This window comes from Monodon monoceros, unplaced genomic scaffold (genome assembly GCF_005190385.1).
Source record: "Monodon monoceros isolate NGI ecotype Baffin Bay Population unplaced genomic scaffold, NGI_Narwhal_1 Super_Scaffold_11, whole genome shotgun sequence".
Lineage (NCBI taxonomy): Eukaryota > Metazoa > Chordata > Mammalia > Artiodactyla > Monodontidae > Monodon > Monodon monoceros.
Window position 1 is genome coordinate 132985386 of NW_021703767.1, and position 72089 is coordinate 133057474.

At 46.5% G+C, this 72089-nt stretch overlaps 1 protein-coding gene across 1 annotated transcript; it reads left to right on the forward strand.

Annotated features, from left to right (window-relative positions):
• Nucleotides 1–19823: 19823 nt before the first annotated feature.
• GALNT15 (polypeptide N-acetylgalactosaminyltransferase 15) lies at nucleotides 19824–58045 on the forward strand. The gene is made up of 10 exons (XM_029214789.1): nucleotides 19824–20876; nucleotides 36321–36487; nucleotides 37890–38094; nucleotides 42064–42231; nucleotides 48633–48750; nucleotides 50077–50271; nucleotides 51006–51137; nucleotides 51507–51611; nucleotides 54981–55124; nucleotides 57710–58045. Exons 1-10 carry the CDS (start codon nucleotides 20200–20202, stop codon nucleotides 57854–57856), a joined length of 2058 nt encoding a protein of 685 aa, XP_029070622.1. The 5' UTR covers nucleotides 19824–20199; the 3' UTR covers nucleotides 57857–58045.
• Nucleotides 58046–72089: the final 14044 nt, after the last annotated feature.

The window sequence follows — 72089 nt, forward strand, 5'->3', positions numbered from 1 at the left end:
TTCAGTTTTCCAATCTAGACGCTCCCAGGAATACTAGGATGAGTTCATCACCTGAACTGTCATCCTCTTCCTTTTTTTTTTAAATTTTATTGAAGTATAGTTGGTTTACAATGTTGTGTTAATTTCTGCTGTACAGCAAAATAACTCAGTTATACATATATGTGTATATATATATATATATATATATATATATACATTCTTTTTCCTATTCTTTTCCATTATGGTTTATCACGAGATATTGACTAGAGTTCCCTGTGCTCTACAGTAGGGCCTTGTTGTGTATCCATTCTATATATAATAATTTGCATCTGCTAATCCTAAACTCCCAATCCATCCCTCTCCTCTCCCACCCCACCCGCCTTGGCTGGAGTCCTCTTCCTTAATCAGAAGCTCCCCACTCTGCTCTGCTGGGAAGAGCCAGGTTCTGCTCTGGAACAGGAGGAGGAAGCAATGCTGGGGCCAGGCAGGGGCCTGGAGGGAAAAGAACAAAGCCAGAGGACTGCTGGTTACTTAGGCTTCTAGGTTCAGGGGACTAAGGGATGCTTTGGATAAGAAAGTGGCAGTGGTAATGGTGAACAATACTGTCAATGGCTCAAAAGGACCAAGGCAGAGCTCCACTCCATAAGTAAGGGATCACTTAACGTGTGAGATGAACAGGTTCAAATGAGCTTTTAAGGTCCCTTCTGGGCAGCCTTCCAGAAGAATCTCTGGGGTTAGGGGTGGTCTGGCCTCTAGTCCAATCCCAGGTCTCCACTCCATCCCTCTCACAGGCTCTGGTCCCTCCTCTCCATGTCCATCCCCAGTGGGAGGGCATTAATTATTCAAGCTTCTTTTTTTGTCCTCACCGGCCATCTGTACCCCTTGCTGCTTCAAGCCAAGAGAAAAATCTGGCAGTGCTCCCCTGCTCTGAAATAGCTGGAGGGGACAGTTAACATCACCATGGACTGCCCTCTCCATGTCACTTCTCTCTTCAAGAAAAACAATTTCCAAAAGTCAGAAATAAAGCAAAAAAGGATGCAGAAAAAAATGCCTGCCTCAGGGGCATTGGACCTTCTAGAAGGAAATAACTTTGACTTACTATTTACTCTTGATTCCATATTTTGCAAGTCTCTAAAATTAGCTATTAACTTGTTGAAAACCATTAAGATACAAATGGCTTTTATCCAAGTGGTGTAAATGATTTTTTTCCTGTAGAGATAAAAATGACTTTCTGTTTATAGAGAAGATAACACTAAAGGTTGTAGTTTTATTGCCTCGAAGAAAAATAATCAGTGTTGTATCTAACTTAGCGATCTTACTCCCCATTTTTTTCTTTTACTAACCATATATCAGGTCATCTTATACATCTGGTTCTCTAATGAACGAATTAAAATAAAACTTTGACATGTACTCGTTAGATATTTGTAGGAGAATTATACTCTCTTTTGCCTTTTTCACTTTTGCCTTTACAACTTTTTTTTCTTGCCTTTTTAACATTTTAAACATACTTTCCACAGTTCCCCCCAACCACCACCACAGCTCTGGTTCTGGTTCCCTTTGGACCCACAAAAATGCAGTTCTAAGAAGTCACAAGTCCTCTGTGTCTTTCTGTCCCTGAAACACTGATGATACCCTGGGCCTCCCTCAGGGCTGTGGTAAGCGCACCTTTGGGTACAAATTCTTTCAAAGGAATTACTCAGTTGCAGATAATAGCAAAATCTGGACACCGAGATGTCCAGCAATAGAAAATTTTGGCACATCAACAGTAAATATCATGCAGCTATTAAGTGGAATCATTGTCAAGTCTATTGCAGCCACAGGTAAATAAACGCTTAAGCAAATTTGTGAAAAGATGGCGCATAAACAATGAACTGGAAGGTAAGACCAATGTGAAAATATCTGTGAGGAGGGGCTATTAGGAAGCTTTCTTGTTTTCTTCCCAATTTTTTAACATGGTTTTTGTTCTCTCAATCAAAAAAAATGTAAGAAAGATAGTTTAAACCCCAAGCAAGCAGAACACTAATATTATATGATATTATTAATATGAAATGGATAGTTACCACCAACATGGTCATAAAACGATGGTTGGGAGATTTCACTGAGTAACTCCTGAAATCTCCCACAATTACTCATTCTGTCACCCTTTCACCTCCGAATGCTTAGGGACCTCGGAAGTCCCTTTAACTCCATCTGCTCTATGACTGGGCAGGGAAAGGCAAGACCCAGGGCGTTAGACGAAACTTGGTGGGGGGGGGACTTGGGGGAGCTTCTAAAGGTCTATGAGGACACACACAAGACCTCATCTCTCAGACTCACGGACAGATATTAGCAGCTCTGCTCACAGACCCCAGGCAGGCCCCCAGGTCCCTTTAGGGGGCTGTCAATTCCAGCTGCCCATCCCTGCCCATGTGACATTGTCACTGCTGCCAAACCTCTGCCAACCCACCCAAATACACCTTTGGGCCAGAGAAGCTGAATGTGCACCCTCTAGACCCCACACTGGGACCAGGACCCATACCCTTTTGCTCACCCTGCCTTCCCATCACTTGGAGCATCCACCCCTGGCCACGGAGAGCCCTTCCTGACCATGGATGTGGTGCCTAGCTGTCCTTCTGAGCACAAACGTTTCCCTCCCACCCTCTTGGAGGAAACCACAAAAACAAAGCAGGAGCCAGCTTTGTTCCGAGGGGAATGTTTTCACCCTGTTCCCACTTCATGAAGCTCTTCGGCCCGCAACACAGGCAATGAAGCATTTTGAGGCTTCCCAGAGGTACCTATGCAGCTGGCCTAATGGCCTGCCAGCTTGGACCTCACTTGGAGTTGCTTTCATTTCTCTGGCAGCTGACATTTTTAAGCTGGCTCATCTTCTGAGTACATGTATTTACAAACAGACTTTACTGACATTCCTTAAAAATCTCCCTCCTTCCAAGTCCCTGAGTCAGTCACAGGGTCATATTTTATTTTGTTTGGTAGGTTGGTATGTTCTTAGCTATTTTTTAAGCGCAGGTCCCAAGCATAAGCTCCGGATGGGCAGGGACATATTTTACATTTTTTAATATCCTAGCAGCTAACGTAATGCCCTACACAGAATAAATATCTATTGGCAGCCTGGAAAGAATCCTAACATTCATCAGTAGGAGGGTGGATAAACAAATTATGGTCTATTCATACAATGGAACACTATTTAGCAATAAAAAGGAAAGAATCACTTATGCATACAACAACGTGGATGAATCTTGAAAACACTACATTGAGCAAAAGCAGCCAGACACAGAGGAGCATCTACCATATGATCACATCTGTTTGAAACTCTAGAGCCAGCAATGCTAATCTGTGTGGAGTGAATGCTTGTACCCCTGTCCCCATTGTTATGCTGAATCCTTAACCCTCAGTGTGGCTGTATTTGGAGATGGGGCCTCTACAGAAGTAATTAAGGTTAAATGAGATCATAAGAGAGGGGCCCTGATCCTACAAGATTAGTGTCCTTTTAAGAAGAGATACCAGAGGTCTCACTATCTCCAGATACGAAGATGAGGTCATGCTGGAACAGGGTGAGAAGGCAGCCATCTGAATCGACTGGAACCTTCCTCTTGGACTTCCAGCCTCCAGAACCATGGGAAAGTAACTTTCTTTTGTTTAAGCCTATGGTATTTTACTATGGCAGCCCAAGCTAAGAAAAGACCAGAATAGTGGATGCCTCTGGGAGAGGCATTGACTGGAAAAGGACACAGAGAACTTTCTAGGGTGAAGGAAATTACCTACATCTTATAGGATGGTGGTCACATAGATATTTACATATGTATATGCAGAAAAGGTTTGAGCTGTATACTTCAGACGTATGTATTTTACTCTATCTAAATTATAACTCAATAAAGAAGTGAAAATTAAACCTGTTGCTAAGAATGATTATCTCTTCACTGTGATTCATACCCTCCAACTGATCAATTTGGGATGAGGGTTTGACAAGCACCTACTGTATACAGATTTTTGTACTAATCACTGGTGTAGCAAAAGGGGAGGGGGTGGGGGTGCAGGGGAGCCACTCTGGGCCCTAGTTCCCAGGGACAATTCTCCAGCTCCAGAATCAATACCTGGAATTCCTCAAGCCACAGCCACTGAGCCAAATTGGACCCAGAACTAACAGTTCCTTATTTAAGAGACTTTTTGACACCCGGGAAGCCACATTAACCTGTCAAGCTTCCACAGAGGCAGCTGTTCCCTGGTTCCTTCGAGAACCAGCCAGCCCCCAGATCTGCTCAGCTGCTGGCAAATTCCACCAGGGAAAACAAGAGGGAAACGGGAAAGCCGATGCAGAAAGTCTTAATGGGATATTAAACTGTGAAATCCTGACCTTAAAGACTCCCTCTACTCAAGCAAAAGAAGCTGAAAAACAATCTACGTCCACATTCCAGCAGTTAGCTTTTCCGTGGTGTGCGGAATTAACAGATCTGTTAGCACCTTGGCACAGAAATGAGAAATGCCCCCCCCAGGTGGCTCCCACTCCCTTCTTTCCTGACTTTGGCAACGCCGATGAGATGCAGTCAGACCCCACCACAGAAGCATCATAAACAGGAACAAAATCTACGTGTTCCTCCCCAGGGAAAATTGTGCCATTTCACATGGGGATCCTAGGTTCTTTGCAATTGAAAAAAACAAACGTTCTTTTCATAAAATCGCTGACATTCCAGAAAAGGTAAACCCAAGGCATGCCTGCCACCCATCTTCCACCCGGAGTCCTTAGCAGATGTTCTTAATTGAATGTTGTTCACCATTTGTCACTGAGCCCAGTTCTAGAAGCAGTGATGTGTTGGAGTCGCGGTACCAGCTCATGAGAGCCGATGGTTAAATTTCAGGAACCTTGGGACTTCCCTGGTGGTCCAGTAGTTAAGACTCTGAGCCCCCAATGCAGGGGGCATGGATTTGATCCCTGGTCAGGGAACTAAGATCCTGCATGCTGTGTGGAGCAAGCCAAAACATTAAAAAAAAAAAAATTCAGGGGGCTTCCCTGGTGGCGCAGTGGTTGAGAGTCCACCTGCCAATGCAGGGGACACGGGTTCGCGCCCCGGTCCGGGAGGATCCCACATGCCGCGGAGCGGCTGGGCCCGTGAGCCATGGCCGCTGAGCCTGTGGGTCCGGAGCCTGTGCTCCGCAACGGGAGAGGCCACAACAGTGAGAGGCCCGCGTAACGCAAAAAAAAAAAAAGAAAAAAAATTCAAGAATCTTGCTAGCTGCTTGTTAAGCATATTCATTATTAAAACTTAAATGATATAAGTTTATACTTAAATGAATTATATTAAAAGAAAAAGTAATGGCTACTCAAAATTCATCCCTTCCTAATTGTCTTGTCACATTTTATTATTATCTGTGTGCCTGAGGTTACTTACAAATATGGTATCTGACAATACTACATGATGGCATTCTACTGTACATCTCTTCCCAACTCTGTGTTGACAGATATAGTATCCGTAGCTTGAAATATGTCACCATAATAGTATTTACATCAGAGAAAACAGCAAATCCTACAAGTCAAGTCATCCTCCCCACTCCCCTGGCGAGAGCCAGGTGTTAAACATCTACCAGCACACCACCATTGGATGTCAACGTCAGATAATGAGAGACCCCAGAGGAGGCAGACTGAGCCAACCAAAGTCCTGCTGCCTGTGATGGGGGAAGGAGTGTTGGTCACCATGCCTTTCCTTTAGAATCGAAAGATACAACTCTGAGCACTCATAGGGGAAATTGAAGCAAAGAGATGGAGAGAGTCAGTAGATCCAGCCATGCCTGAAGCCAGCCAGATCTGCTACATTTCTTACTAATGTGAGACTTGACTAGGGGCATTGTTTTCTCACTCTCACAAAGACACACAGCTTAGCCCAGGAGGGGACAGGTAATTGTTTGCCCTGGAGTCTTCCATGAGAGTGCCAGAAGGAGTCAGCCAAGGACCACGGGCCAAGGTCAGTCAAAATCAGAAGCAAACATGGGGGTGTAGCAGCTGGAGAGGCTGGTCAGAAGGAGGGCATTTGGGAAGCCGTGAAACCGGAGAGGGGTGCAGGCAGGGGTGTGAGGCTCCAGAGAGCTGATCTGGGAGTTCTTGCTGGGCAGTCTGGCTTGGCTACAAGGGGTAGCAGGGGCTAAAACATGGGCAGAGAGCAGGCCCAGGCCTCAAAGAACTTGCTCACAGAATTGTAACGGAGATACATTTTTCTTAATTTCAGGCAGTGAAACCCACAAAGGGGAAACATCCCCACAGTCGGGGCCAAACGAGGGCACTATGGATAAGTGTAGGAGCATGAAAGTCTGCCTGAGTCAGCGACTCCAACAAGTGCTTACCTCTCACAGCTTATTCCCTTTCTTTTTTTTTTGCAGTACGCGGGCCTCTCACGGTTGCAGCCTCCCCCGTTGCAGAGCACAGGCTCCGGACGCGCAGGCTCAGCGGCCATGGCTCACGGGCCCAGCCGCTCCGCGGCATGTGGGATCCACCCGGACCGGGGCACGAACCCGTGTCCCTTGCATCGGCAGGCGGACTCTCAACCACTGCGCCACCAGGGAAGCCCTCCCTTTCTTTTTTCCCCCTTACTTATTTTGACTTAAAATCCTGCTCTAAAATACTGGAGCCCAATCTTCGCCATGCATCAGAATCACCCAGGTACCTTTCCAAAAATGCAGATTTGGGGGCTGTGCCCCTTGGAAATGTGATTGAGAGATTCCGGAATTAGGCCAGGAATTAGCCAGGTTGTGAGTCCCTCGGGTAAAATTTCCCATTTTATTTTCAGTTTTTTTCCATAACGGCACCCCTGGCAAAAGCAGCATAAGTGAATCTGTTTGGGTGGAACGAAGGTGGAGGGGTTGCCTTTGGGCTGGGTGGCAGGCAGATCTGGCCGCGGAATTTGCAGGGCCTGGCGTAAAGTAAAATGCAGGGCCCCTTGTTCAAAAATTATTAAGGAGCTCAAGATGATGACAGCAGAACTGTTAAACCAAGCATGGACCCTTCTGAGCAGGGGCCTTAATGAATGAGTGCCCCTGAAACCAGCCCTGGTAGCAGGGCTCCATTTGCCTGTGGGGTTCCTGTGTCATCTAAGTGTTTGTGTTACTGACCACGGTTCTTGGCCTCCTTAATCAATAGAAATTGATCAGAGAGCAGACAAGAAATTCAGGGAAGGCGTTACTGGGGCCCCTGCTGCAGCAGGAAGGATCGAGAACAAGTAACAGGTTTCCTTGCTCGCTCACTCCTCAGGCAGGGGCAAGCTGGTTCCCTACATGGGGTGAGGGTAGCGGTGTGTCCAGGGGTCGGGCCAGAAGGGTGACTTAGGTGGTTTGCCCACCTCTTTGGTGGTGCTGTGTGCAGGGGGCACGCACAGTACCCTGCTTTTGCTCCTGACACCCTGCTTTTGCTCCTGGCTCTTCAGAAGTGGCAGTTGTGTTTTTGGTCTTTTTGTATCTTGTTGTCCATAATTGCCCCCAACTGTGCATGTGGGCAGTTATTTTTAGTCCCTTAGAGTTTCTTTGTATTTTGCTGCTGAAGGAGACGTTTGTCCAGGTGCAAGCATTGCAGCAAAGGGCCCCAGGTCCCAGGTCCCAGCCTGTTTCATTCGTACCCCCGGGGCTGCCCATTGGCTTTCCAGGACAAAGGCTCCAGGCAAAAGACAGTGAGTCTCGAAGCCCTGTGTCTTGACTTTGGAGAAAAGCCATGGTCCTACAGCGTCTGACAGAGCAGATCTTCAGAGTTTGGGGAAGTTCCACTGCCTCCCAGGCCCCAGAGGCCCCAGAGCTCTGGCTGGGCCCCTGCTGGAATCCGGGACAGACACAGAAATGTCTCAGGGAGATGGGAACAGAGGTGGGGGGGGGGAGAGGACCTGCATCTGGCAGCCCAGGTAGAAAGGAAGACACAGATAAACATCCACAGAGGGTCAAACCCGCTCGGTTTCAGGCCTGACTCACCCTTTCCACTCTCTGATCCTGTCTTGAGAAGAGACCAAACCATTGGGGTGACCAACTCATCCCAGTTTGCCTGGGGCTTTCCTAGTTTTAGCAACGCAAGTCCTGTGACCCAGTTAGCCTCGGTGAACCGGGTTGGCTAATCAGCCTCTGTAAATCAGAGTCACAACAAATGCCCACAGGGGTCCTGTGTGCAAGGGCTCAGGTACTCCTGTGGGCAGGTGCCCTCCAAAACTCATTGGCTAAGTTCCCACAATCGGATGCAGCAGGTCAACAGCTTCACTACCTGCAGGTTCATATTTCCTCCGTGTTCACCAGGATTTTCCATCACTCACAATCAGATCCAGCAAGGACAGCTTACTAACTGTGGCTATGGCCAGTGATTGGTAGCAAGCTGCTTTGGGGTTTTCCACCCAAAACAACCCCATGCTCCGTGCAATGGTCCCCATCTCTGGGGACACATTAGAATCCCCTGGAGGACTGGACTTCAGTGTTGTTCAGACCTCCAAGGTTGGGGCTTCCCTGGTGGCTCAATGGTTAAGAATCCACCTGCCAGTGCAGGGGACACGGGTTTGAGCCCTGGTCTGGGAAGATCCCACATGCTGCGGAGCAACTAAACCCGTGAGCCACAACTACTGAGCCCGTGTGCCACAACTACTGAAGCCCACACGTCTAGAGCCTGTGCTCCGCGACAAGAGAAGCCACCACAATGAGAAGCACGTGCACCGCAAGGAAGAGTAGCCGCTGCTTACGGCAACTAGAGAAAGCCCATGCGCGGCAACGAAGACCCAGCGCAGCCAAAAATAAATAAACAAAAAAATTTTTTTAAAAAAGCTCTAAGGTTATTCTGATGCATAGCCAGGGTGAAAGACCCACAGTACTAAGACCTAGAACACTGGGCACTTAATTTCCCCTCTGTAGGGAACCCTCTTTCACTGTTGGTGGGAATGTAAATTGATACAGCCACTATGGGGAACAGTATGGAGGTTCCTTAAAAAACTAAAAATAGAACTACCATATGACCCAGAAATCCCACTGCTGGGCATATACCCTGAGAAAACTATAATTCAAAAAGAATCATGTACCACAATGTTCACTGCAGCTCTATTTACAATAGCCAGGACATGGAAGCAACCTAAGTGTCCATCGACAGATGAATGGATAAAGAAGATATGGCACATATATACAATGGAATATTACTCAGCCATAAAAGGAAATGAAATTGAGTTATTTGTAGTGAGGTGGATGGACCTAGAGTCTGTTATACAGAGTGAAGTAAGTCAGAAAGAGAAAAACAAATACCATATGCTAATGCACATATATGGAACCTAAAAAAAAAAAAATGGTTCTGAAGGACCTAGGGGCAGGACAGGAATAAAGACGCAGACATAGAGAATGGACTTGAGGACACGGGGAGGGGGAAGGGTAAGCTGGGACGAAGTAAGAGAGTGGCATGGGCATATATACACTACCAAATGTAAGGTAGATAGCTAATGGGAAGCAGCCACATAGCACAGGGAGATCACCTCGGTGCTTTGTGACCACCTAGAGGGGTGGGATAGGGAGGGTGGGAGGGAGGGAGATGTAAGTGGGAGGAGATATGGGGATATATGTATACATATAGCTGATTCACTTTGTTATAAAGCAGAAACTAACACACCATTGTAAAGCAATTATACTCCAATAAAGATGTTAAAAAAAAAATTTTCCCCTTTGTCCCAAACAGTTTTTTTCAGGACACTCTTGGCTCTGCGAGGGGTCTCCTTCAGCTCACCTTTCTGCAGCTGTGGAACGGGCCTCCACTCAGGCATAAGTCCTGGTTTAAGCAATTTTTTTTAAACCAAAAAGAACATCTGCCCTATATAACATTTTCTAGATTATCAAAGCATTTGGCACTGTCCTTTCTGATCAATGCAGACATTTTATCTCCAGGTACCTGTCATTTAAAGATGAAAATCCTGAACTACAGGTTTCATGGGCAATGACCAGGAGGATCTATTGATTGTCCAGTTGGAACATTCTTATTTTTTGGGTACTGTGAACCTGATGACCAACCGTGTTCCCTTCCTTACATTGGCTGCTAGGAAGCTCAGAGTAGCTCACTTTTGCAATTGCTTACATACTTTGTGTGTTAACTTTACTTCTGGTTTCATCTTACTCCCTAAGCTTACTTTTCCTTTGACCCAGTGTCCTTAGCTATTTATTCTGTCCTATTGAATTGAATGTACACTCAAGCCACCACAAATCCTTTCCAAAAAAGGAGACTAATACATTGATAAAAACAAAATGCAAATGGTAACTGCTGTGATTAGGAAGAAGCAGAGCACAAAAAGTACTGCAGACTCTACAAGGCAGATCATGCTGACTCTCATGATGCAAGGCTTCCAATCTTGGATGCATGCTTCTGCCCCACCGCCACCTCTACCTCATGGAGAAAGAAGTATTAATGCTCAAACACCCAACCCAGGGAATTCCCCACGGCCTTCTCTCTGAAACTGTCTCCTGGCCTCTCCACACAGTCCCAGCTGTAGAGCTGACAAATGCCTTCAACAGCACACTTATCCTTCCCAATCAAGGGCACAATTATCTTGATTGGTTCATAAGCTCAACTCTGTGCTCTGTAGGGGTGATGTCACTGCTGGGTCGGAGAGCTACCAGAGTCAGTTATTCTAATGAATTCATTTACAGAGTTGCTGCAGGGCCTTTTGAAATCAATATGCAAATGTCACTTAAAACCTGCAGCAATGTTTTGAGCCAAGAGCGTGGGCCTTTTTATTGGGAATGCAGGGTCGTCTTAAACACCTGAAGTAAAGCTCTTTGTGGCTGAAGACTTGGTTCTCTGTGGCGTTATATTTGTAGAGGCCAGGAAGTTGGTTATTCCAAGAATGCTTTTGCTCAGAAGGCAGGGAGGCTGGGTAGAATATTTAAGGTTTCTTCATTTTCCTCCAGCTGCGTGACTATTGGGAGATTCTGTATAAATGGCTCAGGCACGATCTCCATTTTATAATGCATGTTCAGTTTCCATCATAGTGCTGAAAAATCTCTGGAGAACATTTAAGCCAGCCCTTTCCTTCCGTGAATATATAGGAACTTGTCCAAGTTCACACGGAGAATAGGTTGCAGAATTTGGACTGGGATCCAACGTCCATCACACCTGTGACCACCCCAGAATCAGGTACATTACCTTCAGTTCTAAGGTTTAGGGATAAATGAGGAGTTTGAGATTGAAATATACACACTATTATATATAAAACAGATAATCAACAAGGACCTACTGTATAGCACAGGGAACTCTACTCAATATCTTATAATAACCTATAATGGAAAAGAATATATATATATTTATATATATGTATAACTGAACCATTATGCTGTACATCTGAAACTAGTACAACTTTGTAAATCAACTATATTTCAATAAAATTTAAAAATAATAAAGTATTAAAAAAGTTCAGTTCTAACTTCTTAAGACAAACTTCATAGACTTCCTCCAAGCCCTACCTCCAATCTACTCAATATTCAAGGTACATTCACGAAGACGCCCATCCTCCAAGCATTGCAGAGTTGCCTGGAGCATCTATGCCCCCAACCATCTGCATGAGCAGCCTTCTGAACACATACCTGAGCACGAGTCCTGATGGAAAGTACCATAGACCACGAGAGTTCTCTGTCAGGAATCCAGCCCTGCCTTCCCTCCACAGCCAGCAAAGGCCTACATTTCTATCTGTCCCACTCTTGTTTATTAGCAAACCACTTTTGTCAAGAGCCATCTCCAGCTTCGTATACACTCTCTTTCTCAGGGATCATATCATGTTTGCAAAGAGATTGCACAAGGTTTTCAAAAGGCTCTTTTAGAGACAGTCCCACCCTTGCAAATTGGGACACAGCACAGGGCACATCCAAGGGGTAAAGCCCAGCCGCCATCTTGGGAACTGTTGACCTCATGGCCTTCCTCCACCCATGTGTCCTCCCACATGCCACCCTCCCCTGTCAGGTCTTGCACAGTGTTGGGGGAGAGTTGGGTGCTAAAGTGACAGCATCTGGATCACATCAGATCTTTAAATGTCAGGCTAAATGTATTTCCTAGTCTTTCCCTGAGGGCTGAGATTGGACTACTCGTAAATTCATCTCCTCTCTATCTGCATGGATTTCACACTGTAAACGTTCACAGATCAGCCATTTCCAATGCCTTCCCATCTCAAATGGCATATAAAAATGGAAGAGCTCAGGCTCGGCCAAGCTGCCAAGAAGTCACGAGCTGTAGGCATGTGACCCATTGTTTGGGTGTTCAAGATGATAGCAATGCTGGCTGGAGTTTATTTCACATAGCCACTCTGTTGTCTCTGGCTCTGGTCCAGCCTACAGGAGGGAGGCAGAAGCTTTGAAAAATGATAATAAACAATGAGGTCACAGACCAGAACATCCCAGCCCCACTGGACCCAGCCAAACCAAAACAGTCTCAGTGGCAACAGAAGCCCTGTGGGTCACTGTGAGTCAGGGAATCATGGCTGGTAGTGCCAACCAGACTGGGACTCACAAATTGGGGGATCCACTTAAGAGTCATGGCTTAGAATTGAATCTCAACACCAGTCTCAGACTGCCTGCTATCCTAGGTTCTAAACTCTAGCACCTCAAGCAGTGCCCAGCACACAGCAGGTGGTCAATAACCCCAACTGCCTTCCCTGTTGGGTTGTGATTCCAGAGCCCAACACAGCACCTGGCGTATAATAGGTATTCAATAAATGTTGGTTGGCTGATTTCATTCAGAGAAAATTTACTGGATGGACAGACGCATGGAATGAAGGAAGAAAAGAAGGAAGAAGAAAGGAAGAGAGGGAGAGGGGGAGGGAGGGAAGGAGGAAGGAAGGATGTTATTAAATCTCTGCCTAAAGCTAACAAGTCAAGAAGTTGGACTCAGTTCCTCACAAGGCAATCCCTTCAGCTATTGGACATTTACACTAAATGTTATAAAGTCCTCCCATTGACGGAGCCCAAATCTGCCATGTTGTAACTCGCTCTTGGCAGTTCTAGTTTTTTCATCTATGTCTTCCTGGATCTTTCTAGAGCATCCTTCCCAAAAGGAATCAGACCTTCCCTTCTGCATTCTCTTTCTGTTAGCAATGGAAAACTAGCAAGAAACCACATAAGGTTTTAGCCGCAGAATCACAAGAAGGGAGGATTTTAAGAAATCAACAAGTCTTTGTTTCCTCGTAGAATTTGTCTGTTCTGGTTCCCCAGGCAGCTGTGGAATGATTTCTTTGGAAAGACCTAGGTCTGCCAAGCTTGTTCCTGACACCAAGAGCAAACTTCCCTATACCAAGATAGTGGCCACAGAGCACTGAAGCCCATGGACATTTTGATGACTTCATAATGTATCAAGTAGCTAGACTGACCTACATTTCCCAGAATGCTCATTTTTACACATTTTCAGTGGGGTTGGTTATATTGTTTTCCCCAGTTCAGATATTTGAATGGATTCTCCAGACTCCACAGAGTATACTTATGTTAAGACTTTTATTTAAAGATGAAAGATCCAATGGAGGGAGAGAAAGAGAATGCAAGGGAACAGTGTAGTTTCTGAGAGACAAAATTTGTGCATTGGGGCCCAACATTTGTCCACACAGACCACACTGAATCTCTGGATTGAACGGCCAAGATCTGTGTGAGGAAACTTGGCTTTAGGAGAACTCACTGAAAAGAGCCAGGTGGCTTTTTTTCTCTTTGACAGGAAAGTAGGATTTATTGGTGGGCATGAGTAAGGAGGGGACACAGCCAACCAAGTGGTTCTTTAAGTCATCCAGCCAGGCTTCTCAGACTGGGGAGGCCATTGCAAACCGCCGGTAAAGAAGATAACCCTGCGGCTTGCCAGGAGAGTTTCAGACCTCACACAGCATACCACACATCCCATTGCCTTTATCTTGGTCATACGTCAGAAGTCAGACATTCAGGCACCCCCAGAAGTGAAGACAGAGCTGTTCTAGTATCTCCACAGTGGGGCACAAGAGTGATTCTTGGGAAATCTGGAAGGGCAGAAGGGAAGCAACAGACATTATGTAGCTCATACTACATAACGTTGCTAATATGCTGACTCACCTCATTGGCGGGAAGTGGTAGAACTTCCCCTGAATCCTCCTTCAACGCTTCTGCTCCTGTGTCTGGGCCAGGGGTCTGCGTTTAGCTCCACACCAAAGGACCCTGGCTTCTGCAGGATACCCATACCACTTAACATAGAGGCAGCAAGGATTGACACGGGTTTTAGTCCATCAGTGTGGGGTTCCATCTCACACTGGGGTTGCAACTTGGTCTTGATTTCCCCCACTTTGTATCTATCTTTCCTTCGCCTGTCTTGTGGACTTCAGGCTTCAGCATCAGATGTGAAGACAACAGCTTTGCAGAGACCGCTTGCCAGCTCCCAAGATTATGTGAGATCATATCTCTGTAACAAGTCATATATCTCCCATTTATGTCTCTTGGTGGATCTGTTTCCCTGGCTGACTCCTGACCCCTGGCTGACAGGTGCTCTGCCATTCCCTGGGAGCACAGCCCTTGGCTTCTCCCTCCCTCTGTGTTGCAGAAAATGCCAGATGGTGGCCAATTCCCTGGGCCCTGCTTCCCCACACACTACCACTCGACTTGCAAGCTCCTCTGACAATCTCTAGTCTGTGTGCAGGTGGAAGGCTGGGCAGGCAGCCCTGTTCTTAGTGATGGAGTGGGCTGACCGGCTGTGCAGATGAGCAGATGCCAGACGAATAGCCCAGGAGGCTCAGCTAATTTCTCACGGGAGGAAAAATGCCAAAACGGTGACAAGAAATCGCTGGAGAACTCCTGTAGCCACGAGGAATGGTGGTCCTTGGACTTCTAATAAACCTCGAAGAAGGAGAGTGAGGTGAGCTCACAGGACAGACACAGGGACGCTTAGCCACGTGGATGTCAGGGCAGACTTCTAGGCATCTCTTGGCACTCCCAGAAGGCTTAGCGTGCACAGGAGATGACGATCCATTTTCTCCAGCCTCATACCCAACAGGTGGGGTTTCGCGCACCTTCCATCAGAGAGATTGCAGATTGGTGGTCCGTGGGCTGAAGTTGGCCTGCCGCCATGTTTTGTTTGGCCTTCATGGTGTATTTAAAAGTTTTTAAGTTCACTGCCAGCTTTTACAAATTTAGGATTTCACATTTTTAAATATCTGTATTTCCCACTTTTCTTGAAAAACCAGAAGATTTGGCAAGTCGCGGCCTATTTTCCTGCGTGGCAAAAATTGGCCATAGCTGAGGAACAGCTGTTCTTGTTAGACAGGGAGAGAAACTCTCGGGTCCTGCAGCCCCCCTCAGCCTACTGCTCTTGCTTATATTACCTGCCTGGCTTCCGGAAGCATCTGAGTTTACAAGCCCTGACCATGCCACCTGCAGGAGATGCTTGGATCCTCTCCCCCTGTAGTAGAAACCCAGGCTGGACTTCAATCACCAGTGTCTGTACCTCTTTGTCTGAGGACTTCCTTTGGCATTCAGTGCCTCTGTCTGCTCCCCAGCAGGCCCTGAGTGCCCCTCCCCAGCAGGCCTCAGCTGATGGGGGGTTGGTGTATAAATACCCCAACCCCCTCTCCCTTGGTTGTGATCACCCTGAGGCGTGCTCTACTGTGGCTCCCAAACAACCCCAATGATATTAAGCTCTAGGTACCCACAGTAATAGCTGCTCCGATGACATGCTCTTCAAAGGCTGCCTTCCCTTCCCTACCTCTCTTCCCCTCTCCCCTCCATGAATAAACTACTTGTTCAGTTTTTTTGTACAGTAACAAGACTTCGTAGGAGTGATGTTCTACAAAGTTGCTATGAATACTGAATTAACAAATACAGAACCACTTGCTCCCTGGTCTTCTGGTCAACCAATCAATACATAACCTTGTTTTATATGTTTATGTTCAAAGACACCTTAATATATTTAATATATATTGTGGATTCATTAACATTGAACTCATGGCCAACAGCACTAGAACTTACGCCGGAATGAAGCTCATCTAACACATGCATTTTCCCCGTAAGGCTCATCACAGCCTTCTACGCTTACGACCCTAGACAGCACTTCAGCACTAGGCTTGGAGGCCATTTTGAACAGCAAAATCACCAACACAAAGCACAAAAAATGTGTAAACATAGCACTAGATAGAACAGGATACTTGTTTATAATACGAGAGCTGGAACAAGGTCAGAGTGTCACCTGTGTGACCTCAGCTGGGAATGTGCACATCACATAAGTCAACATTTTTGCCACTCCGCACTCGTCCACAAATGATTGTGAAAGTGACACAAGTATTCATTTCGAGGTTACAAATAAATTGTAGCAAGTAGGCAAATTCACAAAACCAGAACGCATCAGGATCAACTATACCCCAGAGCCCGCTACTAGGGGACTCCAAATGAAGACAACATCACAGAAGTGTTTTCCTCCTCAAGTAATTCGGAGGCAACTGAAAGCCCTGGAAGAAATATAAAATAGTTTCAGGAATTGTCCTTAGGTAACAGGGAGAGCGATCCCTGAGAGAGGGGAAACAAATGAGGTGAGACCTGTGAGTGTGTTGCCTGGAGACCGTTTCCAGGCTACAGTGCAGGAAGGGGATCCCAGGTGGAACGGGGTGTGGCCCTGACTTGAGGAGATAGAACTGGGAGACTGGGGAGGCCAAGGGGGTTAGAGCATGCAAAGCAGAGGCCTGGGGAGCAGAGAGCTACACACAGAGAGCTCCGGAGATTTGCAAGGATCCCAAGTCTTCACAGGAGCTCTGATCAGAACATGCCTGTGGGAAAACAACTCAAGGCCAGAGAAGGAACCAGCTAAAGGAGCAGAGGGAAGACGCCTCAGAGCTCACACAGGGCGGGGAATAGTCAGTGCTCCCACCGGCGAGAGTGGAAACTCGTAATTCATGGGGCGTCAGGCCGAGTACTCAGAAGGTCTTGCTTCAGTAAGTGGGGGGAAATTGGCCCTTAGCTAAAGACTGCTCAAAGATCAAACCATTTGACCTTCCAGAAAAAAAGTTCAACAATATGTATAGAAATACGAACATATCCAATATCCAACAAGATAAAATTCACAGCATCTGGCATCAAATTTAAAATGACTAGGCATGCCAAGAACCAGTGAAAGATGACCCATAATGAGCAAAATGAATAGAAACAGATCAAGAAGTGACACGGATGAGTATCTTACTCACCGAGTATTGAGAAGAGCCATGGAGACGTGGAGAAAGCAGAGGGGAAGCAGACAGACGATGCCACACGTGGATGGAGGGGTTCTGATGGGAAGAGGTGGGTTGGGGAGCTCTCCCTGAATAGGTGATCTTGGAGTTGACATCAAAGTGGGGAAGTGAACCATGTGGCTGGACTTCCGGGGAAAGAGCCATCAAGCAGAAGGAAGGCCAGGTAAAGGCCCTGATTTGGACGAGGCTGGCAAGTTGGAGGCCAGTGTTACTGGAGAGGATGGAGGAGGGCGCTCTGCCCGAGGGTGGAGACTGTGCACCCTTAGATCTCCGAAAGCTTCCTGGAATCAAAACTCTCCATCCTATCATCCTCGTTAACCCCCAGATGTCCTTACATTCTAAACCACATCTCCCAGAATGCCTGCCTCTTAAACCTGGAAGTCATACAATTCCCATCCCCAGGACATCCTGATGTGGGATTTGGAAAATACAGTCCAATATGGCAATTCCTATGAGCTGTCCATTGGGCGCCGCGCTGGACTGTCGAGAACAATCGTTTAGGACCCACTCTTTCACCTCTGACTCTGAGTGGCTTCAGGGAAAACAAATGTGAACACACACACACACACACACACACACACAGGCTGGAAGCAGCAACTGAATCCAAAGGAAAAACATTTTTTTTCCCCATGAGATGTTTATGCTCACAATTTAAGATTAAAATCAAATCAGAAACAATGAGCAATTCATCCAGGAACTCTGCAATGACAGCCCTCCCCGCCCCACTCCTGGTTCCTCTTCAGACATCAGGATGGTGGCATCTCATGGTGCCAGCTACCCACCCTCCATCAATCCGGTCCACCTGACGCCCGAGGCCTCTGAGCTCGCTGGCTCCCCTCCTCTCTCCCGTCTCCATCACTCCCTCCAGGATCTTCAGGCACCATCTATGTGCTGCTGGCGTCTGGCTGTTTATCTTCAGGCCAGACCTGTCCTCTGACCTCCAGCTATCATATATCCCCATGCATCCATATATCCAGCTGCCCACCCTTCCCCTCCCCTTGGCTGTTGAAACACCATCTCCAACTATGCGTGTCCCCAACGGAACCACTGCTTTCACTGCCCTCTCCATGCTCCCAGCCTTCCCCATCTCTCTTGACGGCAACTTGATTCTTCCAACTGCTCAGACCAAAAACTTGTAATCACCCTTGACTCATCTTTCTCTCACACTGGACGTTAATTCACCAACCAATCGTATAGGTTCTTCCTTAAAATGCGTCCAGAAGCCGAGCATTGCCCCACCTCCAGTGATGCCCTTACCATGTCTCACTGCAGTAACACCTCAGTTGGTCTTCCTGCTTCTGCCCTGTTCTCCCCAACTGTCTAACCTCAGCATAGCAGCCAGAGTGGACCAGTTAACGTCCGAGTTGACTGTGTCTGTCTTCTGCTTACAACCCTCCGAGGGCTCTCATCTTACTCAGAGGAGAAGCCAAAATCCCGACCTTAGCCCCCCAAGGTCCTAAGTAATCCCCCCTCTTACCTCTCTCATTCCATTCCCACCCTGCCCACTCTGTTCCAGCCACACGGGCCCTCTGCGGGTCCTCAAAAGGCCAGGCATGCTCTTGGTCGCAAGACCTTTGTACTTGCTGTGCTCTCTGCCCCAAATTCTCACCCCACTGAGCTGCCCAGGCCTCCTCGTTCACAAATGCTTCTGAGAGCCCTTCCCTCACTCAGTGTCAATTGTCAAGCCCAGCCCTTGTTCCCCAGCCCCTTTCCCTGCTTTATTTTTCTCCTTAGCCCTTATCACTGTCTCTCCCACTGTATATTTTATTTTTTTATTATTATTTTTAAAAATATTTATTTATTTATTTGGTTGTACCAGGTCCTAGCTGCGGCAGGCAGGCTCCTTAGTTGTGGCTTTTAGGCTCCTTAGTTGAGGCATGGATGTGGGATCTAGTTCCCTGACCAGGGATCGAACCCAGGCCCCCTGCATTGGGAGTGTGGCGTCTTAACCATTGCACCGCCAGGGAAGTGCCTCCCACTGTATATTTTAATTATCTGTCTGTCTGTTTGTCTTTCCCACTAGAATGTAAGTTCCACGAGGTACACATTTTGCTGTTTTATTCGTTGCTATACCCCCAGTCTCCGGGATAGTTTTGGCACATAGTGGGTGCTCATCAATATTCATTGGTTGAATGAAGGACATTTACAACTGAAGGAGCATGCCCCTCTTCTTCTGACTCCCCACCCCCCACCCCCAGCCTGCTCAGAGGCCAGTGCAGAGCAGGCATTCAGGTGCTGTTGTGGGCAGGAGCGGCTTGTGACAAAAGCATCTCCCCCAGCTCCATTCCTTTTCAGAAGGTTGAGGACGGTGGTCCTCAGACCTGTCGGAGGCTGAGTGTGCAAATAGGCAGCGAGCTCCCTGCATTTCCATCCCAGGTACAGCCTTCCGGAAATTAGGAGGGAATATTCTTTCCCGCCCCTTTGGGTGGGGAAAGAAGCCTTCCTGTGAAGGAGATTCGAATCAGAACTCCTAGGATGTTCCTGTTGGGTTTGGTCCTAGCGGTGACGGCGTTTGTTTTCCCCGGAGTCGGGTTCCTCCGGTTGCACAAAGCCTGGGAACAGTGAGGGCATTAGGACCATGAGCGAGGCGCACGCCTGCGGCGTCTGGCAGAGCTTCTCGGGCCGGCTGCGCGGGGAGCTATGTGTGAAAGGAAATTAGCCTGCTGCCGGCTTCACATCTGTTGAGCTGACCCGACTTGCAGGGTCCAAAAGAGGACGGCTGTCAGCTTTGACAGACTGAGGACCCACCGGCTACCCCCAGACATCTCATAGCAGCCTGACAATTCGTGCAAGGGGGGGGAAGCGAAACACGTGGGACTAGGACCCCTGAGCAGAAAGGAAACATTATTTTTCCCAAAGAGGAAAAGGGCATCAAAGGGTGGGGGTGGAGGGAGGCGCAAACAGTTCAGTCTGAAGTCCCTGTGAACGGGCTTTTGGAAGGCAATTAAAGACGTCCGCTCAGAGAGGACCTGGGCTGGGACTTGGGTCCGTGGCTTTCTGATTGTAAGTGGAAGCCGGTCTTAACACACGCTGCTGGCAAATGTCAGCGGGGGAAAAAAGGAGCAGGTTAAGTGACCGGCAGATAAACCTTCCAGGTGGACCCAGGAAGCCAGGTTCTGCTGCCAGCTTGGAGGAACCAGGAGCAGGAGGAAACAGTGAATTTGAACATGACCTGTTGCGTTTGGCAAGTTCCAGCCACATGCTGGTAAGGAAGCGATGCAGGCGTGGACCTTGCAGGCTGCAATTCTTGCTGCTGGGATGTGTGTTGCTGATGCTGGCCGTGCTGCACCCTCCCCTGCCTGCCCTGCCCCAGGCTGTCCCAGCTCAGGTCGCCAAGCACGGCCCCGAAGCCGGGTACCGGCTGGACTTTGGGGAATCCCAGGAGTGGGTGCTGGAGTCCAAGGACGAGGACCAAGAGTACGGCCCTCTGGAGGGTCTGCCGCCCTTCATCTCGCTGCGGGAGGATCAGCTCCTGGTGGCTGTGGCCTCTCCCAGGGAGAGAGGGAACCAGAGCCAGGGCAGGAGAGGTGGCAGCTACCAGCTCATCAAGCGGCTGAGCAGGAGGCCGGACGAGGACGCCCCAGAGAGGGACTGGGCGGCCGAGGAGGAGGACGCGGGGGCATCTGAAGAAGAGGCGCTGGCCTCGCTCAGCCTGGAGGAGGCGCTCAGTGCCCGCATCCCCCTGCAGAGGGCGCTGCCGGAGGCACGGCATCCGCTGTAAGTAGGCCCTTGCTTCTCCTTCCCCCGTTCCTGGAGGGCAACCAGCATACCCAGGGATGCAGACTTTCTGCATTCTGCTTCCACTGCCTCAGGGCAGCGCTTCTCCACGTGTGGTCCCTGGACCAGCGGCGGCATCCCCTGAGGACGTGTTAGAGATGCAGAGGCAGAAACCCTGGGTGGGGTCCAGCGATCTGTCTTTAACCAGCCCTCCAGGGGAGAACCACCGTCCTAGAGACAGAAAAGGAGGAACCCTTCCTTGTCCCTTCTCTTCCCGTCCTGGGTTCTAGTCCTTCTGTCTCTGTGGATTGTCAAACAGCTTTATCTCTATAACCCAGAGGGGCCTAGGGTGGATGTTCTCCAAGACGCTTCCAGTTCCAGCACATTTTAATAGTATGATTGTTGGGTTTACTTTTATTTTGGATGAAGGTAACAATTGCAGCTAACCTTTGTGTGGCTCTTGCCATGTGCCTGACTTTAATCAAAGAGCTTTTCATGTATTGACTCAAAAATCCTTACAACTTATAAGGATGGGTGCTAGCACTACGATCATGCCTATTTTATGCGTATGAAAATGAGGCACAGAGAAGCCAAGTGACTTACCCACAGTCACACAGCTAGTAGGTGCCAAAGCAGGGATTTGCTCCAAATTGCCTGAGCCCCCCATTCTTCGCCCCCTTCCTTAGCCGGCGAAACTAAGGGGACAGGTCCAGGACCCAGGATCTAGAACACTGCACTCATGCAGCCTGACCTGGCAGGGTGCCCCCACCCCCAGGAGGCAAGCTGGGAAGTAGGATGACATACAGGCTGTGCCCAGGGAAACGGTGGGCTCGTCCTGGACCCCCTGCCCTCCCCACCATTACCATGGCGGGTGCAGAGGAGGGGTCTGGTTACCAGCATCCAGGAGCAGGGCAGATGGGTAGTTGGGTGACTAGGTCCCTTCCCTATAAGCACTGCTCTTCCCAGAGCCCAGAGTTTCCCGGGAAGCAAACCCATCCTCCAGCCCTCTGGGCGGAAGGATTGGAGTGAAGCAGCAGTTGGGAGCCGGACCACTTACTTCTCAGATCCCTAACGGGGCTCCTCTGAGCCTGGCCACTCAGCCACTCGCCCTCAGGGGCGTGCAGATGCAGTCGCCTGGAGGGTGAAGCCTCCTTAGACTGTGTACCTCAGAGTCTCGCCCATGTCACCAAAGCCCCAGCCCTGATGCTCCGACTCCAGGTCTTGGCTGCAACAGCTCTTTTCAGGCAACTCCCAGACCCGTCCAGGCCCCGCTCCCTCATCACAGGTTTGTGCTCTCTGCAGCCTTAATTCGTAACACTCATGACAACCGAAGCTAAATGGTCATTGATGTATCCGTTTACTCAGTGCCTGCTTCCCTTGCCATGCAGTGAACCTGTAGTCCCAGCACACAGTAAAGAAACTATTGCTGAATGAATCGATATATCGTTTTCCAATTCTTTTGATACATCTTTTCATTGGCCTGGAGCAAGGACGTTTTACCAACCAGACACACGGCCTCGATCAAGAGTCTCTGGCTCCCAAAGCTGTGAGTGTGTGTGTCTCTGTGTGTCCGCATCGTGCACGTGTGGGTGCATTGTGTTGTGCGTGTGTCAAATGGATGCTGTGCATGTGTGTTGTGTGTAGTGTGTTAGTGGTGCCCGTGTGCCTGGTGCCTGTGTATGCTGTGATGTGATGTGCACGGGTGCGAGCTGTGTGGTGTCTTGTCATGCGTGCATGTGTGTTGTTGATGTGTCAATGTTCATGTGTGTATGCATCGTGATTGCGTGACACGTGCACGTATCTTGTATGTGGTGCACATGGCATTGTGCCTGTGTGTGTTGTTATGTGGTGCTTGGGCTGTATGTTTTTGTGGTACGTGTGTCATGACTGTGTGCACATGTGTGATATGTATGATGTGCTTGTTGTGTGTTTTACCCATGCGTTGTGTAAGTGGTGTGAAGGGCACGGGTGTATTGTGTGTGTGTGGTTCATGTGTGTATGTTGTGCACGTGGCGTAATGGGCACCCCTACTGTGCTTGTGTGCATGTGTGTGCTGTGATGTACGGCTTGTTTGGCGTGTTTGTGTGGTCTGCGTACATGCGTGTTTGTTGTGAGTGTGCTGCACATGTGCACTGTGTGGTGTGTGCTCCTTGTGTTATAAATGTGTTGTGCAAGTGGTGCGTGTGTACTTTTGCAAGTGTGTTGTCTGTGTTATGCTTGTGGTGTGAAGTGCATGGGTGAGTGTTGTGCATGTGTGTGCATGTGTGGGTACACTGTGTCATGCGTGTGATGTGCACGTGTGTATGTGCATGTGTGCACCACTTCTGTGTGTGCCTCCTCCAGCCAGGGTGACCAACTAGTTTCAGTTTGCCTGGACTTTCCCATCGCAGTAACCCCTCGGTCCCAGACTAACTGGGCCGGTAGGTCCCCCCACCCCGCCCCGCCCACAGCTTGGTTCTGTCCGGCAGGATGTGGCGCCCTCTCCTGGCCGCAGCCTGTCCCTGCAGCCTGAGACCCCAGACTCCCCTCCCCCAGAAGCACACAGGCACTGGCACCGCCCCTTCCTGGCAGGCTCCTGGATGCACAAGGGATTCTCTGCAAAGTAAGGCCCCAACCCTCCCTCCAGGGTGCCAGGATTCTCCTTCTCCCATCACTTTATTTATTAAAAAACATTTTTTTTTATTGGAGCATAATTGCTTTACCATGTTGTGTTAGTTTCTGCTGTACAGAAATCCGCTATATGTATACATATATCGCCTCCCTCTTGGACCTCCCTCCCCCCCCTCCCCCCCATCTAGGTCATCACAGAGCACCGATCTCGGCTTCCTGTGCTTTACAGCATGTTCCTGCTAGCTATCTATTTTACGCATGGTAGTGTATATATTTCAATCCTAATCTCCCAGTTCATCCCACCCTCCCCTTCCCCACCCCCCACCCCCGCCCTCCGTGTCCACATGTCCGTTCTCTACTTCTCCGTCTCTATTCCTGCCCTGCAAATAGGTTCATCTGTACCATTTTTCTAGATTTAAAACTGGGCCCAAATACAACCCATAAAAGCACAGCCATTTCTTAAGCACCTACCCTTTGTGTCTGAGGACACTCTTTATGCCCACCAGATTGCATACAGCCTGTTTCTCAAATTTCAACATGTATGCAAATCGCCCCAGGCATCTTGTGAAAATGCAGAGTATGTTGGTAGTTGGCCAGGGGTGCAGCCCCAGATGCGACATTTCTATCAGGTCCCAGCACTGATGGTCCAGAGACCACAGTTTTGAGCAGCAAGGGACTACATCATTGGTTCCCAAACGTATGTGCATGTTAGATTCCTACAGATTGTTTGTTTAAAATGTAGATTTTTCAGGGTTTCCCTGGTGGTGCAGTGGTTGAGAGTCCGCCTGCCGATGCAGGGGACACGGGTTTGTGTCCCGGTCCAGGAAGGTCCCACATGCCGCGGAGCGGCTGGGCCCGTGAGCCATGGCCACTGAGCCTGCGCGTCTGGAGCCTGTGCTCCGCAATGGGAGAGGCCACAGCAGTGAGAGGCCCGCGTACCGCAAAAAAAAAAAAAAAAAAATGTCGATTTTTCAGACTCCATCGCTAGAGACTATCGGTGGCTCTGAGTTGGAACCCAGCGATCTGAATTTTTACAAGCTGATACTAGACAGTTTGGGGAACCACTGGTATAGATGGTGAGTGGAGAGGTAGTAGGGTTCTGGAAGTTTCCATGGAGGAGGTAGTTCTGGGATTGGAGAATAGAGAAGAGAGGCAGAAAGAAACACAGTCCCCTTCATGGCCCAGGGTTTTACACTTAAACGCAAATGTCAGGTCAGCCGTAGCTGGCTGCACGCTACCTGCCTATGCCAACTTATAGCTTGTGTTTACCGTTTGGCCCATGTTTCCCTGGTTAATATGCCCGCAACTGTGACTAAATCATACGCCCGTAGAACAGTGGACCTGGGGTTGAATTCTGGACACCACCCCTTACTGTGTGACCTTGTGTAATCACTCAGCCTCTCTGAGCCTTGGTTTCTCCAACTGTAAAATGGCGATGATAATAACACCCTTGCGCACACCAGAATTACCTGGGAAGTCATAAGCAGGACTCCTGCGCGGGTCCCACTTTCAGGGATTCTTATTTAGTTGGTCTGGGGTGAGGCCTGGGTGTCCCCTGGTAGTTCCAACGTGCAGCCAGGGCTGAGAGCCAGGGCTGCGAGGCACCAGGCACTCCCCCACCAGTGGGGGGAAGTAGGAAGGAGTATCTCCTCCTCGGCTCACCCCACCCCCCTCCTGCCCCAGAGGCCCCTTTGGCAGGAGCTTTGTTGTCAAGCAGGGGGGGTGCTGCAGTCCACAGGGTCAGGTCAGTTCCTGGTGGGCAGCGAGACACCCCAGGATGGCTTTGGCACCTGGGCTGCAAAAGAGAGGAGAGGCAGCTGACAGGGCATCATCAGTAAATCCGGGGGAGTGGGCATGCCCCTTGGGGAGGGGTCAGTAGCCTGGGGCAGAGACTGGGGGCTGGAGCCCAGCTCATCCCCCTCCGGCAACAAGAGAGGGAAAACAACCCAGTATGTGTGGGACTTGGCCAGCCAGGTGTCGAAGGAAACTCACCAGCACCAAGCCCCCGAGGCCAGCGTAGCCACGGCCGGGAGCGGCGCCTCCCTAGATCTCCACCCTGGATCCGGCCCCCACAGTGGGGTTGTGGTATAGACAGAGCTGAGTGTGACTCTTTGAGATCGAATGCACTTATGGCGCCCAGTGCAGTGGGGTCTTGTCTTGTGCATCGGGCCAGCCTCGGGGGTTAGATCAGAAGTGATCAACCTGCATCTAATCTTTTTTTTAATTACTGGGGAAAGCTGGTGTTATTTACTGCAGTGCCACTCACAGTGTGGGCCTCAGACCTGCAGCATCAGAAATGCAGAGTCTCAGGCCCACTCAGACCTACTGCTTGAGAAACGCTGTTTTTAACAAGACCCGCAGGTGGTTTATGCTCGTGTTAAAGTTTGAGTAAGCTGATGAGGCCTACGGTTCACAGCCCTGCCTGCATGTGAGTGTTTTGTGAATCATCACGGCCAGGCTCCCCACCCGCAGACCAACCAAGCAAAATACAACTGACCGGGACTCGCTCTCTAAGTGATTCTTGTGTGCAGCCAGGCCGGGAGCTACCCATCTAGGTCCTCCTGGGTGAAAAGGAACAGAGACACTCATGTGACTGCAGGTGGCAGGGTTGCTTCGAGTCTTCCCAGGGAAGTAAGGAGCAGGGACTGCCCAGGGAAGACTGCAGGCAGTGCAGGAAGGGGACTCACGGGTCACAGTGCTTCTGGGATTGTGCCTTCCTGACGTCCTCTGGCAGCTGGAGGCCCGGCACTCACTCCTGTTGCAAATTCCCTGCTGATGTCTTGTCCTCTACTCAAGCTGTCGTCTAGCACCCACCTGTATCAGCATCACCCGGGAGCTGGCTCACTAGAGATGCAGACTCTCAGGCCCCACCCCAGACCTCCTGGACCCCAAATCTGCATTTATGGAGATGCCGGGTGATGTGGGTACCTGTTAATATCTGAGAAGCGCTGGGCTACCTCTTGGCTTCTGCTGCCTCATCGTTGGCTTACTGCCCATTCTGTGACCTGCTACCAGCTGCTGACCCTCGCCGTGTGTCTGAATATCACCTTGAGACCAAGGATCGGTCTGGGGCAGCTGGCCATTCTTGGGGCAGCTGTCCCTGTTAGGCGGAGCTCTTGCACCAGGAGCCTTCAGTGTTCAGACCAGAGACTCCTAGTCAGTACCCATCTTTAGTCCAGGACTAGGGAGCCAGGATCAGAGCAAAGCCAAGGATGCCTGGAGCCCCTCAGAAGGAGGCTGGGAGAATTCAGAGGACTCCCACAAAGAGAAGGGGATTGCATGCACCTTGTGTGACTTGTCTCCACTGTGGCGAGTGACAGGCTGGCAGCCCCAGCCTCACCTACCGGCTCCAGCCCTTCCACATTTCTCTCTCATCTGTAAGCTCCTTTGTCCATCCTTCTAAGGCATTGTCCGCAGGCTGTATCTCCAGCCGCTCTATCCCCAGGTCTGGCCTGGAAATTGGTGTCCCCAAGATGAGCTCTACCAATTAGAGACACAATGGGCTGAACCTCGGGGTTTTCCCAGAATACAAGAAATTGGTATTATTGTCCTGTGTCTATAGACAGCCAGCCTATACACCCCTTGAAAGCAAGAACAGTGTCCACCTTCATTCATTGAATAATTATTTGTTTAGCGACTATTGAAAGTGAGAAGGTGAGCAAGCCCCAGCCCCACCCCCAAAGAGCTCTGGGTACACTGAGGGATGCAGACAAGTAACCAGCTGTTACATCACTGGGCTCAGGGCTGAGACAGGGAAGCCCATCTCAGTGGGGGGCCTCTGCTGATTTGGTAGGAGCAGGGGGTCAGTCACTCCAAACCAGCTTTAGAAAACCCGGCAGAAACCTTTCTACTCTGGCCAGGCAAGGGAAGGGCAGGAGAGGGTTTGTGTCACAGCCAGGCCATCTGGTGCACTGCTGTGACTCATTCTCTTCAGAATCAGCCTCCAAATGCATGTTCTGAGTTCACAGGGGACCCTGGAGCTGCATGAAGTGAGGGCGTGCATCTGTGTGTAAACACAGACGCAGACTCTCCTGATCTTGAAGTGTGAAGACATAAAGTTTGCACTCATTGAGCAGCTCTCCTGGGCCTGAATGATCCCTTTTAATCCAGGCAGCAGCCGTGGGCTGGAGAAAGGTCTCAGACTCCCTGTGCTGGCTAATTAAGGGATATAAATAAATAACAGAGCCAAGATTCAAAGCCACATTGATTTGATTCCAAAGCCCTGGGTCTTTCCTTCCCCACCTGCTGCCACTCAGAAGATGGACAAATGAGGTCAGGGTGGGCTTTTGGATACTTGAGTGATGTATACAAACTGAGACAGTAAAATATTCACCAGGTATATGGTTGAAGGACAAAGAAAATGCCTCCATTATTTAATAATGAAAACATGGATTTCTTCTTGGATCGCTTCATGAGTACCTGGTGATATTTGGACACTGCTTCACAATGTACAAGAGCTGTTTCTCTGCCCTGCCTCATTCACACCCCCCAGCAAAGCTGTGGCACAGACAGAGCGGGAAAAACATCCCCACTTGACAGAAAGAACCCAGGTCGCCAGGGGAGGGAAGCGACTTGCCCAGGGCCCCTGCGTGGACCACTTACCTTTTGCTCTCTTGTTTGTTTACCTACCCACTTTATTCCCTCAAAGGATTTGAAGATACATTATGAAATACAAAATTGCTATTAATATCATGTTTAGTCAGGATAAAGGGAAGTATACTTTAGAAAATCTTTCCTTCCTTTCCTGGTACAGGCCAAGCCCCTTCCCACCTCCAGGCCTTAGCAGAGGCTGTGACCTCTGCCAAGAACACCTCTCCCCTCTCACACACCTTCTCTGACTGTGTCCCACCCACTCTCAGGTCCTGGGTTCAGTTGTTGAATAATTCTGTGGTTTTCTGTTTAATAGGATATAAACTGCATGATATCAGAGACAATCTGAGTTTGGGTTCCCCCAAAGCAGACCCTAAGGACAAAGAGTTGTTTTGCAGGTGATGCCTGGGAGCCCTGGTAGGGAACAGCCAATGAAAAGTGGGTTTGCAGGCAGTTACCTCTGCAGGCAGCTAGAGTTCAGCCCTGGGGGGAACCTGGGAGACAGCATCTCATTGTTACCCACCCCCACCCTTAGGGTCTGGGTTGCTGGATATTAATACACCAACTCATTTTAGTCACTGACTGAGGGCAGCAGCTCCCAGGGGTGGAGGGAGGTTACTCTCCACCTCTTCGAGCATCTCTGGCAGTCAGAGAAAACGCTCGGGCAATTGGAAGTCAGGCTGTGCTGTATTATATGATATCCCCGAGGGGATATGGGCAGGGCACCACAGATTCTGCTTCAAGGATTTTATCTACTTAATTCATCTTCCAGTCCTCACACAAAGTAGGTTGTCAGTCAATATCAGTTAAATGACTGGATGGAGAGATGGAAGATCAAGATCAAAGAGAAAATTAGAATGAAAATAAGCAACCAATGACTAAATATCCTAATTCCTTACTCTGAGCTTCCTGGCGGCCAAAGTGAAAAAGGAAACTCGATAAGTATCATGATCCTTGTTGCTCAGGAACAGGAAACACACCAGGTCCTCAGAGGAGGAAAAGCTTTTCCTGGCACTTCTATCTGCCAGGAATTTCCCTCTAAAGTTGCATGGAGGGGATAGAAAGTGCTGGAGGAGACAATTCCCCTCCACAGGTGTTACAGAGACTGTAATGCAAAGCAGGCTGTCCTGAAATGCCTTCGTGTACTGTTCTCTGATCAAAGCTGAGAGCATGGTGTCAAGCAGAACTCCACAGAAGCAAATTTCTAAGGCAGCCAAGACAGTGGGATCAAAGTAAGTTGCTTTCTGAGGACTTTACTGAATCAGTGTAGACAGTCCAGAGCTTGTGATGAAACCAATGGATTGCATGTTCTTCAGATAACGCCCCCCCCCCCATCACAGTCACTGTGATCTGGACATCAGAACCCAAGCCTTATGACTCTGAATCCAGAACATTCTATTAGCACTTCAGTCCAAGATGGGGATATGTATATACTGGTCAAGAGCACAAGGTTTAGAGTCACACTGACCATCAGCAATTTGCTGTGCAACTTTAAGCAAGTCACTTAAGCTCTCTGGACTCTAATTTCCTCATCTTTAAAACGGGACTGTGTATCCATTATCTAGTGCTGCATACACACAACCTCAAAATTTAGTGGTTTAAAAATTGGACGTCATAAAATTTTTAATTTTGTGCTTGAAGAAAGTGAAGACACAATCCCAGAAATGGTAGAAAATATTTACAAATTATATATCTGATTAGGGATTTATATCAGAATATATAAAGAACCCTTACAATAACAATAAAAAGACATCCAACTTAAAAATAGGCAAAGGATTAGAATAGACATTTCTCCAAAGAATACATAGAAAATAGCCAAAAAGCACATGAAATGATCCTCAAATAATGAGTCAGTAGGGAAATGCAAATCAAAATCACAGTGAGGTACCATTTCACCCACACTGGAATGGCTAAAAAAAAAACCCAGACAATAACAAGTGTTGACAGGGATGTGAAGAGGTTGTTGGTGGAATGTAGAATGGTGCAGCTGCTTTGGAAAACAGTTTGGCAGTTCCTCAAAATATTAAACAGAGATTTACCACATGACTCGGCAATGCCAGTCCTAGCTCTATACCCAAGAGAATTGAAAACATATGTTCACACAAAAACTTATACATGAATGTTCACAGCAGCATTACTCATAATAGCCAAAACTGGAAATGCTCAAATGTCCGTCAACTGATGAATGGATAAATAAAACACAGTCTATTCAAACAATGGAACATTATTCATCAGTAAAAGGAGTGAAGTGCTGATACATGCTGCAACACGATGAACCTTGAAAACATTACATTAAGTGAAAGAAGCCAGACACAAAAGGCTGCATGTTATGTGATTCCATTTATATGAAGTTTATAATCTTTAAGTAGGCCTCTAAAATAACTCTACTTCTTATCCTCATTTTACAGATGAAGAAATTGAGGCCTAGAGAGGTATTCAGGCCCTTGGGAGGCTTGCAAGAAGTAATAATAACTAGCATGTATTGAACTGTTACTTATGAGTAAGGCACGGCTCTAAGTACTTTGTATGAATTAACTCATTTGATCCTTCCAACAAACCCATTTCACAGATGAAAACTACTGAGGTTAAGTAAAATGCATGCTCAAAAAGGACATACTGGAATCAAAAGTATTTCGAAAAATAACAATTGATTACTACAGATGTGACTGGTTCTGCGGATCTGGAAATTGTTGAAAGGAAAGATGGTTATCAGAGAGCTTATGTCGCTTGTCCGAGTCACACAAGGACAGATACAGGATTTGAACTCAATGCCAAAGCTTGATGACACATACGGACTCTTCCTAAGATGCCCTGAACTGTCACGGTGTTTGAGCTCTCAGGGTATCGCATGCCACACACCCCTTCTCCACGCTATGCTATCACATGGGCCCATCTGCCCATCCCTACGAGACCCGGTGCTGCGCACGGGCTGATGACCACCGACCGCAGAAGCCCAGGCATGTATCCAGAGCCCTTCCTTCCACGGGGCTCTACACAGCCTGCCCTGCCCACAGGCCCCTGCGCCTCCTCACCCCGCCCCCCAGAAACAAAAGAATCAATCCTGGTTCCTCTGAAGAGCATCTCCCTGGCCCCGAGACACAGGCCTCGCCACCCTCTGTTGATGATACTTAGCACCGCACTCAGACCGCGGTGAGAGCACTGGCCTTCTCGCAGGAGCCCATGGCGCTCGGCCCTGAAAGACCACGGTACCGCCACGGCTATTTCCAGTTCACGGCTCTGGGCAGTTCTGTGGTTGCCTGAAGAGGTGTTCCAGCACCACCTGTTTATGTCTTGGAGGCCATGTGAGCATCTTTCCACGGGGCAGGTGAAGGGTCCTCTCGGAGCTGGTGCCAGGACACCTGCCTCCGTGGCTCAGGGAGGTACCGCCCTTGGCCTTGGAAGAGCTTCCAGAAGCCCATTTGCCTTTCAAAGTCCTCGCAGCCTATTGAGCTCATCCCAGCCTTGCCTGTCATCTCTTCACCCACCTCTCTCACCAGGAAGAGAGAACACAGTTCTATGCATAAAACCTAGAAAACCCTAGTGGAGGGAGAGGAGGGGAGTCCTCTGAGATTCTCTTTGAAACCCCTGCTCCCCTGGTTTGTCCTCTTCCCTGCCCCCTCTCCCATGCATAGAAGAGTCAGGAACACAGAATTTCAAGGCTGGAAGAGCCTTCGTGATCCATCCTGCAGTGATAATACATCCTCTGATCACGGCAGTGAATACTTACACAGCGCTCAGTGCCAGCACCGTTCTTAGTGCTTCGTGAAAAAGCCATCTCATCTTCACGGCAGCCCTGCAACACGGGGGCTACTGTCACCCGCCTGCAGAAACCAAGGCCCCAGGAAGCCACGTTACTTGTCCAGGGTGGTTTACACAGCTAGGAAGTAGCGGGGCTCCCGCATCCACAGCTGAATCATCTCTGCAGGGAATGTCCTGTGAGGCCAAGGAGAGAAAGTTGGTTGCCCGGGGTCCCCAGCTCTGTAGCCCGGCAGGAAGTTCCCCTGTCTCCTGACTTGAGGAGAGTTAAATATTGAGTATATTACCCAGAGAAACTCAGGGAGCAGCAGGGGGGAGATTCAAATCAAAATTTGTCTGATTCCAAGTCCAAGCTCTTTTGACCACCATTCTACAAGGACACATGGGTGCACACAGACAAAGACACACAGACACACACACACACAGAAGTGTTGTCTCCTGTCCATATATTCTATAGATTGGGGTGGAGAAGGGGCCAGGCCCCGGGGAAGGTATGGCTGTGTTCTGCCCTGAGGTGATGAACTTCAGTCCCTCTGAATCTGCACCCACGGGCGTCCCATCTGCAGACCTCCTTGTCCCCAAACTCCTCTCCTGTCTGACCTGGAAAACAGCCAGCCTCCGAGCAATCGCCCAAGTAATGTTTTTGGGTTTTTCTGTACTCACTGAGTCCACTGAGGCAAGATTTCTTTTCAACAGCCATTGGAGGTCCCCATCTCTAGAACCCCTGGATCTGCCAATACGTACGACCACACAGGAAATGGAGAACACACAAAGGAAAATTTGAACCTGTTTGTTTGTGAGCAGACCTAGAGCAGTTCTGGGGGCAGAGTGGAACTTCTCGAACTCGGATAGACTGCAGGAGGAAAGCTCCACCAGGGCCTGGGGCGAGAGGAGGAGCTGTGGGGTGGGAGAGAGGGAGGGCAGAGGGGGTCGAAGACTCAGCCAAGAGTGTAGCATGCGCTGGGCCTCTCCGTTGTCGTCCCAAAACTTCATGGGAACTGGTTCCACTTTGGATGTGTTATTTGACCATCCCGAAATCAAGCTGTAAAGGTTCATGTATAGTATAGTTCATTATTTTATTCATCTTAGGGATGCTTCTAAGGACACTGTCATCTCTTGAGGGAATTCTGTCTAAAGTCCATAGGAATTTCTTTTAGAAATTAGTGCTAGGTGTAAAAACTAGTGAAATCTAAATGAGGTCTGTATTTGAGTTAATAGTATTGAACAATGTCAGATTCCTGGTTTGGATCATTGTGGATCATTCGGCAAAGCTGGGTGAAGATAACACGGGAACTGTCTGTACTATTTTTGCAACTTCTTTTGAGTCTTAAATGATTTCAAATGAAAAAGTTATAAATTGTAAAAAAAAAAAAAACAGTCTAGAAAGAACATTGCTTTCCCTAAAATATCTGGTATGTAACTTTTCTGATGGTAATAATTCTATTGCAGAATAAACCTCCCATTTTACTTTGGCTACCAGGAAGCTCAGAGTCAAATTTTAGATTCTCTCTAGAAATACCAAGGTCCTTTTGACCTATGAATGTATGTTCTTTCTCCAGATGTTGACTTTCTACTTGTCAGCTAAAGAAAAATGCACAACCTAAGAGTTGCCAGTTATGTTTTATTTGGGAACCTTACTGAGGACCATAGCCAGGGAGACAGGCTCTCAAATAGCTCTGAGGAACTGCTCCAAAGAGGTAGGGGAGGATATATAGGAGGTTTTGCTGAAAACAAACAAACAAATAAACAGACAAACCATGGAGCTGAACATCAAAAGATAACTGCTAATCACAAAACACAGATATCTCAAGTTAATGATTTTAGTGCTTTTCTACGTAAGGGAAGATGCAAAAGCCTGGGCTCATTGAAATTATTCCTTAAATAAGTATCTTAAGTATCCTCTTTTTCTGCATCCTGAATCCCCTCAGGGTGCATTGTGGGTGAGGGATGCACTGGCTGTTGGCTCGATGGCTACAACGTTCTTTTCTTTTTACTGGAATGGCAGGCGACATTCTTTGTCCGCACACTCTTACTTCTATTTCCCTACTCTTGACTTTTCAGCCTTATTTTTTCTTTTACCATTATTTTATGGTACTTATTTCTTGAGAGTGACTTTAAATACTTTATGAAAAGAAATAGTGTATAAATACAGAAACAATAAGACAGTTGTCACAGCTACCTTATGAGATGTTCATGCGCTTTTTTTTTAATTATCTAAGATTTCTGTTTTACCGTTAAGTTAAAGAACTTACCTAGTATCAATCCTCCACCACATAGGATTTTGCCCAGAGAGTCACGGGCAGGTTTCCAGAGTGTTGAGAGCTCCGGCTTTGGCTGGGATGTACCCGGCAGAGGGATGTCCAGCTGGTGAGCAGCTCGGGCTGACCCTTCAGGTGGCATCTCCCGCGAGCAGGGCCAGCCTCCTCTGACCATCCCTCTGTGTGCAGTCCCACCAGCACAGATGCCTTTAGATGCTGGAAGTTTGGGTCCTTGAGACAACCCCAATTCAAATGCAAACACTCCTCTGAGGAGGGGCCAGTGTTTTTAGCAGCTGCAGCCTAGAAAGGAGCACTCTGGAAGTGCATTTTAGGAAAGTGCCTTTTGTGGACAATGTGAGCCACACACTGCTCCATGGATCAGCTTGTTATTAGAATTCATTCCACTGTGGATTCGTTCAGAGCTCTCAACAGACCCGATGCACAAAAAATACAGAGCATCCCATTCACCTGGAGAGGAAAGTGGGACCTGACAGCCTCTGGGCAGAGGCCACACCACGCACCACACCGCCCCACAGGTTAAAAGATAAAAGATAAAGAGAGGATTCTAAAGGCAGAAAGAGAAAAACAAAGAGTTCCTCACAAGGGAACCCCCATAAGGCTGTCAGTTGATTTCTCTACAGAAACGTTCAGGCCAGAAGGAATGACAAGATATATTCAGAGTCCTCAAGGGGAAAAATCTGCAACCTAGGATACTCTTCCCAGCAATATTATCATTTAGAATAGAAAGAGAGAGAAAGAATTTCTCAGGCAAGCAAAAGCTAAAAGAATACAGTAATGGTAAACCTATCCTAAAGGAAATATTGAAAGGTCTTCTCTAAATAGAAAAGAAGTAAGAATCTATAGGAAAGAGAAAATCACAGTTGGAAAGTAAATCATTTAAATAAGCCAGTACACAGATTTTTAAAAAATTTTCTGTTAAAGCAATCATAACCACAATGAACAGCAAAAGAATGAAAATGAAGATGTAAAATCATAAAATCATCAAAATCATAAAATATGAAGGAGGAGAGTAAAGAAATATAGATTTTTTTTTTCTAGAATGTGTTTGAGTCTATATGACTACCAGTCTAAAGCAATTAGACATAGGAAGATGACTCAACATACTTGAAAAACAGGGTAACCACAAATCAAAAATATACAATAGAGTCACAAAAACCAAAAAGAAAAGAACATAAGCATAATATAAAGAAAATCATCAAACCAGAAAAGGAAAAAGAAAAAGAAAGGGACAAAGAAGAAATTTAAAATCAATGGGAAAACAAGGTTAAAATTGGCAATAAATACGTATCTATGAATAATTACCTTAAATGTCAATGGATTAAATGCTCCAATCAAAAGACACAGAGTCGGGCTTCCCTGGTAGCGCAGTGGTTGAGAATCTACCTGCTAATGCAGGGGACACAGGTTCGAGCCCTGGTCTGGGAGGATCCCACATGCCGCGGAGCAGCTAGGCCTGTGAGCCACAACTACTGAGCCTGCGCGTCTGGAGCCTGTGCTCCGCAACAAGAGAGGCCGCGATAGTGAGAGGCCTGCGCACCGCGATGAAGAGTGGCCCCCGCTTGGCACAACTAGAGAAAGCCCTTGCACAGAAACGAAGACCCAACACAGAAAAAATAAATAACTAAAAAGACACAGTCTCGAGAAAAAAAAGACACAGAATGGCAGATTGGATTACCAAAAAAAAAAAAACAACCTACAGTATGCTGCCTACAAGAGACCCGCCTTAGGGCAAAGGACAAGCATAGATTGAAATATTGATTAACATGTATTATGTGTCAGATGCTGTACTAGATTATAGAAATACACAAATAAAGAAAATAGTGTCCGACTCCTAAACCGATGATCTTTCATGTTCACAGGACACTTACTATGTACCTCATCCTGTTTAAGCCTCACGGCAGCTCTAAGAGGTTGGTGATATTGTCATTCATTCCCACTTTACAGATTAGGACGGTCATCTGCTGAGAATGGTGGTAATACCTCTCAACTGCTACGGGAAGGCATGGGTTAACACTGTAAAGAAGCTCTCGGAACCCGAGTCCTGGGAGATAGTGGACAGCACTTCTGTCAGGGTGTAATGGGTTCTCTTTATGTGGAAATTCTGAGAAAACCCAGAGAGAGCCGGTGAGTTGGGAGGAGAGCCATTGGCTGAAGAAGCCCCAGCCAGGGCCTGCCCTTCCCCTCAGCGCCCTGCTTCTCTCCCCTGCAGGTGTCTGCAGCAGCATCCCGGGGACAGCCTGCCCACAGCCAGCGTCATCCTCTGTTTCCACGATGAGGCCTGGTCCACCCTCCTGAGAACCGTGCATAGCATCCTGGACACAGCGCCCAGGGCCTACCTGAAGGAGATCATCCTGGTGGATGACCTTAGCCAGCAAGGTGCCCACGGGCTTCCTCCAGGTTCCCTGGGGAGGGCCTGGAACCTGGGGGATTCCCGTGCACAGACCGGGGTTTGGAACCTGTGCAGGCAAGGTTCCCCAAAGCAGACCTGCAGATGGGATGCAGGAGCAGGTAACTCATTAGTGAAGAGCCCCAGGGGCACTGCTTCTCTGTGAATACCAAAGACCTGTTCTACTCGTTTAATCCTCAGATGCAGAACCCTCAGACACAAAGCGCTGACTATGCTGTCCTTTTATATAAGGCACGTGAACATCTGCAGACTTCGGTATCTACGGGGGGTCCTGGAACCAATCCCCTCACCCAGATACTGAGGAACGACTCTACATTGTTCTTTCCATCTCCGCTAGTTTGCTTATCTGGGCGCACTCAGCATGCCCATACACATAGCATTTCTGATCTTGAATACAAAGCCTAACAAACTTGTCTCATCCTGTCAACTCTATAGATTGTCATTCCTAAAAGAACGTTTAGACTTTTGGTCTCAATTTCCTACCTCCTATTTTCTCTTCGACGCACTGCTTTGCCCAGTCACCGCTACCACTGCAGTGAGACCGCTTTGGCCAGGGCCACCAATGACCTACTGGCAGTCACATGAAATGGACCCTCTGTCTTTGACTTCCTTGACCACTGTGTCTTAGCTCAGGTACCCTAGAAGCAGAGCCTGAGATGGGGCCTCATGTGCACGTGATTTGGCGGGGGCGGTGCCCTCCGGGGAACACTGTAGGGGAGTGGGGAAAGCCGGAGAGGCAGAGGAAGGAGCTGAACTTAGATGTGGCGTCAGACGAAGTTCAGCCACAGCCTGATCCCAGGGGGAGCCCTGCAGTGTAAACTGCACCTCAGCATCTGTCTTGCCTTGAGGCAAGGGAGCGGGCTTGGTACCCTGGCAATGGCGGGTCATTGACTCTGGCACCTGGGGTGAGGGGTATCATTCTGCATGACTCCCTGCCACTTGCAGGACAGGTGGTTCCAATACTCTAGGGAACATCTCCAGGGAAGGCTGCTGATTGCCGTTAGCAGCCAGCCCACAGCAGCTGGGCACGTGCAAAGCAAACCAGATCAGTAAAAGGGATCTCAGGGCTTCTGAGTAGGGCACCAGCAGTATCTGTTTCAACCTCATTGCTGCATTTAGAGAATGTGAGCGAGTTCTCTCCTCTCTTAGTTTTACGACACCATTTCTTTTGGTGTTTACTGGAGAGAATCCTGACCCACCGAAACTAACGAAGCATTTTACACCTTCACAACCACCACCATGTACGTGCTGCTTGGGACTCTTGTGCTCACCACAGCTCCCAAGATAGACCTGTTCACAATGATCCTGGTGAGGGTCATCGCAATCTCGTGGACTGTGGCATCTGTGACCCCACTGTCCTGTTGCTTCCAGGACAGCTCAAGTCGGCTCTCAGTGAGTATGTGGCCCGGCTGGAGGGGGTGAAGCTGCTCAGGAGCAACAGGAGGCTGGGCGCCGCCAGGGCCCGGACGCTGGGCGCCGCCAGGGCCACCGGGGACGTGCTGGTCTTCATGGACGCCCACTGCGAGTGCCACCCGGGCTGGCTGGAGCCCCTCCTGGCCAGAATAGCTGGTGACAGGTAACTCACCCCCGGGGGCTGCAGAGCAGGAGGTGGGAGAGGGAGAAACAGTCCACAGCCTCAGCCACTCAGAGGACACCCACCCATCACTGCCTGTGCTGACTGCCAGCTCTAGTGCCCAAGCCAAGGAGTAAGAGTCATGGCCAGAGGAAAAGGAGAATTTCCAAGGGGAAATGGGCAACACCCTCTTAGAGGTATTCCTGGCTCCAGAGGCTGTCAAGAGGCTCAAGAGCTGTTTCCCACTTGAAGACTGGTCTGGGCTCCTGTCTTAGGAACACCTAGTTCTTAAGGTTACCTAATTCTCAGCCGGGGCTGGGCCTGCTCCACAGGGAGAAGCAAGGTGGGGCAGGGAACAGAGAACCTCCGTTCGAGGGCGTAAATTATGGAAGGCAGTCTGAGGAATCCTCTGTGTGTGTGTGTGTGTGTGTGTGTGCACGCGTGCGTGCGTGCGTGTGTGTGTGTCTGTGTGTGTGTTGAAGAGCAGCGAGCGGATCAAGATGCCTTCAGCTCTGCAGAGGGAGCAGCCTTCCTCCTGTCTGATGCCCACAGGAAACTCTCCAGCCTCCATCCTTCTCCACTCCCCTCAGCAGGCAGAGTCCTGGAAGGGCCAGCGTCAGTCTTGGGGTCGCACCTGAGCAGCAGAGCTCTGGGAAGAGGGAATTCAGAGCTTTTTGCTTCTCAGTATAAGATACTTCTCACAAACACGGAGAATTTGCATGAACTTCCAAAATGACTTTGTACGTTGTAGAGCTGGAGGAACATCCAGGCCTGGGGAAAATAAAGAGTGGGTGAGATGAACTAGGGTTCATTCTTCCTTGCGGTAAAAAGTTTGGTTGGTAAGTTTGCAACTGCAGGTAGCTTTTGGCTCTCTGGACAGTGGTGCCTTGGTTGACCTCACGTATTTCAGTTAGCTGGTGTTTGTTGATGGCTCCATTGAAACCCAAACGCTTGACCTCCTGGAGCTTAGAAAGGCTTAAGAGAGGATCGATCTCGTGTCTGCCTGAGAATTAAAACTCAGTTCACAAGTGACAGGATGATGGAGTGAGCCCTCTCCTAACTCCTCCAAGTCAGACAGGGAAGCTTTGCTATTTTGTTTTAAGTGAAGTCCAAGAACACCAGCTACATCTGTAGATTCGAAACACAAAGCTAAATATAAGACTTTTTTTTTTAACCACCTTTTTTCGAGTCCCTAGACTGTAGTTACTTCCTAATTCAGCTCTGGTTGGGCAGCCGCTACGGTCCATGGGAATGAAAACCAAAACAAGGAAACATCTTTCACTTCATTCATTGACATTTTATTCTTTATCTCTATCCAAAATGTACTCAAAGAGGCTTTTGATGAATCACTTATGTATCTGGCTAAAATAGAAGGGAAAGGAGATTTCAGAAAGGAAAAGATAGTGTTAGAAATCGGGGATAGGGACTTCCCTGGTGGCACAGTGGTTAAGAACCCGCCTGCCAATGCAGGGACATGGGTTCGAGCCCAGGTCTGGGAAGATCCCACATGTTGTGGGGTAACTAAGCCCGTGCACCACAACTACTGAGCTTGCTCTCTAGAGTCCCCGAGCCACAGCTACCAAGCCCGCGCGCCACAACTACTGAAGCCCGCACGCCTAGAGCCCGTGCTCCGCAACAAGAGAAGCCACCACAATGAGAAGCCTGCGCACTGCAACGAAGAGTAGCCCCTGCTCACCCCAACTAGAGAAAGCCCGCACGCAGCAACAAAGACCCAACACAGCCAAAAAATAAAGAAAGAAAGAAATTTATTTAAAAAAAATAAAACATACAGGGAAATCTGGCAAATTTAAGTTTAAAAAGAAAAGAAAGAAATCGGGGATAATACAGTTATTAGAAGTGAGCTTTACGTATGACTGAGCCTCCAGCAAGACAGAGTAAAAAGAGGAATTTGATGAATTTTAGGGTGATCATTTTCTGATGAAAAGGGACGTACACCTTTTATCAAGAAGGACACAGCTCAAAGGTCTGGGATGAATTGACTGTGTGGACGCTTGAATGCAGTTTCCTTTCTTGTCCTGTTACCATTACTAAGATGGCAAACTTGATGGGGTTCTTTAGAATTCAGCCACACAGCTTCCCTGCCTCTTGATTCTGAAATTCCACAAAATGCTTTGCCAGTAGCCAAATACATCTCGATTGCTCAGCTCATTCCACAGTAAGCGGAGACTTGGGACGGTGCCCTCCTTTCCTCCTTGACCTTGCTTCTCACTTTTCTTAGGTCAACGCGAGGTGCTCCAAAATAGTGGAGGCCAGAGAGATTAAGTTCCCCTTACCTTCCAGAGGGAACAATGTGAAAAGCGCAGGACAAGCATATCAAGATCCTTGCTGTAAATATAAACCCCATGACTCTTCATGCCAAGGCCAGTCACTTGAGGCCACAGATTAAAGCGGATCATTGAATCCCAGGACCACCCTGGCCCTCTGCATAAGCGCTGGGCTCGTGCCAGCCCTGGCTGTCTCTGAGGTGGATGGAAATTGATGGGAGTATGAACAGCATGGCTGGCATCTCTTTTCCAGGAATCTTCCTTTTCTTAGACTGGTAACTTCCAGCACCCCTGAGTTCAGGCCTGATTCATTGCATGGTATGGATTTTAGAAGAAACTATTGTGAGAGGTCAGAAAAAAAGTGTGAGTGAGATACTGACTAGGTAGAGGGCAGCTCCTGCTACACCTAAGTGATTACTTGTTTAATTAAAAGGCAGAGTTTCCAACCTGTACCAATTTCCCACATTACCCTCTCTGAGGTCACGTAATCCCAGGCTGTGCAAAAAAATTGGGATAAAATACAATTACCAACAGCAACAGTAAATGAGCAAATCAACCTAGACTCACGACTTTGCTGAGAGACACCACGTACTCATACATACACACACTTTAACAATGAGGACCCTTTTGGGGCTTGACAATCCTGATTCCTCAAGCCAATGAAGTTTTATGATCTGGGGAGGAACAAGAACTAGACCCTAGAGCAGGGGCCCGTGAACCCTCTGGAGCTGCGCACGATACTTTGTATATGTGCATATGATTATTTTCTGAGGAGGGGTCCATAGATTTCCCCTGATTCTCAAAGGGATCAAAGACCCCCAAAGAAGTCAAGAGCCACAGTCCTAGAGCATTACAGCTGAGAAAGACCTTTGTGAGAAGTAGTTCAACCTCCCATTTTATGAATGAGGAAGCTGAGGCCCAGAGAGGTGCAACAGCTATCTCAAGATCATACAGCACATTAGCGGCAGAGCTGAGCCTAGGTCCCTATTCCCCTGTGTCTCAGTTTTATCCTGAGAGGTTTTTTTTTTGCTGTACGCGGGCCTCTCACTGTTGTGGCCTCTCCCGTTGCGGAACACAGGCTCCGGACGCGCAGGCTCAGCGGCCATGGCTCACCGGCCCAGCCGCTCCGCGGCATGTGGGATCTTCCCGGACCGGGGCACGAACCAGTGCCCCCTGCATCGGCAGGCGGACTCTCAACCGCTGCGCCACCAGGGAAGCCCTATCCTGAGAGGTTTTTAAAGAAAGGGGCAGGCATGCTTTTTAATGAAATAGGCCCCCCATTCCTTATGGAAAAATATATTTTCTAGGAGAGTACTGTTCAGTAGAAATAGAACATGAACCACAGATATAATTTAAACATTTCTAGTAGTCCCATTACAAAAGAAAATGAGACAGATGACATTAATTTTAACAAAATATTTTAGTAAACCCAATATGTCCAGAATATTATCACTTCAATATGCAATCTGAGATTTGTACATCTTTTTTTTCAAACTAAATCTTCTAAATCCAGTGCGTATTTTACACTTAACACCACATCTCAGTTCGGACAGATGCTATTTTAGGTGCCCAGTAACCGCGTGTGGCTGGTAGCTGCCATATTGGGCAGCATGTGTCTGGATTATGTTTCTGTCCCCCAGCAAGTGGAGGGTGTGTATCCTTTATCTGCTTCCACGATTCTTTCCAGGAGCCGGGTGGTGTCTCCAGTCCTAGATGTGATTGACTGGAAGACTTTCCAGTATTACCCCTCCAAGGACCTGCAGCGCGGGGTACTGGACTGGAAGCTGGATTTCCACTGGGAGCCTTTGCCGGAGCGAGAGAGGAAGGCTCTCCTGTCCCCCATCAGCCCCATCAGGTGAGGCTCCTTCACTCCACCTGCTTTGCTTTTACTTCCTCAGGGTGGACTCAGCACCAGGCTGCCTGGGCTAATCTGGTTCTCCTAGTTTCCTAGCAAGTTACTTAATCAGTAAATTGCGGATAGTAACGGTATTTAGCTTATAGGGTTGTTGTGAGGTTTGAATGAGCTAACATATGAAAAACATTCAGAAAGTGCCAGACACGCAGCTATAGGTGTTATTATTCTTACAATGTTATACGAATGGAGTCCAGCAAAGCTTCCAGATACTGGAGTGGAAAGTGGAAGCACCTTGTCTGGGGCCTCAATCCAGCTCTGTCTTACCAGGTAACACTGGAGTTCCCCTGCCTGGGGTGCTTTCTTGGTACAAAGGAAGAATTCAGCCAGGTGAATGCTAGGACACCATAAGTCTCAAAATATGTCCAACTTTATGGTTTGCTTCTCATGTGTTTGGTTTTTGGACAACTATTCTATTTAAGTCAAAGTTTTAGATATCTTCTGCTTTATAACAAACCATCCAAACTTAAAGGTGTGAAACAGCTGTTTTATTAAGAGCACGGACTCTGGGTTGTGAATTCTGAAAGGAAGCATTGGCGTTGGCTGTCTCTGCTCCATGGTGTCTGGGACCTCAGCAGGACTATCCTTTACTAGACTAGACTGGCTGGAAATGACTCAACAGCTCCGGGCAGGAAGCCCCTGGAGTTTGACGCTGGCCGTCGCTGGGACCCAGCGGGAGCTTCTTCCCCATTCTCTCCTTGAAGTCACTGAAGGCAGGTTAGTTGGGGTTTCCTACACCCCGGCATTGGGTTTGGAGAGCAAGTACCCAAAAGGAGCCAGGCAAAGCAAGCTATATCCCCCGACCGATTAAAAAAATAATCTATTCAGGTGAAATTCATATAACATAAAATGAACCGTTTCAAAGTGAACAATTCAGTAGCATTCAGTACATCCACAATATTGGGCAACCACCACCTCTTTTTAGTTCCAAAACATTTCCATGATTCCAAAGGAAAATCCCTTACTTAGTGTCTCCAGCTGTCCCCTTTCCCCATCCTCTGGCAATGCCCAATCTACTGTCTGTCTCTATGGATTTATCAAATCTGGGTATTTCATATTAATGGAATCGTACAATAGTTAACCTTTATGTGTCTTCTCTCACTTACTGTGATGTCTTAGAGTATGTATCCCCTTTTATAACTAAGTCTCAGAAGTCACCTAAGGTCACTTCCTCCAAAGTCACAGGCCCACCCAGGTTCACAGGAAGGAGACTTGGACCCACCTCTCAGGGGTGTCAATGTAAATGTCATGTTGTAAGAAAAGCCCGTGGGATAAGGAATCTGCCACAGCTGACCCGCCCAGTGCCAAGCAGTTACCCAAGTTGTTTCCAAATGCCTAGTCCAGGGACATGAAGTGAAGGCATTAGGCACAAACAGGACTTCCAAGGGTCTGCCCGAGGGTGTGCAACTCTCACAGCTGACATGTGATAAACCATGAGCTTAGATACGCAAAAAAGATTTCTTTTTATTTTCTACTAACCGGACTTAGGCAATTTCTGTCTTGACCCCTGCTTCCTAATGGCAGAAACCTTCCAGACAAATTAGACAAATTCAGTGATAGCTTAGTCATCTCATCTTTAAATCTGTCATCCATGCTTGTCCACCTTCCCGTCCCCCTGGGGTTGATTTTGAGCTCCAGGCTTCTGTCGGGGAGGTGGGTGGGGAGGGAGTGCCCCACCTCGGGCTTTAGCTGTCCTGCATCGGTGTTCACCACGATGCACTTTCACTGGTCGTGGCCTCTGATGCGGGGCTGGCACGCTGTCCCCAGTGGCCCGCACCTTCCACGTGGCATCTGGTGAAGTCCCACATCTTCCCCTGGCCCCCATAGCACAGCACACGCTGGTATGCTGATGGTACGGGAGGCTCCATGGAACTGCACCCACCACCTTCTGCCTGGATCCCCAGGGCCCCCAAGGCCTTCTGCCTGGGTCCCCAGGGTACCACCTAGACCCGTCTCCCGGGACCGAAGGTGGTCAGGGGGTTCCTGAACTCCCAGGGCAGCCAGATGGGAGGTGGGCAACATGCCCCCTGCTCTCTGATTCCCAAACAACAAGCACGGGATCCTCTTCTTCCAGGAGTTAACCCCGAAGGTGTAAAGGTGGACACGAGGTCCTTCTCAGGGATCTACCTGCATCTTTGTCTCTTGGTCTCCCCACGGGCTCTCTCTTCTCTCCTCAGGGTGGAGGATCTTATCTAGTTTGGACATAGAAAATACTGGCTCTGTGAGGATGATCCCTCATCTTAGGCATAGGCGGCAGCTTTGTCATTCAAACTTTAAAGCTCAGAGTCTGGTGTCTTCGTTCTTGGCTGTTGGGCCATGTTGGAGTCAGCTCAGTGGTCATAAGAAAATACTACATGTTGGGTGGCTTAACCCACATTAAATTTATTTTCTCACAGTCCTGGAGGGTAGAAGCCCAAGATCAAGTTTCTGGCCAGTTTGGTTTTTGGTGAGACTTCTCTTCCTGCCTTGCACACAGCCACCTCTCCCTGTGTCCCCACAGGATAGAGAGGGGGCCCTGGGGTCTCTTCCTCTTCTAAGGGCACGAGTCTATCAGATCAAGCCTCCCCCCTTATGACCTCATGTATCCTTAATTACTTCCTCAGAGACCCCATTTCCAAATACAATATATGCTGGGAGATAGGGCTTTGCCATGTGAATTTGGGAGGGACACATACATTCAGTCTGTAACAGGCCAATACCAACCTTGGGTCTTGTATACCCAATGGGGAAGTTTCATGGTATTAAGATGTAACTATGAGGGGTCGGGGTGCAGAGCCAGATAGATTTCACCTCCTTCCGTCATAGGTATGAATCCTGAAAGTGCAGAGAGCTTTGAATGCTTTCTAACCTCTTTACTGGTCCATCAGCCTCTTCTGAGCACCTGTTTCATGCCAGACACTCTAAGGGCTGTGGACACAAAGAATTGAAAGAGAAGTTTCCAGACCTCTTCGATTTATGGTGTGGGGAGGGTAGTAGATCGGTGAGCAGTATGAGGGGTACCGGACAGAGGGACCCACAGGGAGTTAAGAGAGGTGCTCGCTTGAGGGAACAATTTATTCTGCTCCAGCCGAAGCAAAGGGATTCTATTGAAGAGAACACACTTCTCAGAGGAACTTTACCCAACCTGAGGCAAAGGCACTTTGACCCCAGGCATCAATCCTCTCTGGAAACTTCTTCTAAGCCTCAGGGCCTCTCTGATGGCCAAGGTCACTGTAGGTCACCTTGACCTACCATTGGCCAAAGTCAGCGCCAGAGAGAGCCCAGCCACCTTTGCCCTCAGCAGCCGGTCCTTCCCTGAGACCCGGCTGTTACCTGGGGCCCTACAGAGGCCTCAGGCTCCCTATCCAGGGCCCAGATCCCTCCTCACACACATTATCATACTTTTCTACCCATGTCTTCCCCACCCTGAATACTCTGACTTCATGGCTTCCCTCATCAGTCTGGTGAGAGAGCACGAAATGAGGAATTAGGACAAGGTTTGGTACAGACTCTATACAGATGCTAAGAAAATTCCAGAAAGGGCATCATCATTTGTATACTTGCAAATGATAGTATTAAGGAATATTTACTGAACATATATTATGTGCTTATCTAATGCTGTAAACATAGTATACATATTAACTCAAACCTTACCATAATTCTGTAAAGCAGTTATTGTTACTAATTACTGTTATTAATCCCATTTTACACGTGTGAAAAGTGAGGTTTATAGAGATTAAATTACAGATGAAACCCCCAGAGGCTGCCCAGTTCCATAAGGTTATTAAGAGGTAGATCCAGGGTTAAAACCCTTACGACCTGGGGCTTCCCTGGTGGCGCAGTGGTTGAGAGTCCGCCTGCCAATGCAGGGGACATGGGTTCGTGCCCCAGTCCGGGAAGATCCCACATGCCGCGGAGCGGCTGGGCCCGTGAGCCATGGCCGCTGCACCTGCGTGTCCGGAGCCTGTGCTCCACAACGGGAGAGGCCACAACAGTGAGAGGCCCGCGTACCGCAAAGAACAAACAAACAAAAAAACCCAAACCCTTATGGCCAGGCTCCTGACACAGCGGTTTTCACGGCTCTGATCTGCTGTGTTTTTTAAAAAATTTATTTACTTGTTTATTTATTTTGGTTGCATTGGTCTTCGTTGCTCTGTGTGGGCTTTCTCCAGTTGTGGCGAGCAGGGGCTACTCTTTGTTGTGGTGCGTGGGCTTCTCATTGTGGTGGCTTCTCTTGTTGCAGAGCACGGGCTCTAGGCACACTGGCTTCAGTAGCTGCAGTGCATGGGCTCAGTAGTTGTGGCTCACGGGCTCTAGAGCACAAGCTCAGTAGTTGTGGCACACAGAGTGCTGTGGCACTCCACAGCACACGGGATCTTCCTGGACCAGGGCTCGAACCCGTGTCCCCTGCATTGGCAGGTGTATTCTTAACCACTACACCACCAGGGAAGTCCCCTCTGCTGTGTTTTAAATACAAGTTTTAAATACAGTCTGTCATCCCCAGATACCCATGTCAGTTCAGGACATGGTTTACTGCCAGATGCATCATGAAAAAGCACTTGATTTTCAGAGATCTTTGGATTTTGGCATGCACATGTGCTTTACATGACATTTCTTTTAATCTCCACAAAACCCTATTATGAAACACTATTACTGTACCCTATTAGAGGTAAGGAAATTGAGACCAGACAGGTTATCTGTCTCATCCAAGATCTTACAAATTGTGAGTGGTAGAATTGGAAATTTTTTCAAGTAATAACTACACTACTGGTTTTTAGTATTGTGGTATAACTTAGCATTTTTAATAACCTAAAGGTCAGTAGTTTTGTTAATGTAAGACTATTTTCTTAGTAATTAAAAAAAATATGAACTCTGAATCATTCACTCCTTGAGACATACCCAGAGTTTGGCTGCATTAAAATTTGTTCTCATATGGAGGTTCCTTAAAAAACTAAAAATAAAATTACCGTATGACCCAGCAATCCCACTACTGGGCATATACCCAGAGAAAACCATAGTTCAAAAAGACACACGCGCCCCAATGTTCATTGCAGCACTATTTACAATAGCCAGGTCACGGAAGCAACCTAAATGCCCATCGACAGACGAATGGATAAAGAAGATGTGGTACGTATATACAGTGGAGTATTAATCAGCCATAAAAAGGAACGAAATTGGGTCATTTGTAGAGATCTGGATGGCTCTAGAGACTGTCATACAGAGTGAAGTAAGTCAGAAAGAGAAAAACAAATACCGTATATTAACGCATATATGTGGAACCTAGAAAAATGGTACAGATGAACCTGTTTGCAGGGCAGAAATGGAGACACAGATGTAGAGAACAAATGTATGGACACCAAGGGGGGAAAGTGGTGGGGAGGCGGGTGGTGGTGTGATGGATCGGGAGATTGGGATTGACATGTATACACTAATATGTATAAAATGGATAACTAATAAGAACCTGCTGTATAAAAAATTTTTTTAAATAAATTTTTTAAAAAACAAAAAAAAACCCCAAAAAACAACAACAATGAAAATTTGTTCTCTTTTGAATAAAGAGATCATGGTTCAAAAGCCTCTGGCTCCATCCTCCCCAGTTAAACCCTTCTGAGGGATGCTGTTGCCATCTTCATTCCCTCACTCGGGATTCCAGCTTTCTGTGTTTTTAAGTCATGTGTATTTCCCCCAGAGCAGATGGGGACCTATCTACTTCCAGAGTCTCCGGGGGATTCATCTTAGAATTGGGGAGGGGGTGAAAATGGTCACGAAGCAAACAAGAGGGTGAGATCAGGGGTGAGGGAAGAAAGAGGACTGCCGGTTCCCTTGATCCATGCCTGGTGCTGCCGGCCTTAGGGCATCTTATTTAACAAAGGTCTTCTTCCCAAAATCTCGCCAGAGGGGCCTCTCCCTAAAGGAGCAGTACCGGAGGATGAGGTATAAAAGGCCCAGGCAACCAGAGCTCTCTCCTTCTTTTTTTTTTTTTTTTGCGGTACGCGGGCCTCTCACTGTTGTGGCCTCTCCCGTTGTGGAGCACAGGCTCCGGACGTGCAGGCTCAGCGGCCATGGCTCACGGGCCCAGCCACTCCGCGGCATGTGGGATCCTCCCGGACCGGGGCACGAACCTGTGTCCCGTGCATTGGCAGGCGGACTCTCAACCACTGCGCCACCAGGGAAGCCCATAGAGCTCTCTTTTCATGAAATACTGGGATTTCTGACATGCTTGCTTGGCTCCAGTCTTGAGATCTGTCTGAGCCCTGAGTCCACTCTCTGGGCCACTGGAGCGCCCCCTACCTGCCATCCCCCCACCGCTCCCCAGATGCTCCAGGTTCTGAACCTTTCTACATAGTCTCACCTTCTCTCTCCAGGAGCCCTGTGCTGTCCGGCGGGGTCGTGGCCATGGACAGACATTACTTCCAGAACACTGGAGCGTATGACCCTCTCATGTCACTGAGGGGTGGCGAAAACCTCGAACTGTCTCTCAAGGTACTTCCTGGGCCAAGGGAGGCCCAGGTGGGTTCTTCGGAGCCCTGTGTCCGGTCACAGCTTGGAGGTCAGGGCTAAGGCTTTGGGCAAATTACAGAGTCATTATACGTAGTGTGTCAAACCCTCTTTTCTCCCCCTTTTTCATCTCTCTTGATTTCACCCCAGCCTCCTGCCTGAACTCGCCTGTCAAACCTGCCCTTAGGAAAGGGCGAGTTTTCAGACATCTCCACCTGAGTGCAAAGCTTCCCGTACATTCTCCATTCCCGGCACCCTTAGCATCTTGATAGTTTTCACAGCACCCATTGGCCAAAGCAAATACCAAGCAGTTCTGTGCATTGAGTAGTTTGGTCCAGACAACTTAAGTATTTGTCCGAAGAGCTTAGCACCCACTGGGCACCAGACAGTTTCTCAAACCTTGGAATCAGATTGGACCCGCCACCCTCATTTCCTGTTCCATGTTGATTTTTAACCTGATGCTTGCTTTTTCATGACAGCAACCACCAAAAACCCACCCCAACAAAGACATATATCATTAAAAGGGCAGTGATCTAAGGTTGAAACAATGAATTGCCTTGAACTTGTACTTTTCAGAACACAGATGTCACTATGTTTCTCCTGAACAATGAAAATATCCCACGTGGCCTTTTGAGTTTGCTGCAGCACCCTGGGGTCCTTGGCACCCAGTTTGGGAACCCCATCGGTTTGGGTTCTTGGTGTGTTTTGCTTCATGTACTGCCTATCCTAGGCATGTTTTCACTTTCCTCTTTATTCCCAAGTGGGGAATAAAAGGCTTCCTGTCAAATGAACTTCAGGCATTTGGGAGTAGGAGGGAGTGAGTGGAGAGTAGAGACATTTCCAGAAGTAGAAAGATTCTGGTTGAGGAAAGCTTGCTTTGACCTCCACACAGATGGCTTCTGGTGCCTTTGCAGCAGGAGACTTCACAAGCTTTTAGAAATTCCCTGGCCACTATGTATACCCTTTTCCCCGAGGAAGCAGCCTTGGGAGAATCCAGGCGCTAACGGCATGGCTGCATCCTCTAAGTGCTGAATCTGGTCACGTGTTTCAGTAGGAGTGGGGAACCACAGGTAGTGGCAAGGGTGCGAGCCTCTCACACCACGAGTTCTGACCCAGGACAACCGCCCTCATTCTCCCCACCTTGTCCCTCCCCAGCCCAGAACCCTCAGATCTGGAAACTCTGCTCCATCCTGAGAACAAGAACCATCTTTCTCTTTTGTGCTCATGATTTCTGGTGCATTTTGCCAGCCCCTCACTCCCCATGTTGCTGGAGAGGAGTACAGAGGTGTTGATCTTCTCCTTTCACTGCAGACCTGGCTCTGTAGGGGCTCCGTCGAAATCCTTCCCTGCTCTCGAGTGGGGCATGTCTACCGAAATCAGGATGCCCACTCCCCTTTTGACTGGGAGGCCACCCTGCGGAACAAGGTTCGCATTGCTGAGACCTGGCTGGGTGCGTTCAAAGAAACCTTCTACAGGCACAGCCCGGAGGCCTTCTCCTTGAGCAAGGTAAGGGGAGAGCCCGGCAGGGTCTTCTGTGCCCACTCAGGGCCACCAGGTGGAGGCTGTGCAGGACCACCTCCCCTCCCGCCTGGAAGGGCAGATAGAAGTTTCTGGCTAGTACTTCCATGAGTGGCCCCTGTCAAGTGGCTCCTCTACCTGGTGGGGTTGTCCTCTGTCTCTTCCAGCATCTCCCAGGGGCATCATAGCCTGGAACCCCCTGATGTTTGTAGGGGTTCTGTCATCACATCTAAGGGGTGTGATCCTTCATCCCGTGGCCGGAGGAGAGGCTGGGTGAGGAGTGAGCACTGCAGTGGGTCTCCAAGGGCCCTTTCATCCCAGGCAAAGTGCTCAAGGCTGTGAAATTACCTAAGATGTGAAACAAATATAACATTGATTTACAATGTTGTGTAAAATTACCCAAGATGTGAAACAAATATAAGTATTTTTTACTATAAAAAATAAACATAAAGGACATCCCCAAAAAGGCACAGAAAAATAAACATTTTAAACATTTAATGAAATGTCTGCAAACAGTGCATTTCCACCTGGTCCACTACCACTCAGCGCCATTCTGATGGCGTGACACGTAAATGCTATTTAATGTGGGACGTGGTTCACAGTGATGCTTGCTGTCCCCCTCCTTCAGCTTGCTCCCAGACACCTCTGTGCTTCCCCGCACATGAACTGTGATATACAACCAGCTTTCTCTGTCCTGCCGCCTGTGTCTCTCTCCTCCCCAGGCTGGGAAGCCGGACTGCACTGAACGCCAGCAGCTGCAAAGGAGGCTGGGCTGTCGGACCTTCCACTGGTTTCTGGCCAACATCTATCCCGAGCTCTACCCATCCGAACGCAGGCCCAGGTTCTCTGGAAAGGCAAGTCATGATAAAAACAAAGTGCAGAGAGAGAGGAAGAGAAGGGGTTCGGCGGTCTCCCAGGATAGGAGCGGAAGTTCAGATGCTCTTCCATGACCCTGGCCACCCAGTCCCAGCTCAGCAGGGCCTCCTTGCGGGGGGTGGCTGAGCTGCCCCATAACCCGTCCCAGGGCCCCTTCACCAGGACAGGTGCTGTCACCTCCTTCAGGAAGCCTGTCCTTAGGGTCACTGGCTTCAGCTTGACCTCGATCATTTTTATGATCTGAGCATGGGACCTTGAGCTACACTGCAGAGAGCGAAGGAGTGGCTGACAGAGGGCATCTCTGCAGCAGAGGGCGGGATTCACTTCTGTGTGAACGTTGCTTACAGCTCCACAACACCGGACTTGGCTTCTGTGCAGACTGCCTGGCAGAAGGGGACGTCCTGGGCTGTGCCATGATGCTAGCTCCTTGCAGTGACAGCCAACAGCAGCAGGTGGGTGGTCAGTGTTCTCAGACCTGCAAGGGGTCTTTGCTGGGATGGCCCTCCCTTCCCTTTGGGGCATCTCCTTTCAGTGGTCCCATGTCCCTTGACTGTGCATGGTCCCCCACTCTGACGACCCATTCCCCAACCTGCCCCAGCCCCAAGCCCAAATGTGGACCCATCAGAGAATATGAGCATCTGAGCTCGAGGGACATGGCGAGGCTGTTTAGCCAATGTCTTCATCTGACAGATGAGGAAACTGAGGCTTGGAGAGTGGGTAGCCCAGGGGCTTCAAACTCAGGTGTGTCTCCAGGGTTTAAGTGGATAAAGGAAATAAACATGGGGAGCTGGGCGGAGGCTGTTGTCACAGAGGAGCGCCTGCCCCAGCCTCAGTAAATGTCTTTTGTTTTGTATGAAAGCGGATCCAGTATTACAAGATCATCTAAAAATTTAAAAGACACTGGAAATCCAGAGTTTATGGAAAAGATCCCCATTTTTTTCTTTTTCTTTTTTTTTTTTTATCGAAGTATAGTTGATTTACAGTGTTGTGTTAGTTTCTGGTGTACAGCACAGTGATTCAATTATACATATATAAATATATATAAAATCTTTCTCAGATTCTTTTCCATTATACCTTATTACTGGATATTGAATATAGTTCCCTGTGCTATACAGTTGGACCTTGTTGATTATCTATTTTATATGTAGTAGTTTGTATCTGCTAATCCCAAACTCGTAATTTATCCCTCCCCCCTTTTCCCCTTTGGTAACCATAGGTTTGTTTTCTATGTCTGAGTCTGTTTCTGTTCTGTAAATACCCTAAGTGAAGTAAGTCAGACAGAGAAAGACAAATATCCTAAGATATCTCTTCTATGTGGAATCTAAAAAATGATACAAATGAACTTATTTACAAAATGGAAAAGCTCCCCATTTAAAGTAAAAATCTGTAATCAGAGGTCAAAGAAAACCTGTATGCAGGTAAATTTCCACCAGGTCACCTTTCTGAAACACCTGGACCAGCACAAGATCATTAGCCAACTAGAACCAGAGATGGAGAAAGTGGGTAACCGAGCGGGCACTATAGGCACAGAAACACTGAGGAATCGAGGGGACCCTGGAGAATGTTCCCCATTTGCAGCAGTGCCTCAAACCCATAGCTCGTGACTGTGTTCCTAAGACTCCAGGCTTCTGACGCTGAGTCCTGCCCAGAGTAGATATGCTGTGTCTTTCGGGCATTTAATGGGGATCTACGGGTGCCAATACTTCTGGGCCAGAGGGGAACTTTAGGGCATCACAGGAGCCTGGGGTGTGTGTGTGTGTGTGAAGTGGGGAGAGGGCTGGATCTGGGTAGACAAGGCTCATGGCCTCTGGTGACCCTCTGCCTCACTTGCCAGAGGAGACCTTACACACAGATGGGGTCATAGGGTTTAAGAGCTGTGGCCTCATTCGGAACGTTTCCCACACACAGAGCAATGTGGTTTGTGAAACTTCTTCCACAGGGAGAAGGGCTTCCACTGCATGGTCAGGAGGAAGGCAGAGTATGCAAACGCCCCTGGGGATGGGAGGGAAAGAGCACATGAGCTCTCCCGTGGCGCACTGGCGACCAACTCCACGGATTTCCCGGGGCCTCACTCCGCAGCGTGGCTGGACCCTTCGGTACCAAGGAAGGGCGGGGTTGCCCTGTGACAACAAAAGTTTATGGCCCAAAGGGCGACACTGAAAGTGACTGGCAGGCACTGACCACAGGGAGAGTCTCTCCTTGAGCCAGAGGTCCTGCTCTTGGGTACATATGGCCAGAAGGGACCTGAATCAGGTCTGAAATCCACACTGAGTCAGGGGACGAATCTAGAACTCACACCTGGCACAGGAGGACAGAGAGAAAGCTCTGTGATGGTGGAAATAGCTCACCTTCTAGCTGTGTGACATCAGGCAGGCCTCTTAACCACTCTGAGTCTTGGTTTCCTCATCTGCAACTGGGGATAATGGTGCAAAAAGAATGTTAGCTTTTGGATTTATTTATTTATTTACATTCTTGGTGGGGAGGTGGGGATTAGCAAGGGCTTCTGTATCCAGAAAAATTGTGAACTTGCTAAGCTGAAAGCACCATATGCCATATAAAAAAGAAGAAACACCCTCTTTTATGCAGAAGTAACTATGTTTATAACAAAAGGAAATCTCCAGGGCCCCGAATCCAGAGGCAACTGAAATAGAGTCATAGGGCCATGGCCAAGCTCTCCTGCAGGGTGAAGGGGACAGTTTCTGTCAAACCTCAGGAACCCAGAGGCGTTGGTTCCAAGCAGGAGATAGTGACGAAAGCCCATCTTCAGCCCATGACAGATGAGGGGTTGGAAATGGGACACCCATACAAAGCCAGCTTTGACCTTCACAGAGTAACCTATCTGTGAAAACCAGGACTAGAAAAGACTACCTACTGCCACCGGAAGATGACAAGGAAGCAGGTCTGTAGACAGGTCTTTGCGTCCGAGAAAATGACTCTTCCCTGAAAATTTTTAACCACAAGCTTGTGTCCAACGTGGGTTTAGGGTTCAAATTTATAGGAACTGTGTTGTCTGGGAATCCTCAGGTGGGACTGGCTACCTAACTTGTTGGGCTCAGTGCAAATGAAGATGGTGAGACCTATCACTCAACAATTATTAAGAATTCCTAGACAGTATCAGCATTAAACCAAATATATTAGGCCAAGAACATTAAACCCTTCTAAGCATGAGGCCCCTGCAGTTACACAGGTCACATGCCCATGAAGCCAACCCCAACTCCCAGCCACAAAGTTAGCGTAAAAATTAGTTCAGGCTGCATTTAGCAGGAACAAACGGAAAATGGCTTTATCAGGATGTGTTTCCAACGTGGGCCCACGAGCTTCCCGCAGCTAAAGCCCCTCTGCAAAGGAATGCATGATCCAGTCCTACGGAACCCAGGAGGAAATGCAAACCATGAGCGAGAGTTAGCAGATACAAAAGACAGAAGGAAAATCACTTGCAGGGCCAGCACAGACGTCTCCAGAAAGAGATCCACTCGGGCCTCGGGAGTTTCCTCATCTGCCCTTCCAACTGTACCCTCACAAAACACACAGCATCCTTTATGGCCTCACCTATGATACAGTAAATAGAATAATGGAGGAACTTTCCAGAATGTATAAATATGAATGCAAAAGTAGATGGAATGTGGAGATTTCAGAGGCCAGGGCTAGTCCGGCATCATATCTGTGGACTTGACTCTGAGATAGGGTCTTGCTGACCCTAGTAGAATCTGAAGGTTGCCCCCAGACCTCAGCCCTATTGCAATGAGCTCTCCTTCCTTTACCTCCAGCTTTGGAGAGGATCTCCTTCTAGCTGTGCTAACAGCCATTTCCCTCTGTCCCAGCACCTGGATCACATGGGCAGGAAGGAGATCCACTATGGCAGCCCCCAGCACCTGTGCTTCGATGTCAGGCGAGAGCAGGTGATTCTGCAGAACTGCACCAAGGGAGGCCCTGACATCCATCGTCAGCACTGGGACTACCAGGAGGTAAGTAACCCAGCTAGGAAGGATTCAGCGGGGCGGCTGGCTGGTGCATGTCTCAGGCACTTCCAAGAGGTCAAGTATTACCATACAAGCCTGTGTTCCTGCTGTTGAACTGAGTAACTTGGCACTAAGGCCTCAGGGGGAGGTGAAGCCAACCTTGCAGCAAAGTTAACCACCAGCATCTTGAAATGTACTGATTTGCCAGGTTTCTGTATAGCTCTGGTCTTGATATGGTGGAGAGAGGAGACAGCCTCTTTTTAAAGTTTATTAGCTTAGGTCACAAGTAGGACCATGGAGCGTGTTACAGAAGCAGTCAACCACGTTGGTGGTGTGGTTTTAGGGGCAATGGAAAGGCCTGCCTCCTGTTCCACAACCAGATAGATGAGGATGTAGATCGTTCTTTCTTCCTTTGCAAATTCCACTCTGAGCATTTCATCAGTTTAGTAAGGCTTTGATTCCCATGACTCCAGAAAGAAGCTTGAGATCCTTTCCAGAGGTTATGCATCAATAAAGAGGAAATAGGAGGAGTGTAAGTATTAGGAAATAGGAGGAGTGTAAGTATTTAGGGAGAGTGAGCCGTTTACAGGATTGGGATTGGAAGGTGACAGTATCAACAATAACTGTCCATACATAGTTTTTCCTTCACCTCAAATCCCTTCTGAAATGAGTTAGGGTACAAGTATACAAACAAACAGATTAATACACACATCTTTCAAACATGCCTTTCTTCAACTTTTGCTTGGGAATAAGGGGGTGGGGATTAAATAACTAAGCAGAGCTCCATGCATCGGTACTCTTAAAGCAGGCTGTGAAAGAGGAAAATCGTATAGTGTAAAACTTAAGCTGAGCTCACGATAAACAGTTGAGAACAAAGCTCTTGGGGCTTTGGTGACAAGTGAACCTAGGCCTCAGGGGACCCACACATGCTCAAAGAATTCTTAGAAACCAAGTTAAGGCCCTTATGAATGATCATAAAGGATCATTCTAAGCAAGTCCTCTGGATAAGATAGATTTAGAAACAGCATTTAAAAATAATATGTAAAAGATTAGTGACTAAGATACACCCAGCATCTTTCAGGCATTAAAAAATAAGGCTTTAAAAAAGTATTCTCATTCAGCCATAAAAAGGAACAAGATACTGTTCATAGCAGCAGTATTCACAATAGCCAATAGGTGGAAGCAATCCAAGGGTCCAGTGATTGATGAATGAATAAACAAAATGTGCTATATACATACAATGGACTATTTTCCCACCTTAAGAAAGAAGGAAATCCTGTCATTTGCTTCAACATGGATGAAGCTTGAGGACATTATGCTAAGTGAAATAAGCCAGGCACAAAAAGACAAATACTGTATGATTAAACTTATATGACATATATAGAGAAGTCATATTCATACAAACAGAAAATAGAATGGTGGTTACCAGGCACGAGGGGAAGTGAGGAGAGGGAAGTTGTTGTTTAATGGGTATAGAGTTTGTTCTGAATGAAGAAAAAGTTCTTCATTCAAAAAAGGAGATCTGTTTCACAACAAAGTGAATATACTTAACATTACTAAATTTTACACTTAAAAATGGTTAAGGTAGAAAGTTTTATGTTACATATTTTTACCACTACAAAGAAAGAAAGAAAGAAATTAGGTACTATTTTGTGCTACAACATGGATGAAACTTGAAAATACCATGCAAAGTGAAAGAAGCCAGTCACAAAAGGCCATATATTATATGATTCCATTTATATGAAATGTCAAGAAGAGACAAATCCATAAACACAGAAACTAGATTAATGATTTCCAGTGGCTGGAAGGAAGCAGGAATGGGAAGTGACTGCTAATGGATAGTACATTTCTTTTTACAGTGATGAAATTTTCTGCAATTAGATAGAGGTGATGGTTGCATATACTTTGTGAATATACTAAAATCTGCTGAGTTGTATTTAGGGCATGTGAATTATATCTCTAAATAAATAGATGAACATTATCAGCACTGTTGGTTAAGGTTGTTTAACTTTTCATAAACAAATTGATTTTTTTCTTGAAAAGGGGATGGCTACATTCAGTATTAAGTTTGGTAGATTTTGGGCAGGAAGCAGCTATGGTCTTCCAAACATGGCTGACTCAGGCCTTCAGTGTATCCTTAAAGTCTTACTGTATACTGCAGCCTGGTGGCAGCAGTACTAAATTGCAGGATTAACAGAGGGCAGAGATTAAATTAAATCCTTTTGAAAGCAGATATTTACAAGTACAGTGATAACAATGAATGTCAACAATACAGTATAATGATTGAACATGATCTTTACACTGGCATTTTACTAGCCAGAACTCTCCAAGAAATGGCATAATTACCCAACCACAATAATAATAATTGAATTAATGACCCCAAGGCTCTGTATGATATTTAAATTTTAGGGTTACCTAAATTATATTATATAGTAACCAAAATACTCCAATTCCTTACCAAGCCAGTTCATATCACCTTTATTATTCTCTTAATGATTAGCACAAATCTTAGAAATTTCCTTCTTTGCTGACTGATTGTGGAGGACCAACTCATTTTCTTTTTTTTTTTTCCTTTTCTTCTCTCTTTTCAGAATGGAATGATTGTTCACATTCTTTCTGGGAAATGCATAGAAGCTGTGATGCAGGAAAACAATAAAGATTTGTATTTACGTGAGTGTGATGGAAAAGCCGGCCAGCTGTGGCGATTTGACAATGTCAGCACCGTGGATGAACAATGAATGCTACCAACAGAAGGAAAAGAGAAATGTGACCATAGAGGTTCAACTCAAGGGAACAACAGGAGTATGTGCATATCATGAAGGAGACCCTTTGTATTTGTGCAGTGGTGATAGTAGAAACAAAAGCTCCACAAATGAATATGGGAAGTCTTTCCTTCCCGTACCTTACTTCATTTACCACTGGCTGTTTTAGAAAAAGAAACACATGGACCCATTGTCTCAATGTCTTCATCACTGGTAGATGATCATTACATGGTACATAAGATTCTTGGGTTTTTTTTTTCCATTGAGCAGTAAATAATTGCTTTTATCTCTGACTAAGGAAAGAGGCCTGGCAACACCTTCAGGATACACAATTCTGATTGATCAATTTATTTCAAATGGCCTTATCTTGGATTGTCTGTGTCACCAGCCATGAAAATTAAAACGTGAAGAAAGTGCAAAGTCCTGACATCCAAAAAACATTGCAATAGGCTTATGAGGACAAATTTCATGTTCATTGGTTGAGGCATAGCTCAGAGGAAGGAAGGGAAGTAAGCTACTGAGAGAAAATAGGGTTGGAGAGAGCTTTGACCCAATTCTTCAGCTCAGCCTAGTAGCTGAAAAGAGTCAGCACACCTGGAATAAGATGTTCTCATGTTAATGAGAATTTCCTCAGAACTTTCTATCTCCATTCACCCTGCCCTTGCTGTTCTCTATCTAGATTAACCACAATCGGATTCTCATGCAATATTCTTTTCTCTAATCATTGGTGTTGGGTCAGCTTAGATTGAGCACTCCCACTAACAGAAGTGTGTACAGTTGAGAAACTCTCCTGATGCCCTGTTACAGGGTTTGCGCTGATTGGATCAGAATGAGCAACATTTGCAAAAAGGCAAACCTCCCTGGGAGGGAAATGCCAGCGTCTGAGCCAAAATTCTTATGAGAGGAACTAGAGGTCCATGAAAGGGCTGTCTCTGAGCTGGCAGGAAATGTCTGGGACCCTCAAATATGCCCACACCTGAACATTCAGTCATAGAAGAACACATCTCCATCAGGGCAGAGCCCATGCTAGCAAAAGCTGAATGGCCCTCTTGTTGTGACTTGGCCCACCCAGTTGGGCTGTAAGAGTTGCTGAGTGGGGGTGGTTCTATGATTGAGAAGACATGGTGCTGGGTGGGGGACCCCGACACCCAAGGAGATGGGAAGAACCCCCAAGCGAACCAGTAGTGTGTGGGGGGACTGAGGGGGAAGGAGAAGTGGACGCTAGACAGGACCGGCACCCTTGAAGGGTGGCTGAGAGGGGGGAGGGGTTCCCACTCCTGGAGGGACCTCAGGGGATCAGATCAGGGGCCCAGCATTTCCCCTGCCCAATCGCCCGGGGAAATCTGCTGGGCTCTCGGGCTGGGTCCTATGCCCTCAGAGGTCCCCTCTGGGCTGAGTTGGTCCTGGGGACATAGGAGCAAGGCCGGGAGAGAACAGGAGAGGCAGACGGGAGGGACCCTTCAGGACCAGAGGAGTAGGAAAGGAGCAGAGGGGGTTTGCCCCACCCACTCAGGCACAGGGAGCCTGCTGACCTCCCAGGCCAGTCTCCCAACCTCCAAAGTCCCCTCTGGGTGTGTGGGTCCTGGGGGCATAGGAGGGAGGCTGGGGAGATCAGGAGAGGCAGGTGGGAGGAGCCCTCTGGGACCAGAGGAGTGGTAGAGGAGTGGAGGGCATTTGCCCCGCCCACTCAAGCCCAGGAAACCTGCTGGGTTCCCAGGTGAGGTCCCCCACCCTCTGAGACCAGAGGCAGGGGCACACCTAGGCCCTTCTGTTCTGTTGAACCTAAGTCCCACCCACCAAACCCCCTGCCCCCACCTTTGCCAGCCCCATGGATCCTAAGTATAGGCCCCACTCACTGCTCAAACCTCACCCCTGCTCAGGCCCTGCCCTCCACAGCCAAGGCCTTTTCCACCTTTTCTTTTTTCTCTTCCTCTTTTTTACTATTGTGGTTCTGTTTTACTTTCCAGTTGTTGTTTCATCTATATTTTTATTTTTAGTCTAGGAAACTAACACAGCTGTTAGTTTCCTAGTCTAATTTTATTTTTTACTTTGTTATGGTTCTCCATTTTTTTTTTTTTTAACCATCCCACACAGCTTGCAGGATCTTGGTTCATGAGCCAGGGGTCAGGCCAAAGCTCCTGCAGTGGGAGCTCCAAGTCCAAACCACTGGACTAACAGAGAACCTCAGAATCCAGGGAATATTCATTGGAGTGAGGTCCTCATCTCAGCACCAAGACCCAACTCTACCCAACAGCCTACAAACTCCAGTGTTGGAAGCCTCAGGCCAAACAACCAGTAAGACAGGAGCACAACCCCACTCATAAGAAAAGAAAAAAAAAATGAGATGGGAAAAAAATATGTCACAGATGAAAGAACAAGGTAAAAATCTACAAGACCAAAAAAAAATGAAGAGGAAATAGTCAATCTACCTGAAAAAGAATTCAGAGTACTGATAGAAAAGATGATCCAGAATCTCAGAAATAGAATGGAGTCACAGATTGAGAAAATAGAAGAAATATTTAACAAAGATCTAGAAGAACTAAAGAACAAACAGAGATGAACAGCACAATAACTGAAATGAAAAATACACTAGAAGGAATCAATAACAGAATAACTGAGGCAGAAGAATGAATAAGTGAGCTGGAAGACAAAATGGTGGAAATAACTGCTGAGGAGCAGAATAAAGAAAAAAGACTGAAAAGAATTGAAGACAATCTCAGAGACCATCGGGACAACACTAAATGCACCAACATTCGAATAATAGGGGTCCCAGAGGAAGAAGAGAAAAACAAAGGGTCTGAGAAAATATTTGAAGAGATTATAGTCAACAACTTCCCTAACATGGGAAAGGAAATAGTCACCCAAGTCCAGGAAACTCAGAGAGTCCCATACAGGATAAAACCTAGGAGAAATACACAAAGACACATATTAATCAAACTAACAAAAATTAAATTCAAAGAAATAATATTAAAAGCAGCAAGGGAAAAACAAAAAATAACATACAAAGGAATCCCCATAAGGTTATCACCTGATTTTTCAGCAGAAAATCTGCAGGCCAGAAGGGAGTGGCAGGATATACTTAAAGTGATGAAAGAGAAAAACCTACAACCAACATTACTCTACCCAGCAGGGATCTCATTCAGATTCAATGGAGAAATCAAAAGCATTTCAGACCAGCAAAAGCTAAGAGAATTCAGCACCACCAAACCAGCTTTACAACAAATGTTAAAGAAATTTCTCTAGGCGGGAAACACAAGAGGAGAAAAAGACCCACAAAAACATATCCCAGACAATTAAGAAAATGGTAATAGGAACATACATATCAATAATAGCCTGGAATGTAAATGGATTAAATGCCCCAACCAAAAGACACAGACTGGCTGAATGGATACAAAAATAAGACCCATATATATGCTGTCTATAAGAGACCCACTTCAGACCTAGGGACACATATGACTGAAAGTGAAGGGATAGAAAAAGATATTCCATGCAAATGGAAATCAAAAGAAAGCTGGAGTAGCAATACTCGTATCAGATAAAATAGACTTTAAAATAAAGACTGCTACAAGAGATAAAGAAGGACACTACATAATGATCAAGGGATCAATCCAAGAAGATATAACAATTATAAATGTTTATGGACCCAACATAGGAGCACTTCAGTACATGAGGCACGCTAACAACCATGAAAGGGGAAATCGACAGTAACACAATAATAGTAGGGGACTTTAACATCCCACTTACACCAATGGACAGATCATCCAAAGAGAAAATAAATAAGGAAACACAAGCTTTAAATGACACAATAGACCAATTACATTTAATTGATATTTATGCAACATTCCACCCAAAAGTGGCAGAATACACTTCTTTCTTTTCAAGTGCACATGGAACATTCTCCAGGATAGATCACATCTTGGGTCACAAATCAAGCCTCAGAAAATTTAAGAAAATTGAAATCATATCAAGCAGCTTTTCTGATCACAATGCTATGAGATTGGAAATCAATTACAGGAAAAAAAACTGTAAAAACCACAAGTACATGGAGGCTAACAGTGCACCACTAAATAACCAAGAGATCACTGAAGAAAGCAAAGAAGAAATTTAAAAAACCATAGAAACTAATGACAATGAAAACACAACAACCCAAAATCTATGGGATGCAGCAAAAGCAGTTCTAAGACAGAAGTTTATAGCAATTCAACCTCACCTCAAGGAACAAGAAAAATCTTAAATAAACAATCTAACTGTACACCTAAAGCAACTAGAGAAAGAAGAGTAAAGAAAACCCAAAGTCAGTAGAAGGAAAGAAATCATAAATATCAGAGCAGAAATAAATGAAATAGAATATGAAGAAAACAATAGCAAAGATCAATAAATCTAAAAGCTGGTTCTTTGAGAAGATAAACAAAATTTATAAACCCTTAGCCAGCCTCATCAAGAAAAAAACAGAGAGGACACAAATCAATAAAATTGGAAATGAAAAAGGAGAAATCACAACTGACACCACAGAAATACAAAGGATTACAAAAGACTACTACAAACAACTATATGCTAATAAAATGGACAACCACGAGGAAATGGACAAATTCTTGGAAAGGTGCAATTTCCCAAGGCTGAACCAGGAATAATTAGAAAATATAAACGGACCTATCACTAGTAATGAAATTGAAACTGTAATTAAAAATCTTCCAACAAACCAAGGTCCAGGACCAGAGGGCTTCACAGACGAATTCTATTAAATATTTAGAGAACAGCTAAAACCACTCCTTCTCAAACTCATCCAAAAAATTGCAGAGGGAGGAACACTCCCAAATTCATTCTACAAAGCAACCATCACCCTGATACCCAAACCAAAAAAAGATATCACAAAAAAAGAAAATTATAGACCGATATCACTGATGAACATAGATGCAAAAATCCTGAACAAATACTAGCAAACAGAATCCAACAACATATTAAAAGGATCATACACCATGATCAAGTGGGATTTATCCCAGGGATTCAAGGATTCTTCAGTATACACAAATCAATCTATGTGATACACCATATTAACAAATTGAAGAAGAAAAACCATATGATCATCTCAATAGATGCAGAAAAAGCTTTCGACAAAATTCAACACCCATTTATGATAAAAACTATCCAGAAAATGGGAATAGAGGGAACCTACCTCAACATAATGAAGGCCATATATGACAAACCCACAGCAAACATCATTCTCAATGGTGAAAAACTGAAAGCATTTCCACTAAGATCAGGAACAAGACAAGGGTGTCCACTCACCACTCTTATTCAACATGGTTTTGGAAGTCCTAGCCACGGCAATCAGAGAAGAAAAGGCAAAAAAGGAACACAAATTGGAAAAGAAGAAGTAAAACTGTCACTGTTTGCAGATGACATGATATTATATATAGAAAATCCTAAAGATGCCACCAGAAAACGACTAGAACTAATTAATGAATTTGGTAAGGTTGCAGGATACAAAATTAATACACAGAAAGTTCTTGCATTCCTATACACTAACAATGAAAAATCAGAAAGAGAAATTAAGGAAACAATCCCATTTACCATTGCAACAAAAAGAATAAAATACCTAGGAATAAACCTACCTAAGGAGATGAAAGATTAGTACTCAGAAAACAATAAAACACTGGTGAAAGGAATCAAAGATGATATAAACAGATGGAGAAATACACCATGTTCTTGGATTGGAAGAATCAATGTTGTGAAAATGACTATACTACCCAAAGCAATCTACAGATTCAGTGAAAACCCTATCAAACTATCAATGGCATTCTTCACAGAATTAGAACAAAAAATTTTACACTTCATATGGAAACACAGAAGACCCCAAAAAGCCAAAGCAATCTTGAGAAAGGAAAACGGAATGGAGGAATCAGTCTCTCTGACTTCAAACTATACTACAAAGATACAGTAATCAAGACAGTATGGTACTGACAAAAACAGAAATATAGATCAATGGAACACGATAGAAAGCCCAGAGATAAACCGAGGCACCTATGGTCAACTGATCTATGACAAAGGAAGGCAAGGATATACAATGGAGAAAAGACAGCCTCTTCAATAAGTGGTGCTGGGAAAACTGGACAGCTACATGTAAAAGAATGAAATTTGAACATTCCCTAACACCATACACAAAAATAAACTCAAAATGGATTAAAGACCTAACTGTAAGACTGGTCACTATAAAACTCTTAGAGGAAAACATAGAAAGAACACTCTTTGACATAAATCACAGCAAGATCTTTTTTGATCCACCTCCTAGAGTAATGGAAACAAAAATAAACAAATGGGACCTCATGAAACTTAAAAGCTTGTGCAAAGCAAAGGAAACTACAAACAAGACGAAAAGACAACCCTCAGAATGGGAGAAAATATTTGCAAATGAATCAATGGACAAAGGATTAATCTCCAAAATATATAAACAGCTCTTGCAGCTCAATATTAAAAAAACAAACAACCCAGTGCAAAAATGGGCAGAAGACTTAAATAGACATTTCTCCAAAGAAGACATACAGATGGCCAAGAAGCACATGAAAAGCTGCTCAACATCACTAATTATTAGAGAAATGCACATCAAAACCACAGTGAGGTATCACCTCACACCAGTTAGAATGGGCATCATGAGAAAATCTACAAAGAACAAATCCTGGAGAGGGTGTGGAGAAAAGGGAACCCTCTTGCACTGTTCATGGGAATGTAAATTGATACAACCACTATGGAGAACAGTATGGAGGTTCCTTAAAATACTAAAAATAGAATTACCATATGATCCAGCAATCCCACTACTGGGCATATACCCAGAGAAAACCATAATTCAAAAAGACACATGCACCCCAATGTTCATTGCAGCTCTATTTACAATAGCCAGGTCATGGAAGCAACCTCAATGCCCATCGACAGATGAATGGATAAAGAAGATGTGGTACATGTATACAATGGAATATTACTCAGCCATAAAAAGGAACGAAATTGGTCATTTATAGAGATGTGGATGGATATAGAGACTATCATACAGAGTGAAGTAAGTCAGAAAGAGAAAAACAAGTATCGTATATTAATGCATATATGTGGAACCTAGAAAATGGTACAGACAAACCAGTTTGCAGGGCAGAAATAGAGACACAGATGTAGAGAACAAACGTATGGACACCAAAGGGGGAAAGTAGGGGAGTGGGGGTGGAGTGGTGGTGTGATGAATTGGGAGATTGGGATTGACATGTATACACTGATGTGTAAAAAATTGATGACTAATAAGAACTTGCTGTATAAAAAGATAAGTAAAATTCAAAAATTCAAAAAAACAATAGTAAAGAGAAAAAAAAAAGAAAAGATGCTCAACATCACTAACTATTAGAGAAATACAAATCAAAACTACAATGGGGTATCACCTCACACCAGTCAGAATGGCCATCATCAAAAAATCTACAAACAGTAAATGCTAGAGAGGGTGTGGTGAAAAGGGACCCCTCCTGCACTGTTGGTGGGAATGTAAATTGATACAGCCACTATGGAGAACAGTATGGAGGATCCTTAAAAAACTAAAAATAGAACTACCATATGACCCAGCAATCCCACTACTGGGCATATACCCTGAGAAAACCATAATTCAAAAAGAGTCATGTACCAAAATGTTCATTGCAGCTCTATTTACAATAGCCCGGAGATGGAAACATCCTAAGTGCCCATCATCGGATGAATGGATAAAGAAGATGTGGCACATATATACAATGGAATATTACTCAGCCATAAAAAGAAACGAAATTGAGCTATTTGTAATTAGGTGGATAGACCTAGAGTCTGTCATACAGAGTGAAGTAAGTCAGAAAGAGAAAGACAAATACCGTATGCTAACACGTATATATGGAATTTAAGAAAAAAAAATGTCATGAAGAACCTAGGGGTAAGACAGGAATAAAGACACAGACCTACTAGAGAATGGACTTGAGGATATGGGGAGGGGGAAGGGTGAGCTGTGACAAAGTGAGAGAGTGGCATGGACATATATACACTACCAAACGTAAGGTAGATAGCTAGTGGGAAGCAGCCACATAGCACAGGGAGATCAGCTCGGTGCTTTGTGACCGCCTGGAGGGGTGGGATAGGGAGGGTGGGAGGGAGAGAGATGCAAGAGGGAAGACATATGGGAACATATGTATATGTATAACTGATTCACTTTGTTATAAAGCAGAAACTAACACACCATTGTAAAGCAATTATACCCCAATAAAGATGTTAAAAAAAAAAAAAAAAGACATGTACTACAGTGTTCATTGCAGCACTATTTACAATAGCCAGGACATGGAAGCAACCTAAGTGTCTATTGACAGATGAATGGATAAAGAATATTACTCAGCCATAAAAAGAAACAAAATTGAGTTATTTGTAGTGAAGTGGATGGACCTAGGGTCTGTTATACAGAGTGAAGTAAGTCAGAAGGAGAAAAACAAATACTGTATGCTAACGCACATATGTGGAATCTAAAAAAAAAAAAAAACAGGTACTGATGAACCGTGTGGCAGGGCAGGAATAAAGACGTAACCATAGAGAATGGACTTGAGGACACGGGAGGTGGGGAGGGGAAGCTGGGGCGAAGTGTGTTAGTACATACACTACTGAATGTAAGGTAGATAGCTGGTGGGAAGCAGCCGCATAGCACAGGGAGATCAGCTGGGTGCTTTGTGACCACCTAGAGGGGTGGGGTAGGGAGGGTGGGAGGGAGGCTTAAGAGGGAGGGGATATGGGGACATATGTATGCATAGGGCTGATTCACCTTGCTGTACAACAGAAACTAACACAGTATTGTGAAGCAATTATACTCCAATAAAGATCTATTTAAAAAAAAAAGACCTGGTACCCATCTCTATTCCAGGTGGATTTCCCTCTTCACATGGTCAGCTTAAAACCTCCCCTCAAAGATGCTGATCTCATTTGGGCTGTCTCAGGATACAGTGTGTTTCAAATGACAAACTCTAAGCAGGAGGTAAGGGTTTCTAAACAGTACACATCATAACTATGCATTTCTTCACCTGTTGAAGTCAATGGAACACTGCATTTTTCCTTCCTCAGAATACACTCTAGACCTGGGCGAGGAGCCACTGGCCACATGTGGTTATCTAAACGTAAATTCATTAAAATTAAAGAAAATTTAAACTCAGTTCCTCAGTTGTACTGGCCACATTTCTAGTGCTCAATAGCCACTGTGTTGCAAAGCACAGAGAATAAAACATTCCGTCAGTGCAAACAGGTCTATTGGATAGCATTGACCTAGACAGATTTATCACCTCATTGAGAGAAGAGATTCAGCCACCATCTTCTTGCTTCAGACTTGTCTATATTCAACACAAATTCCCCTAACATCCTGAGGCTGAGACAGAGCTAAAAATTCTCAGATGGCAACCTTGTAAAGGGTATTATGGTTGAAAAATAAAAATTAAAAAAGACTTCTATTTTTTAAATGAACTTTGTTATTGGCATTGTTGGTATTTGAAGTTGCTGGAATAAATTAATATAATTAAATAAAAGGCTGGATTCAATTGTATAAGTTGTGTTTGACAGTAATTAACAAAAGGACCCAGAAGGCTTATTGCTTAATTGGTTGAACAAAGCAAGAATGTGGTGTTTCTTGCTTCTTTAACCATCCACATGATTTATTACCTTATTACAGAAATGGTGGTCAGCTCAGTCCCTGGCTGGTACTTCAAGACCCTTAATTTAAACAAAACAGATGCCTCCATTTAGTTCTAAAAAAATTCAACCTTCTTCTCCTCATAGAGGAACAGAGTATTCAAATTCTCTTCTCTATGGGCTCATCTCTGATTTTATCCACAATGATCAATTTAAAAGTAGAGAAACTTGGCAGTGGGAAGATTTGATTCCCAAGAGTTTCATTTGTCTACCTGAATTTTATGATTGACTTTATCGTTTGGGTTGTAAGACTGAATTCATCATCACCCCCAACAAGCTCGCCATCATTAGTAAGTATCCCACTGAGGGGACAGAGAGAAGTATTCAGCCAACAATCTAGAGTCAACACTCTTTGTGTTATTACACAATGAAAGCAGATGTCATCCCTGGAGGGGCCCTGATCTATTTCCTCTTTGGTCTCAATGCCATCAATCTCACTGACCAACTTAGAATCCCAACTCCCACAAACATCAAAAAGTCCCCCAGGTCCACGAGATGGTGCTGTCACTGCACCAGAATTTGACATCTTTAGAGTTCGTGTTATTGTGCCCACCTCAGGAGAAGCCTTCCATTTTCCCCTGAAAGGCCAAGAAAAACCAGTTGGACACCAAGTGATCTGTGACCAGTCACCAAATCTGGACATTGACACGGGCTGCCTTGATAGGCACAACTCTACATATTGTGTACACTGTTTATGCTTGTTCTTTAAAAGCTCTGTTCAGAATGCAACTTGTTTGGCCAAAGCCCAAAGCACCTACAAGTCTGGCCCTGATTCTTCAAGCACCTTGATTTGGGCATATTTCCAGTGATTATGTTAAGTGCAAATAGCCAAGGAGGTGATATTTTCAGGATTCTAGAATCCTCTCCTATTTCTTTATTAATAACGGTCCCTCCAATCTCCAAACTCTTTGCAGTTTCAACCTCTTCCTCCATGAAATGTGCTCTTTAAATATGGAAATGTGTCCTTAGCATTGTTTTAATATTGTGAGGATCTTTGCTGGCGTGGTAATTCTTTCCACAGGACTGGAATGTTGATGTTCTCTCATCACTGAAGTCTCTACATGATATCAATACACTATGCTATAATGACATAAAAGCAGCTCACCTGATTTTATTTGGCTCAAAAACAGAGTTGGCCTGGTTACTTCACTCCTAGGGTGATAGTTCACAAGCTCAGCCCAAACAGATTAGATTCATGTTTGAAAATGAAAGTTTCCCAACAATTCCTAAACCGTACAGCTAACACACAGTTAACTGATATTCCAGAACCCTTGACAAATGCTAAATGAAGATGGCAGGGCCAATTCTGCTGCAACTTGGGCTTATGAGAGCCTTTAAACTTTACAGTAAAATGTGACCAGAGGGTAGGGCAACTTTACTTCACTGGGCAACCTTCATGAAGGCACTGCTGACCCCTCTCCTTTAGGAATTGGCCAAGGGTGGCATTGCTTAATGTTTTATTTAAATAAGACCCAGGAGAGCATGAGAAGCTGTTTTTAAAGTCATGACCTGTCCAGATACACCAGTGCTAACCCTGTTCAGAGGGTGGAGAATATCTGTTGTGTGGGAGGAGAGCAACAAATGGATTATCTAACCAGCACAATTCTCCAACTCTAGCCATGTGGCTCCAGTGGGACCTGCCTGTTATCTCCACAGGATTCCACCCCCTGATTGGTTCCAGGGAGGACACTTGACCTAATTGGGTCAACCAGCACATTCACCAATAATTTTGTTACTGAGGCTAAGAAATTAGTCTCTCCAGCAGAAATGTAAGAGATAATGTAAGAATTTATGAGCACTGAACAAATCAATTAATTGCTCAAATCTTCTCAGCCTCAGCTCCTCTCCTGGAAGAGCCCACAGTATGAAGGCACAGAAATACCATTTACTATGGACATAGGATGAGAGGCTACTAGAGGTCCTGCCAATAGTGGTGGGGATATGGTCCTTGTCTCGAGGAGGCAGCTGGGGCCCTGGAAAGCAGGTAGCCCCATTTAAGTAGAGGCTCTATAGGAACCCTCTGGAGATGATCCAGGACCTGTGGCCTCTGAAAATAGCCACATCGAACAGACAAACATGAGATTATATGATCAGAAAACAAATCATGCCGAAACCCCAAATTTGATTCTCTCAATCCTGAATCCCACAGTAAAGTTAAAGCACCATTAACTAAGAAAGAGATGCCAAATTCACCCTTCAACACCAGAGTCTGTAATAGTGACATAGAGTGTTCTGGCCCTGCCCACCTCCCTCTGGTCTTACAGCTTCAGTGAGCTCCTGAAGAAATTATAACAGTGAGCATCTGCCTTTCTTTGCCTGAGGGTTTTCCTCAAAGATAAAGAAGGCTTCTTTATGATGTGGGGAAGCCCAGCCATGCCTTGGAAGTCACCCCACAGGAGCAACCCTCAATCACTGACTGACAGGAGTTGGAGTATAAACACCTCAGCTCCCTCACCTCTCCAGCAGGACAACTCTGAGGTGCATGTTCTACACCATTTTCCAGCGTTTACTGTGGGATTAAGCTCTGATTACCCAAGTGGTAAATGGCTTGATGGCGCATCTGTAATTGGCTGCATTCCCGTCCACACACCCCAACTGGTACTTCCTAGGCTCACCTTCCAGATAGACCACTTGCCCTCAAATCCTTTTCTCCTAATAGGGAAACCCACCCTAGAATACATGGCCTGGCCCACCAGAAGCTTCCATCTACAAGAGTTAGTTTGTTCATCAAATTTCATTCTTCATTTATTTATCAATAGTTCCACCCCATGCACCAAATACCCCTATTCCCCTGAACTGAAATTATCCCACCAAACAGCAAGACCAGAGTATGGGCTTCCAGGAAGCTGTGTCCCGAGAGAAAGAGACTGAGGAAGGGGCACATGGTCAGTGCTTATCCCAAGCTTATCAATAATATTAGAAGTCCTTCCTCTGGGTAAGAATGAGTGAGGCCACTCATGTTCCACTAGCTGATGTCCCTCCTTGTGGAAACCTGAAGCCTAGGGAAGCAAGGTTCCCTCCTGCATCACACAACATTTCCCTCTCATATTCCAGTTATTTTCCAGTAACTGGTACATACCAGTATTAGAGGATGTACAGGTATACTGTGTAAGTCAGTAGTGGAGAGCAGGATAGCTCTCCAGGATAAAGTGAGGGGGATTTAGATATGAGGTGGGTATTGGGGAGGAGAAGGGCAAAACAACATGGTGAATATCTAAAGAGCAAGATGGTCAGAAAGGTATTCCTAGTGGGGGCAGGAAGGGTTGCCAGAGGGATTTTCAGAGTGAGGTGTCTAGTCCTCGGTCTAAAATTGTGTGCTTTATTTCCATCACTCCACACTTTCAGCCAAGCCCTCCACACTGACCGTGTCCTGTTTTGGAGAACGGGAATCAAGGAATTGGGTTGAGCTCACTGTCCAGGACAGAGCCGGCAAAAAGCAGCCTTTGCAATCAGATAGATCCAGTAAGACTGGGCTCTCAGGAAGCAGAGCAACATTGGTATAGAAAAGAATGGACACCCATCCTAGCCACACACCACCACACAGTGCCGATCAAGATAAATTCACTTAGGTCAGATAGTATTTTAAAATTATATTTGACTGTGAACTAAAGCAGGGGTCAGCAAACTTTTTCTATAAAGGGCTACATAGTAAATATTTTTGGCTTTGCAGCTCCACAGTCTCTGTCACAACTATACAACTCTGCCATTGTAGCACAAAAGTAATCAGGGTCAATAATAAACAGATACCCATGCCTGTGTTCCAATAAAACTTTATTTACAAAAACAGGTGGCAGGGGCTTCCCTGGGGGCGCAGTGGTTAAGAATCCACCTGCCAATGCAGGGGACACGGGTTCAAGCCCTAGTCCAGAAAGATCCCACAGGCTGCGGAGCAACTAAGCCCACGCACCACAACTACTGAGCCTGCATGCCACAGCTACTGAAGCCCGTGCACCTAGAGCCCGTGCTCCGCAACAAGAGAAGCCACCGCAATGAGAAGCCCACGCACCACAATGAAGAGTAGCCCCCACTCACCACAACCAGAGAAAGCCTGAGCGCAGCAACCAAGACCCAACGCAGCCAAAAATCAATCAATCAATTAATTAAAAAAAGAAAAGAAAGTCGGCACTGTTTAAAAAAAACAAAACAAAACAGGTGGCAGGCAACTAGAGAAAGCCCACACGTAGCAACAAAGACCCAACACAGCCAAAAATAAATAATAAATAAATTAATTAATTTTAAAAAAACAGGTGGTGGGGCAGATGTGGCTCACAGGCATCATTTACCACCACCTGCACTAGAGTTTTTTGTCTCATTCCAGCTGCAGAAGGAGACAAATGACAGATGCTTTAAAAACAGAGAAATATTCCCAAAGAAATTGTAAATCAGCTTGAAAAACATAAAAATAGGGTGTTTTTACAGTATAAATAACCAAAAAAGCAAAGAAAACAGAGAGATCTTATTGTAAGCAGACTCCAACCCTTTTCAGAAAAAAATAGAA

Bases quoted from the DNA above. Each gene is read 5' to 3' on its own strand.
- GALNT15 (XM_029214789.1), top strand. From the start codon at position 20,200: ATGTCAGCGGGGGAAAAAAGGAGCAGGTTAAGTGACCGGCAGATAAAC. The intron at 36,488-37,889 runs GTGCCCACGGGC...TGTTGCTTCCAG, and splicing joins GGATGACCTTAGCCAGCAAG to GACAGCTCAAGTCGGCTCTC. The intron at 51,612-54,980 runs GTGGGTGGTCAG...CCTCTGTCCCAG, and splicing joins GTGACAGCCAACAGCAGCAG to CACCTGGATCACATGGGCAG.